Here is a 72089-nt window from a genome sequence, read left to right as displayed (position 1 = left end):
CACACCGTGTTGGCGGACGTGCATTGCAATGCAGCACAACGAAAGGCACAGCACTAACGTGCGTTGAGGTGCACTGCCGGAAAACGGTGCATGCCCATTACTGCGTCACCACCCACATTCCTCGCAAGGTGCGCTGTGGGCTGTGGTGTTATCAGAATGAGCCCCACCGCATCACACAAAAATACTTAATGTGGTTTGCCATGCATTGTGGTAAAGTGCGTGGTAATGCACCCGTTAGGCTCCGTTCACACCTATGCATTTTGCATTTGATGCTTTCTCAAGTGCCGTTTGCGGTTTTCTACAACAGTTTGCATTTTATTCAACTTTATTTTTTCTTAACCACTTCCAGTCCGGACACTTTCACCCCCTTCCAGTCCGGACACTTTCCCCCCCTTCCCAGTCCGGACACTTTCACCCCCTTCCAGTCCGGAGACTTTCCCCCCCTTCCAGTCCGGACACTTTCACCCCCTTCCAGTCCAGACACTTTCATCCCCTTCCAGTCCGGACACTTTCACCCCCTTCCACTCCGGACACTTTCATCTTCTTCCAGTCCGGACACTTTCATCCCCTTCCAGTCCGGACACTTTCATCCCCTTCCAGTCCGGACACTTTCATCACCTTCCAGTCCGGACACTTTCCCCCCCTTCCAGTCCGGACACTTTCATCCCCTTCCAGTCCGGACACGTTCCCCCCCTTCCAATCCGGACACTTTCACCCCCTTCCAGTCCGGACACTTTCACCCCCTTCCAGTCCGGACACTCTCCCCCCCTTCCAGTCCGGACACTTTCACACCCTTCCAGTCGAGACACTTTCCCCCCCTTCCAGTCCGGACACTTTCCCCCCCTTCCAGTCTGGACACTTTCCCCCCCTTCCAGTCCAGACACTTTCCCCCCCTTCCAGTCCGGACACTTTCCCCCCCTTCCAGTCCGGACACTTTCCCCCCCTTCCAGTCCGGACACTTTCCCCCCCTTCCAGTCCGGACACTTTCCCCCCCTTCCAGTCCGGACACTTTCACCCCCTTCCAGTCCGGACACTTTCACCCCCTTCCAGTCCGGACACTTTCACTCCCTTCCAGTCCGGACACTTTCCCCCCCTTCCAGTCCGGACACTTTCACCCCCTTCCAGTCCAGACACTTTCACCCCCTTCCAGTCCAGACACTTTCACCCCCTTCCAGTCCGGACACTTTCACCCCCTTCCAGTCCGGACACTCTCCCCCCTTCCAGTCCGGACACTTTCACACCCTTCCAGTCCAGACACTTTCACCCCCTTCCAGTCCAGACACTTTCCCCCCCTTCCAGTCCGGACACTTTCCCCCCCTTCCAGTCCGGACACTTTCCCCCCCTTCCAGTCCGGACACTTTCCCCCCCTTCCAGTCCGGACACTTTCACCCCCTTCCAGTCCGGACACTTTCCCCCCCTTCCAGTCCGGACACTTTCCCCCCCTTCCAGTCCGGACACTTTCCCCCCCTTCCAGTCCGGACACTTTCACCCCCTTCCAGTCCGGACACTTTCACCCCCTTCCAGTCCGGACACTTTCACTCCCTTCCAGTCCGGACACTTTCCCCCCCTTCCAGTCCGGACACTTTCACCCCCTTCCAGTCGGGACACTTTCACCCCCTTCCAGTCCGGACACTTTCACCCCCTTCCAGTCGGGACACTTTCACCCCCTTCCAGTCCGGACACTTTCACCCCCTTCCAGTCCGGACACTTTCACTCCCTTCCAGTTCGGACACTTTCCCCCCCTTCCTGTCCAGGCCAATTTTAAGCTTTCAGCGCTATCACACTGACAATTGCGCGGTCATGCAACACTGTACCCATATGAATTTTTTAGCATTTTTTTGAGACAGATAAAACTTTATATTGGTGGTATTAATTCACCACTGGGATTTTTATTTTTTTGCTATATAAATTAAAAAGTCCAAACATTTTGAAAAAAAAAGTGTTTTTCTTATAAAATTTTGCAAATAAATAATCTTTCTTCATAAATCTTGGCCAAAATGTATTCAGTTAACTTTTTAGTAAATAAAAAAATTACCCAAATTAGTTTATAACCAAAAATTATAATTTTACATTTTTATTTTATTTTTTATAACATTTGTTTTTTTTTTAGCAGACCGTCACCCTAGCAGTACAATGTTACCATGGTGACACTGTACTACCTGTGGGGGGTGATGAAGATTTTTTCTCTTTTTTTACACTGATTGCTTTTACACCCATAAAGGCTGTAAAAGCAATCATTTCTTCTTCTGTCTGGCTGCATTGAGAAATACTATGAGAGCTGTGATTGGCCACAGCTTGTCACATATTACAAGGCTGTTGTGAATAGCCCTGTACCATGTGATCTCTGTGATCATTCACAGATTTCACTAGTAGTAAGCAATGATGTCAGGAAGTGACATCTTGCTTACTACTATTCATGTGATCACTGATTGGCCAATCAGTGATCACATGATTGTGATCTCACGTACAGCTATCCCAGGGAGAGCGCACAGGCAGGGAATGTGGAGGCCGTTTATAAAGGGCCGCCCGTTCCTGCACTGCTCCCGTCCGGCCGTTTATGTACATGTGCCGGAAGGGAAGTGGTTAAAGTGGATTTTTTTTTTTTTTTTTGCTGGGCAGCATAAAAATACAAAACGCGGCAGAAACGCACTACCATGCATTTCAGCAGCTTCTCCATTGAACTCTATTGGAGCAAAAATGCTTTTAAAACAGCCCGACCCTTTCCAAAAATGCAGCAGCTCAAAAAAGCATAGTTGTGAACATGTTCCATAGGAAAGCATGTTAAATGGACTGTAGTGCATTTCTGCAAAAAGCACAAAAAAAAACGCATTGGTGTGAACGGAGCCTTACGACAGCACATAGTGTGAAGGGTCATAATTTGTTTGCCTTTTACGTAAAAATCTATTGAAACTTCATAACCATCTGAGACTACCTCGTCCACAGGGTGACAACACTGGTGTGCGATTTCACTGCAGAACGAACAGCGTTGTCACCCTGGTAAATGAAGTGGGATCAACGGATGATAAAAAGTACTGTATTCATTATTAGGGGAACTCCTTTCATTTTTGCTTTGCCCACTCCAGCCAAAACTTTGTAAAGCAGGGAAGGTTAGCTCCTACGTCAATTTTCATATTGTGTCCATTAGAAAGATTCAACCAGTGCCGATAAATCTCACCATTGTCATCGCAACACAAGAGAATCCATTGACAGGGACACCAGTTTTGGGTATTTTTTTCCTGTTTTGGGTATTTTTTTCCCGTTTTGGGTATTTTTTGCCTGTTTTGAGAGATTTTCATTGACTTCTTGCCTTGAAGTGAAAAAAAAAGGTTGGAGTTCCATTTTGAAGATAAGTAAAACTTTTAGGAAGGGAATGCATTTTTTTCTATTTCTACACAAACATCGTAATGTATATTTTTATAGAGAACACAGAAATCTCTATCGGAGAACATTTCTACTCTGCGATTGTGTTACTACCTTTGTACAGCAAACGTCCTTTATTGGTTACTTGAAATGTGGAATTTTGCAGAAAGACGTTTATGACTTGTGTAAATTTGTAGATAATTGTGTGTTCTTGGTAATAAAGTTCTGCATTTAGTTTTCCATATAGAATGACCTTTCTCTTTATCGAGCACTATTCCTGCCATTGACACCAACAATGGGGCATTATTCCTTCCATTGACACCAACAATGGGGCATTATTCCTTCCATTGACACCAACAATGGGGCACTATTCCTTCCACTGACACCAACAATGGGGCATTATTCCTTCCATTGACACCAACAATGGGGCATTATTCCTTCCATTGACACCAACAATGGGGCACTATTCCTACCATTGACACCAAGGATGGGGCACTATTCCTCCCACTGACACCAACAATGGGGCACTATTCCTTGCATTGACTCCAAAAATGGGACATTACTCCTGCCACTGACACCAACAATGGGGCACTATTCCTTCCATTGACACCAACAACGGGGCATAATTCCTTCCATTGACTCCAATAATGGGGCATTACTCCTGCCACTGACACCAACAATAGGGCACTATTCCTCCTTCCATTGACACCAACAATGGAGCATTATACCTGCCACTGACACAAACAATGGGACATTATGCCTTCCATTGACACCAACAATGGGGCATTAAACCTGCCACTGACATCACCAATGGGGCATACCTGCCACTGACACCAACAATGGGGCACTATTCCTTCCATTGACACCAACAATGGGGCACTATTCCTTCCATTGACACCAACAATGGGGCACTATTCCTTCCATTGACACCAACAATGGGGCACTATTCCTTCCATTGAGACCAATAATGGGGCACTATTCCTTCCATTGACACCAACAATGGGGCACTATTCCTTCCATTGACACCAACAATGGGGCACTATTCCTTCCATTGACACCAACAATGGGGCACTATTCCTTCCATTGACACCAACAATGGGGCATAATTCCTTCCATTGACTCCAATAATGGGGCATTACTCCTGCCACTGACACCAACAATAGGGCACTATTCCTTCAACTGACACCAACAATGGGGCACTATTCCTTCCATTGACACCAACAATGGGGCACTATTCCTTCCATTGACACCAACAATGGGGCATAATTCCTTCCATTGACACCAACAATGGGGCATTATACCTACCATTGACACCAAAGATGGTTCACTATTCCTTCAACTGACACCAACAATTGTGCATAATTCCTTCCATTGACTCCAATAATGGGGCATTACTCCTGCCACTGACACCAACAATGGGGCACTATTCCTTCAATTGACACCAACAATGGGGCACTATTCCTTCCATTGACACCAACAATGGGGCATAATTCCTTCCATTGACACCAACAATGGGGCATTATACCTACCATTGACACCAACAATGGGTCACTATTCCTTCAACTGCCACCAACAATGGGGCATAATTCCTTTCATTGACACCAACAATGGAGCACTATCTATTCCTTCCATTGACACCAACAAAGGAGCACTATTCCTTCCATTGACACCAACAATGGGACACTATTCCTTCCATTGACACCAACAATGGGGCACTATTCCTGCCACTGACACCAACAATGGGGCACTATACCTTCCATTGACACCAACAATGGGACATTATTCCTGCCACTGACACCAACAATGGGGCACTATACCTTCCATTGACACCAACAATGGGACATTATTCCTGCCACTGACACCAACAATGGGGCACTATACCTTCCATTGACACCAACAATGGAGCATAATTCCTTCCACTGACACTAACAATGGGGCATATCCATAATTTTGCACACATTTAAAAAAATAGTTTTGAGGATTACACAAAACCCCCAAACATTATATATTTTCTGAAAGCAGACACCCTGAGAATAAAATAGTGGTAGTTCCAATTTTTTATGTCACAAAATATTACCGCAGAGGTTGGGACGAGTAAATAGATACTGATAAATAGATAAATAGGACTGATGTGAATGTACAATATATATGTAAAGTGCTGCGTAAATTGACGGTGCTATATAAGTACCTGAAATAAATAAATATATGTGGGGGTGGGGGGCCTCAAATTTTTTTTTTTTGGGGGGGGGAAGGGGATGTTATGTGCTTGGGTGTAACTATTTTTCTGCAATTAAAAAAAATGTTTTACTTAACTTTTTTGTCATCACATAGGGGACACAAAGTCCCCTATGTGATTCTTTTTAGGTGACAGGCAGGGGCGGACTGACAACTCATGGGGCCCCCGGGCAATAAGGGATCATGGGGCCCCTGTGTCCTTGCCCACACCCAAAAAAGCCTATGAAAATGCCAATGAAAGGTACCAGGGGCATCTCATGGGGCCCCCTACTGACCCCGGGCCCTCGGGTAGTGTCCGAGTGCCGACATGGTCAGTCCGCCCCTGGTGACAGGTTCTCTTTATTGAGACATGCCGGATCTAAAAGACCCCCAATGTCTCCACCAGATGTATTGCAATGCAGATTGCAAAGTGACAGCCATGACCTGGAAGTGACATCATACAGTTCTCCTTCTGGGTCACAGAAAGACCCTCCACCCGCCAGCACCTGCCATGGTGCTCCCCAGGCCCGCGGATGGGCAAGTGGACCTGGTGGCGAAAGGGATAAAGCAGTGTAAAGTACCTGTATGTGACCTGGTATCAGCAACTTGCAATCCACTGTATGGCAGAGCTCAGACTGGAAGATGAAGCAGCAGGGGCGGACTGACAACTCATGGGGCCCCCGGGCAATAGGGGATCATGGGGCCCCTGTGTCCTTGCCCAAACTCAAAAAAGCCTATGAAAAAAGGTACCAGAGGCATCTCATGGGGCCCCCTACTGACCCCGGGCCCTCGGGCAGTGCCCGAGTTTCCAAATGGTCAGTCCGCCCCTGAGAAGCAGAACAAAGGGACAATTGGTTTTGCTGTCATGCAACGAGGAACCTGATAGAAGGTGAGAGCAGAGTGACAGAGAGATGAGCTCATCAGTGTGCGGCTTCCCTTTTCACTGTCCAATCACAAGCAGGGGAAGGGGGGAGGAGGGGCAAGACCTGCTGATGTTACTGATCTGCAGCTAAGAAAAATCAGGTCTCCTGCCGTGCCAGACAGGGCTGTGCTGTGTAGCAGAGCAGTGTAAATCGAAGAACTGTGCGGGAAAACATGCGTTGGCAGGCGTGACCTAAAGCCGTTTTCAGGCTGTTCTAGTGCGCGGCATTTGGATCATTTCTTGTCTATCAGAACATAGTGAGCTGGGATGGGCTCTCTCCATGCCGCCACCCAATCAATGTGAGCCACCGGAGGTTAATGGAATGGGGAACGGGAGGGGCACTCTAAGTGTTCTTGATTAAAGGGACGTTCCACCCAAAAGGGTAAGTTCTGCTTTAATGCTTTGTCCCGCTCCCCATTAGGGATTGGCACCATTGGGGAGTGGAGCAGGTACCTGAATTTGACAGGTACCCGCTCCCACTTCGATCGCCTAGGCCAGGAGTAGGCAACCTGAGAGCCGCAGGACTACAAGTTCCATCATGCCTCTGCAAGTCATAGCAGTAACTGTCAGTTTTGTAATCTTTGCAATGCCTCATGGGAAATGTAGTTCCACAACAGCTAGAGAGCAGAAGGTTGCCTAGGCGATCGGAGGCGGAAGTTGTCCTCCCTCCCTCCCCGTAGTCTTCTGGGACACGTGACAAGTCCCTGAAGACTACGGGGCCATTCACAAAGCACAGCGCTTCTCGCGCATGCGCAGTGGGAACCTGGCTGTGAAGCCGCAAGCTGTCACAGTCGGGTGCCCACACTAAAGATGCCGGTGCCAGGGAGAGAGGAAGGTCGGTGAAACCAGCTGTGGTGAGGACACCGCTGGACCGAGAGACAGGTAAGTGTCTGTATTTTAAAACTCAAAAACTACAGTTTTGGTAGCTGCTTTTTTTTATCAGCTTTAACCACTTCCGGTCCAGACACTTTCCCCCCCTTCCAGTCCGGACACTTTCACCCCCCCTTCCGGTCCGGACACTTTCACCCCCTTCCGGTCCGGACACTTTCAGCCCCTTCCGGTCCAGACACTTTCCCCCCCTTCCAGTCCGGACACTTTCACCCCCCCTTCCGGTCCGGACACTTTCACCCCCCTTCCAGTCCGGACACTTTCAGCCCCTTCCGGTCCGTACACTTTCCCCCCCCCTTCCGGTCCGGACACTTCCCCCCCCCCTTCCGGTCCGGACACTTCCCCCCCCCCCTTCCGGTCCGGACACTTCCCCCCCCCCCTTCCGGTCCGGACACTTTCCCCCCCCCTTCCGGTCCAGACACTTTCACCCCCTTCCGGTCCAGACACTTTCACCCCCCTTCCGGTCCAGACACTTTCCCCCCCTTCCGGTCCGGACACTTTCACCCCCTTCCGGTCCGGACACTTTCACCCCCTTCCTGTCCAGGCCAATTTTCAGCTTTCAGCGCGATCACACTTTGAATGACAATTGCGCGGTCATGCAACACTGTACCCATATGAATTTTTTAGCTTTTTTTGAGACAGATAACTTTTTTTTTGGTAGTATTTCTTTACCGCTGGGATTTTTATTTTTTTTGCTATATAAATTAAAAAGTCCAAAAATTTTGAAAAAAAGTGTTTTTCCTTTAAACCTTTGCAAATAAATAGTATTTCATCATAAATCTTGGCCAAAAATTATTCCGTTATCTTTTTAGTAAACTGTCACCCTAGCAGTACAGTGTCACCATGGTGACTTGTGGGGGGGGGGGGGGGGGTGAAGAAGATTTTTTCTTTTTTTACACCGATTGCTTTTACACCCATAAAGGCTGTAAAAGCAATCATTTCTCCTTCTCTCTGGCTGTTGTGAATAGCCTTGTCCCATGTGACCTCTGTGATCATTCACAATCCCAATCCCAATCATTTCTCCTCTCTGGCTGCATTCTTGCAGCCATTGAGAACTACTGAGTGAGCTGTGATTGGTCACAGCTTGTCACATGGTACAAGGCTGTTGTGAATAGCCTTGTACCATGTGATCTCTATGATCATTCACAGATTTCACACGTAGGAAGCAATGATGTCACAAGTGACATCTCGCTTACTACTCTGTGTGTGATCACTGATTGGCCAATCAGGGATCACATGATCAGGACCTCATACATAGGTCCCATCCGACGATCGGTGTTCCACTGTGTCCGGAGGACACAGCGGGCACCGGATCACGGTGCTGCGCGCTCCCAGGGAGTGCGCACAAGCAGGGTGCGAGGAGGCCGTTTATAAACGACCACCCATCCCTGCACTGCCACCATCTCGCCGTTTATATACAACGGCCGGACGGGAGGTGGTTAATGTCACCGATCCTCTTTATGTATCTCGCCTTCTGTGTTGCTGCTGAGGAGATCCACCAACTCCATTTGTCTGTTATCAGCAGGACACAAAGTGATGGAAAAATCCAATAGTTGGCCACTGAAATGGTAAGTGGCAACAGGGAAACTGGGGACATTTTATAAAGGGGAATTTCCTATGACGTCTTCAGGACACCTAGTACCTAGAGGTACACATACAGTCATGGCTTTTCAAAACTCTCCTGTCAAGGCCAAAACCAAGCTTCAGCGTTTCCCGATACTACTGGGGCTTGTCTGTCCCTTCCTACCACCGACACTGGCTATACAGGTTTCCCATAATAGGTAAAGACAGAATTACCTACTACCTGGAAGTGTCACACCTTCACCTATCTTTTTTCTTTTCTCTACAACAGGGCTGTAAAGGTATTATGTCCATCAATCAGTCCACACAAGAAGTTTAACCCCTTCACTCCTGAGGGTAAAACCAATCTAAATGCCTAAGCACAATTCTGCAACGTTGACACGTGTTAGTAAAACCATCCATATCATCACAACTACTTCGTACATCCAGGTGGATTATACCGCGATTTTTTCAGGAGAAATTGGGCTTTCATTTGGTGGTAAATGGTAATGGATAGTTTCTGATTTTTTTTTTATATCAAAAGGAAAACTGGCCCAAAATAGCCAGGGTGGATAAAAATCAATGATTTTTTTAAACAAAATAAAAAAAAAAATCAGATTTTTTTGATTTAAATCGGATTTTTTTTATTTAAATCGGATTTTTTTTTAAATAAAATGCTTTTTGAGGAAAATATATTACCATCCAAAGGTTATTTCATCATGAAATAAAGATTAGTTTTTTAATTATGTAGAATAAGGCTGTATAGGTTTAATTTTTTTGGTAAATAAATTCCATGAATCCATTCACAATGTCATGATCTTCCAGAGGTTTCTGTAAGATTATTGGGCAGTTTCTCTGCCTACAAGATATTATCACAGATGTTGGTTTACTTTGCAGTTCTCAAAACTGAATTGGACTCAGCGGAGATCACATGCCTCTTCTTCACAGCAAAAATGTTATAAAATGAACAGAGTTAAGAAAAAGACCTTCATCCTAACTTCTACACACCTATGAATACAGAATCAACCCCTTCAGTGCTAAGGTTCAAGAAGTTCAGTAAATAGAATAGAAACAATATTTTTCTGATTGTTTGGAGTGGAATAGATCTGCACAAGTAGAAAGTGAGACCAAGTGTGAGGAGGGAGGGAGGGGCCGACAGTGTGAGGAGGGAGGGGCCGACAGTGTGAGGAGGGAGGGGCCGACAGTGTGAGGAGGGAGGGGCTGACAGTCTAAGTTTCTTAAAATATATATATTTTGTTTAGCCAAATTAGTTACCAAACATGGATGTTTAAGCCAATCACATATGCTGGAATGTTATTGTTTCAGATGAATAAATCTATTTAAATTGTTATTATTAAGGTAATGATTATTTTTCTCCTTCCTAAGTACAACAGAAAAGTTGTCCAAATATGAATGATTAACCTATTAAACTGGGGATAAAAAAACTAATATGAAAAGTTGTTATTCTAAAAATCTTCATCTACTTGTATATTAAAGTTATACCAGAAGAATTAGTCTTTATGTAGAAAACTAGGATTTACATCAAGCCGTACTGACTAGTGATTTAAATCAGGATTTAAATCAGTTTGATTTAAATCAAATCCACCCTGAAAATAGCTAAATAAAAAAGTTTTTGTTTTTACTGTGTGTTTCTTGTTACTACCAAAACCTACCACCAAAGAACAACCCAAAATAAATTTTACAACTCTCGACAATCGCAGCGATACCATGTGTATGTTATATGTTGTCTGTAGCTGTAGTACAGCCCAGAAACAACACTGTGCATTTTGTTTTTGTCTTTTTTTTTTTTTTTTACCTAAAACACACTGACACCATTTTTTTTTTTTAAATCCTGACCTTTGACCCAAACACTAACCCTGGCACTGAACTAGATCAAAACTTGATCTATGTATTTTTCTTTATTTTTTTCAGATTTATTTATTTTTCTTTTTTTTTTTTTACAAATTGTTTTTTTCTCTCTATGCCAGGAGTTAGAGAGATACAAAGTATCTCTCTTCTCCATTCATAGAGAGCAAGGGGGCTGGGCTGTACAGTGACTGATCACTGTGATAGCCAATCAAAGGCTATCGCAGCGATCATGTGACCCGGAATCGGGAGTCCCGGTTCCCGATCATTAGAACGGTACTCAGGGCTCTCAGTGACACCGCGGTCTTTGTGCTGAGAGGATTAATAACAATATAAAACAGTGCGGCGCTCAAACAGACAATATAAATATTCATATAAATATTTCATCAAATTGCATGCTCTTATATTATCCTTCCTCCATATATTACATGGCCAAAACAACCATAACACATGTAGGGGAGATAAACTATAGGCTGGTGATGTTACACACTCAAAAAAACTTCTCATGCACTATAGTGACTTGAAACATAGTATAGTGAATAGTGTCCATGTGCATAGAATTTCATGCGGATGTGAACTGCAAGTGCCAATCCTCAAAATAGGTGGAGTGCCCCCTCACCTTCCTGCCCAGGCCCCTAGGGACCAATGAGCCCTTTAATATGTAGTAGATCTTTCTCCTGGAGTTGGATGGGTCCTTCAAACAATGATGGTGGGATTCCCTTCCTCTTGTCTCTATCTCGAATTGTTGGTGGTATAGGTATATACCCCTCCCTTTGTGCTGAGAGCGCGCCGCCCAGAACAAAGACAAGTAGGCAAATATACGGCCCCACGGAAAAAAGCCCAGTTCTGTGAGGCCGCATATTTGTGTGACGTCGGCGTCAAGGAGTTAGATTCTGGAAGATTTAAAAAGAAAGTGAAAACACGAGTAATATGAAACAATAACATTTTATTTGGAGATAGGGAGCTGACAAAGGGGTTAGCGGTGTTTCCCATAGCGGTTAAACCTCTTGTACAAGAAGCGGATCCTCTTGTTCAGGTTGTGTCTGTCCTCATAGAACATTCTGTTTCCAACCATCATCTTCTTCCTTATGCACCTCTGTAACTCATTTCCCTTCCAGCCTCGCAGCCACGAGGGTCCTATGATCAGCTGGTGGGGGTGGGCTTTAAAGTCACCTGTAATAAAAAGAACAAGAGTGACTCCATTCTTCTCCCAGCACAAAGATAGGTACGCAAATATGGGGCCCCCCGCGGAAAAAAGCCCAGTTTCCAGAGGCCGCACAAGTGTGTTATGTCGGCGTCAAGGGGTTAAGGCTAACTTCACGTATTCTTTCCATAGGTCTTAAGCTGGCCATAAATGGATCGATAATTGATGTATAGCAGTTCCCTTTCAACAGAAGTCAATCTAATAATCGAACAGGAATGTTGGAAAACGTTTGTCGATCTGCAGTTGTAGCGGAACCCCCACTGTCAATATGCAATAGCACAGCGGGGAGGATGCCTCCATTCACCTCACTTGTGTGGATGGGGAACCCATTCATGGTTTTTTTTTTTTCCCAACTGGCTCAGTTATATTTGAATTGACTTTTGTCAAGTTGGGTTGTACCAACAGTGCCGCCAATGGCTCAGATTTCAGCTGATGCATTAGAAAGCAGTTGAAATTCAAGCTGTGTTTGGCTAGCTTAACCACTTCCAGTCCGGACACTTTTACCCCCTTCCAGTCCGGACAATTTCCCCCCCTTCCAGTCCGGACACTTTCCCCCCCTTCCAGTCCGGACACTTTCCCCCCCTTCCAGTCCGGACACTTTCTCCCCCTTCCAGTCCGGACACTTTCTCCCCCTTCCAGTCCGGACACTTTCTCCCCCTTCCAGTCCGGACACTTTCCCCCCCTTCCAGTCCGGACACTTTCTCCCCCTTCCAGTCCGGACACTTTCCCCCCCTTCCAGTCCGGACACTTTCTCCCCCTTCCAGTCCGGACACTTTCACCCCCTTCCAGTCCGGACACTTTCCCCCCCTTCCAGTCCGGACACTTTCCCCCCCTTCCAGTCCGGACACTTTCTCCCCCTTCCAGTCCGGACACTTTTACCCCCTTCCAGTCCGGACACTTTCCCCCCCTTCCAGTCCGGACACTTTCCCCCCCTTCCAGTCCGGACACTTTCCCCCCCTTCCAGTCCGGACACTTTCTCCCCCTTCCAGTCCGGACACTTTCTCCCCCTTCCAGTCCGGACACTTTCCCCCCCTTCCAGTCCGGACACTTTCTCCCCCTTCCAGTCCGGACACTTTCCCCCCCTTCCAGTCCGGACACTTTCTCCCCCTTCCAGTCCGGACACTTTCACCCCCTTCCAGTCCGGACACTTTCCCCCCCTTCCAGTCCGGACACTTTCCCCCCCTTCCAGTCCGGACACTTTCTCCCCCTTCCAGTCCGGACACTTTCAACCCCTTCCAGTCCGGACACTTTCTCCCCCTTCCAGTCCGGACACTTTCAACCCCTTCCAGTCCGGACACTTTCTCCCCCTTTCCAGTCCGGACACTTTTCCCCCCCTTCCAGTCCGGACACTTTCCCCCCCCCTTCCAGTCCGGACACTTTCCCCCCCCCCCTTCCAGTCCGGACACTTCCCCCCCCCCCCTTCCAGTCCGGACACTTTCACCCCCTTCCAGTCCGGACACTTTCACCCCCTTCCAGTCCAGGACAATTTTCAGCTTTCAGCGCTATCACACTTTGAATGACAATTGCGCGGTCATGCAACACTGTACCCATATGAAATTTTTTAGGATATTTTTGAGACAGATAAAACTTTATTTTGGTGGTATTTATTCACCGCTGGGATTTTTATTTTTTTTGCTATGTAAATTAAAAAGTCCAAAAATTTTGAAAAAAAGTGTTTCTTATAAAAGTTTGCAAATAAATAATATCATAAATCTTGCCCAAAATTTATTCCATTATATTTTTAGTAAAAAAATTAACCCAAATTAGTTAACCAAAAATTATAATTTTTAAACATTTTTTTATATTATTTTTTATTTATTATTTTTTTTTACATACTGTCACCTTAGCAGTACAGTGTCATAACGGTGACACTGTACTACTTGTGGGGGGTGATAAAGATTTTTTTATTTTTTTACACTGATTGCTTTTACACCCATAAAGGATGTAAAAGCAATCATTTCTCCTTCTCTCTAGCTGCAGTCTTGCAGCCATTGAGAACTACTGAGTGAGCTGTGATTGGTCACATGGTACAGGGGGGTTGTGAATAGCCCTGTACCATGTGATCTCTGTAATCATTCACAGATTTCACATGTAGTAAGCAATGATGTCACAAGTGACATCATTGCTTACTACTCTGCATGTGATCACTGATTGGCCAATCAGTGATCACATGATCAGGACCTCACACAGAGGTCCCGTCTGAGGATCGGTGTTCCACTGTGTCTGTAGGACACAGCAGGCACCGGATCGCGGTGCTGCGCGCTCCCAGGGAGCGCGCACAAGCAGGGTGCGGGGAGGCCGAATATAAATGGCCACCCAACCCTGCACTGCCACCCTCCGGCCGTTTATATACAACGGCCGGACGGGAGGTGGTTAAGGGCTCATTCACACTTGACTTTATTTCTAACTCTTGCCAAATGCCCCTATAGCTTTAGACAGGCGTTTGTGAAGCATTTTTAGCGCTCCTCAAATGCTCGCAAAACGCCTTATGTGCGGTTTTGAGGCGGTTAATAGGCGTTTGCCAAGCGTTAAAACCGCACTACAAACTGAAGTTAAATGGTATTAACACTCCGCAACCGCGTCACAACCGAACCGAAAACGCCTGGCAGGCACCATAGACTTGAATGGGAGGCTTCAACTCCTCCTGACTGGACACAAGGTGTCAGTTTTGCCGCGACGCTAATGCTTCCCTGTGAACAGCACTGTGTGCTGCCTTGTGCAGAAGTTTCAAAGACCTTTGAGAAGCGTTAAAAACGCTTCCCAAATGCCTGTCTGACACCTGCTGACGAAGCTAGTGTGAACGTAGCCTAAGAATGACAAGTCTGGCATGCAAAATCCATATTGCAGGAGCATACTGACCATATGGGGGCATGAGAGGGAAAAAATATATAATCCACAAACATATAGCATAGGGATGCACCGGCGCCGATACCGCGTATCTTCGCATGTACTTGTGAAAATGCAACCAATACCGGAAACTGATACTTTGCGGTGCAATTTGTGTCAATACAGATTGCACTGCAAAGAATAGCATGCGATTAGAAAAGGAATGAGATTTCTGTCCATATTGCATGCAGTGTCCCCACTGCTCCTGTGTGAACCCAGACTTGTCATAGCCCCGAGTCCACACAGGAGAGGTGCGGGGAAACCTCCCCTACAGGGATTCAATGCTGGGTGGAGAGTGAGGATGTATACTATGGAGGCAGATGCTCCATCACCAGACATGTGAAGCAGCTTTCTCTCCTCGTCTTGCAGCAATGACAGTACGGGCTAGATAGCATCTGATTAGTCAGCATGTGACGGTGCTGACCAATCAAAAACCCTCTAGCCTGAACTGTCATGCCTGCAAGAAGAGGAGAGAAAGCGACGGGGATTTCAAATCCTCCCGCTGCTTTCTCTCCTCTCCTACCACTAAGAATATGAAGATCTTCCACCATGGTATACAGTGAAGGAAATGTGTATTTGCTCCCCGGCTGATGTTGAATGTTCGCCCCTCACAAAGAAATGATCGGTCTAAAAATCGAATGTTCGGTGTAACACTGAGAGACAGAATACAACAACAAATTCAGCAGAAATGCGTCTAACAAATGATGACTGATTTGCATGTTCATGAGGGAAATAAGTATTTGATCCCATATCATTCAGCAGGATTTCTGGCTACCAGGTGTCTTTCATACAGGTAACAAGCTGAGATTAGAAGAAGTCTCTTAAAGGGAGTGCTGCTAATCTCATTTTGTTACCTGTATAAAAGACACCTGTCCACAGGAGCAATCAAACCATCAAATTCCAAACTCTTCACCATGGCAAAGACCAAAGAGCTGTCCAAGGATGTCAGGGACAAGATGGTAGACCTACACAAGGCTGGACTGGGCTACCAAACTATGGCCAAGCAGCTTGGTGAGAAGGTGACAACAGTTGGTGCAATCATTCACAAATGGAAGAAACACAAAACAAGTGTCAGTCTCCCTAGGTCTGGTGCACCATGCAAGATCTCACCTCGTGGAGTGTCAATGATCATGAGAACAGTGAGGAATCATCCCAGAACTACATGTGAGGATCTTGTCAATGATCTCCAGGCAGCTGGGACTACAGTCACCACGAAAACAATTGGTAACACACTACGCCGACAAGGACTGAAATCCTGCAGTGCCCGCAAGGTCCTTCTGACAAGAAAGCACATGTCCAGGCCGTCTGAAGTCTGCCACTGAACATCTGAATGATGCAGAGGAGGACTGGTTGAAAGTGTTGTGTTCAGAGGAGACCAAAATCGAGCTCTTTGGCATCAACTCAACTCGCCGTGTTTGGAGGAGGAGGAATGCTGCCTATGACCCCAAGAACACCATCCCAACTGTGAAACATGGTGGTGGAAACATTCTGCATTGGGGTGTTTTTCTGCTAAGGGGACAGGACAACTGCACCGCATCAAAGGGACGATGGACGGGGAAATGTACCGTCAAATCTTGGGTGAGAACCTTCTTCCCTCAGCCAGAGTATTGAAAATGGGTCGTGGATGGGTGTTCCAGCATGACAATGACCCAAAACACAATGCCAAGGCAACAAAGGAGTGGCTCAAGAAGAAGCACATTAAGGTCCTGGAGTGGCCTAGCCAGTCTCCAGACCTTAATCCGATTGAAAATCTGTGGAGGAGCTGAAAGTTCGAGTTGCCAAACGTCAACCACCAAACCTTAATGACTTGGAGAGGATCTGCCAAGAGGAGTGGGCCAAAATCCCTCCTGAGATGTGTGCGAACCTGGGGGCCAACTCCAGGAAACGTCTGACCTCTGTGATTGCCAAGAAGGGATTTGCCACCAAGTACTAAGTCATGTTTTGTTAAGGGGATCAAATACTTATTTCCCTCATGAACATGCAGATCAGTCATCATTTGTTAGACGCATTTCTGCTGAATTTGTTGTTGCTGTTCTGTCTCTGTGTTCCAATACACCGAACATTCGATTTTTAGAGCAATCATTTCTTTGTGAGGGGCAAACATTCAAAATCAGCAGGGGAGCAAATACGCATTTCCTTCACTGTACATCCCCAATCTCCCACTCTCTTCTGCGGGAAACCTCCTTGCACCGCTCCTGTGTGAACTCAGGCTACTAACAGTCTGGGTTCACAGGAGCAGTGGGGAAATCGCATGCTATTCTTTGCATCCATACACTTTGTATGGACACAAATCTCACCACAAAGTATCTGTACTGGGAAATGTATAACTAATAACAGATGTCACTTCTGACGTGCACATGTACTGGTCCTTTCCCACCCCCCATAGTATTTATAGATTACATCCTCCCTTCCTCTGGTCTTTCCTCATTGAATTTCGTAATGGAATGTGGAAACCGATTTCCTTCTGATATGATTTAGTTCGCTCTACTGAACTCTGTGTGCGTATTCTCACTCCCCCCACATTTGATCTTTGAACCCTGAAACTCTGAGACGAGGCAAGAAGAGCCAAAGATCCTACAGTGCAGTCTTCTCTGTGTATGCTTTGCTTTCTGGTAGAAACAAACAAAAACCGAACACTGTAGGAAGTAAATTTAGAAATGTTAATTGTCCCTAAGAAATACCCGGGTACCTTTTGCCTTCCTGGTATGTGAGTATGCCTAGGCACTTGTGTGCATACAGTCTCATAGCTGTAAATGGGCAGCACAGTGGCTAAATGGTTAGAACTTCGTCCTGGCAGTACTAGGGTCGTTGGTTCGAATCCCAACCACAGCATCACCTGCCTGGAGTTTGCATGTTTTCCCTGTGCCCGTGTGGGTTTCCTCCGGGTGCTTTGGTTTCCTCCCACACTCCAAAGACATGCTGGTAGGTGAACTGGCTCCTGTCTAAATTGGCCCTAGTATGTGTATGTATGAATGTGAGTTAGGGACCAAGACCATCAGCAAGAAGCTTGGTGAGACGGAGACAACTGTTGGAGCGATTATTCACAAATGGAAGAAATGCAAAATAACCATCAATCTCCCTCAGTCTGGAGCTCCATGCAAGATTTCACCTCATGGGGTAAGGATGATCATGAGAAAAGTGAAGGATCAGCCCAGCTAAACGTGAGGAGCTTGTAGATCTGAAGGCAGTTGGGACCACATTCACCAAACAAACCATTGGTAACAGAATACGTCGTAATGAACTGAAATCCTGCAGCCCCCGCAATGTCCCCCTCCTCGAGAATGTTTATGTACAAGCCTGTCTGAAGTTTGCCAATGAACATCTAAATGATTCCAAGGATTGGGAGAAAGTGCCGTGGTCAGGTGAGACCAAAATCGAGCTCTTTGGCATTAACTCGACTCGCCATGATTGGAGGAAGAAAAATGCTGACTATGACCCTAAGAATACCATCCCTACAGTCAAGCATGGAGGTGGAAACATTATGTTTTGGGGCTATTTCTCTGCTAAAGCCGACTTTGCCCTCCTGAGATGTGAGCAAACCTGGTAACCAACTACAAGAAACATCTGACCTCTGTGCTGGCCAACAAGGCTTTCTCCACTGCTGGCTATCCCCGCTTCAGTCCATCCTGAATACGGCTGCCAGACTCATCCACCTTTCCAACCGCTCCGTATCCGCCACCCCCCTCTGCCAATCCCTCCACTGGCTTCCGATTGCACAACGGATCAAATTCAAAATCCTAACACTGATGTACAAAGCTGTCCACCATACTGCCCCGAACTACATCACTGACCTAATATCCAAGCACCACCCAACACGCACACTCCGCTCCTCACAAGACCTCCTTCTCTCTAGTTCCCTGGTCTCCTCCTCCCATGCCCGCCTCCAGGACTTCTCCAGGGTGTCACCCATCCTCTGGAACTTCCTGCCGCAACCCATCAGATTATCACCTACTCTCCTCTCCTTTAGGCGCACCCTGAAAACCCATCTCTTCAGGGAAGCCTACCCCACCCCCTGCTAACCTGCCGACCTCCTCCACTCTTCCTACCACTCCATCCCCCACAGCTATCTCCTCCTGTACCACCATCCCCTCCCTCCTAGATTGTAAGCTCCAAGGAGCAGGGCCCTCGATCCCCTCATGTTTTGCATTGTATTGGTATTGTACTGTCACATGTTCTGTCCCCCTTTGTAATGTACAGCGCTGAGCGAACCATTGGTGCTTTATAAATACTGTATAATAATAATAATAATAACTACCAAGTCTTGTTTTACTTGGGAACCAAATACTTGTTTTACTCGCTGAACTCCATTCATAATATTTGTATCCTATTTTTTTCTGTTTGGTTGATATTCTGTCTATCATTTAAAATGCACCCATGATAAAAAATGATAGACCCTTCATTTCTTTGTAAGTGGGCAAACTTACAAAATCTGCAGGAATCAAATAATTATTTTCCCCACTGTATGTAGCACTGTAGTGTAGCAAAAGGATGTGCCGAGGAGGGTGGCCACATCAGACATACTGAGAGGGCATGGAAGTGTACAGGAGCCACCCTCCAGAAATGCAGTGAGACCCAAACGTTTGATGAAGGAATTTGTCAGAAGCAGGGGCGGACTGACCATTTGGAAACTCGGGCACTGCCCAAGGGCCTGGGGTCAGTAGGGGGCCCCATGAGATGCCCCTGATACCTTTTTCATAGGCTTTTTTGAGTTTGGGCAAGGACACAGGGGCCCCATGATCCCCTATTTCCCAGGGGCCCCATGAGTTATCAGTCCGCCCTTGGTCAGAAGCCTTCCTTGCGTAAGCCAATGGAAATTGGTTTTATTGCACAAGTTTAGAATCCCTTTCTGCGCAGCCCCAGCGTCCCTTTAACTGGAATATTACACCCAAGGAGCAGGAAGGTTTTCTTAATCATAAGAGCACAGTGATTGACAGTCGCAGTAGTCACATGATCAGGAGTCGGTCCCACTGGCTCACAATCATTACTAGAGACCTGGAGTTGTCTTTGAAAGTTTGGCCATTGTGTTGGAAGACTGCTCTCAGCACAAAGTTCTCTGTCGCCCACGATCGTATATGTGTGGTATGCGGGCGTCAAAGCCCACCCTTTTTGCTGCTGCACATATGCATTACGGTGCCTTGAAAAAGTATTCATGCCCCCCGAGAAATTTTCCACATTTTGTCATGTTACAACCAAAAATGTAAATGTATTTTATGTGATAGACCAATACAAAGTGGCACATGATTGTGAAGCGGAAGGAGAATGATAAATGGTTTTCAAGATTTTTTACAAATCAATATCTGAAAAATATCTGAATGCATTTGCATTCAGCCCCCTTTACTCTGATACCTCTAACTAAAATCTAGTGGAACCAATTGCCTTCAGAAGTCACCTAACTAGTAAATTGAGTCCATCGGTGTGTAATTTAATCTCAGTATAAATACAGCTGTTCTGTGAAGCCCTCAGAGGTTTGTTAGAGAACATTAGTGAACAAACAGCATCATGAAGGCCAAGGAACACACCAGACAGGTCAGGGATAAATTTGTGGAGAATTAAAGCAGTGTTAGGTAATAAGAAAATATCCCAAGCTTTGAACATCTCACGGAGCACTGTTCAATCCATCATCCAAAAATGGGAATAGTATGGCACAACTGCCAACCTACCAAGACATGGCCGTCCACCTAAACTGACAGGTCGGGCAAGGAGAGCATTCATCAGAGAAGCAGCCAAGAGGCCCATGGGAACTCTGGAGGAGCTGCAGAGATCCACAGCTCAGGGGGGAGAATCTGTCCACAGGACAACTATTAGTTGTGCACTCCACAAATCTGGCTTTTATGAAAGAAAGGCAAAAACAAAGCCATTGTTGAAAGAAAACCATAAGAAGTCCCGTTTGCGAGAAGCCATGTGGGGGGCACAGCAAACATATGTCAGAGAGTGCTCTGGTCACAAGAGACCAAAATGTATGAGTGGAAGAAGGAGAGACAGGACTCCTGTGGAAGGTGCTGCTGCTAAGGCCAAGAAAAGTATATAAGGAGAGATCTAGCTGATGGGGTGCTATAAAGATATAAGTAACAGGATTATTCCAAAGAGGAGATTAAGCGAGAGATCCCTGCAGTGATACTGAGAGGAGAGGAGAGCCACGTGGAACAGCAATTGGGAGATATTCACCACTACTGCTACGGTGCAATACATGAATTATAGTTCCATTTGAGGAACAAAAGCTGGTTGAGCCTTTCAGAAGGCTTTATATGAGGTGAGCGCATATAGAAAATATAATAGGAAGTCACCGGGAATTGCGATTTCACATTTTGGATTTGTCACTGTCATCACTAGAGACTGTTTTTTTGATCACTTTTTTAACTACTTTTTTATTGGATGTATATCACATCACAATGGACGTTTATCATCAATAGATTACATGGATAGAGATTATTTATAGTTTATATTATATATTATTCTTGAGAGATAGAATTTTATATGTTTATTAGCAATTTAGGAGCGGGCACTATCATTTAAAGAGGAAAGATAACACTGCACATCACCCTGAACACACCATCCAGCATCATGTGGTGGGGATGCTTCAGCAGGGACAGGGAAGCTGGTCAGAGTTGATGGGAAGATGGATGGAGCCAAATACAGGGCAATCTTAGAAGAAAACCTGTTAGAGTCTGTAAAAGAAAGTTCCCCTTCCAGCAGGACAACGACTCGAAACATCCAGCCAGAGCTACAATGGAATGGTTCAGATCAAAGCATCTTCATGTGTTAGAATGGCCCAGTCACAGTCCAGACCCAAATCCAATGGAGAATCTGTGGCAAGACTTGAAAATTGCTGTTCACAGACATTCTACATCCAATGTGACAGAGCTTGAGCGATTCTGCAAAGAAGAACGGGCAGAAATGTCCCTCTCTAGATGTGCAAAGAGACATCCCCAAAAAGACGTGCAGCTGGAATTGCAAAGAAAGGGGGTCCTACAAAGTATTGACTCTGGGGGGCTGAATACAAATGCCGCCACACTTCTCAGATTTATTTGTAAAGAATTTTGAAAACCATTTCTCATTTTCCTTCCACTTCACAATTAAGTGCTACTTTGTGTTGGTCATAAAATCCCAATAAAATACATTGACGTTTTTGATTGTAACATGATAGAATGTGGAAAATTTCAAGGGGTATGAATACTTGTTCAAGGCACCGTAATGCATATATGCATCAGCAATAAGGGTGGGCTTTAATGCCCACATACCTCACATATACAAAATTTCAAGGGGTGTGAAGACTTTTTCAAGGCACTGTATATGGGCTCTGAGAGATTAAAATGAGAACAGTGAAGGTCCCCTCCATACACAACCAAAATAGACTCACCTAATATTCCAATGTTATCATATACACCAAACAGAGACCTCTTCTCAGTCCAGCGGTCGGTGTTTTTGGGCTGGGGCAGATAATTCCGCACCAGATTCCTGCATCCTGTAAACACCGTAATAGGAGACGAGTCAGACACTGAACAACGACCGGCATATGTAACACTGAAAGCTCAAAGTACCACACGATGCCACAGCAACGGATACGCCTAAATATTTTCTTTAACTACTTTTTATCTGGGGAACACAATTTTTTACATACATTAAAATATGCATAATTTTCTAGAAAGTTACTGACCCCCCCCCTCCCCACCCAAACAATGATATATTTTCCGAAAGCAGAGGCCCTGGAGAATAAAATGGTGTCAGCTGCAATTCTTTAGCTGCATGATATTTGCACAACTTTTTTTATCAAACGCAAATTTTCATGAATATTAGTGCACACAATCATAATTTCCATAATTTTTTGAGTAAAATATAAAAGACGGGGGTTGCACTAAATAAAGCCATCCAACACGTCAAGCCTTACAATTGTGTGCAACCAAATTGTCTGTAGGTGACGTTTTAAAGCGAAATCTCTTTTTTTTTATAATCAAGCTCACCTGTAGGTAAAATGAGTATCTCCTAAACATGCACTGTTTAGGGAATATTCTCTTTTCTAAAGCCGGCACATTCACTCTGAAGGAACAGCATACCCGTGCCGTTCCTTCAGAGCTGTGTGCCATGGTCTGGGACTCCCATGCATGTGACAGGAGTGGCATCATCGCAGCCCGGCCTCTCAGACGGCCGGAGATCGCAAACCCGGAAGGAAGACCGGGTGATGATGGAAGCCTCGGTAGTGGTGACAACGCACCTGTTACGGTCCCCCCCCCCCTCCATCACTCCCTCTCTTCCCCATTGCATGTCCCTCCACCCGAACATAGCCCACACAAAGTAGTGTGCTGAGCGCCAGGGATCTGCCCCCTGCAGTGAGGTTTGCACCTCTCCTCGGCCGGGCGCTGAGGAGTCTGCCACCCAGCTGTGCCTGCACGTGGATTCCCCGACAGGCCACCTGGGTGTCTCCGTGAGCCCCCTCCCCTTGTCTCGGAGAGCATAGCATGGCCCCGAGGTTCCCGCGCTGGCCAGAGACAAAGGCCGTGCTCCCTGTGTGCGGCCGGCGTGAGGGGGCAGGGCTTTTTACTCGAGGTTCCCGCGCTCTGCGCCTGCCGGAGACAAAGGCCGCGCTCCCTGTGCGCGGCTGGCGTGAGGGGCGGGGCTTTTTACCCGAGGTTCCCACGCTCTGCGCCTGCCAGAGACAAAGGCCGCGCTCCCTGTGCGCGGCCGGCGTGAGGGGGCAGGGCTTTTTGCCCCGGAAACCCAACGCCAGGCTGGCCGTTGCCGTGGCAACCAGGAAGCGTCCTGCTCCGGCGATAAAAGACAGGAGCGGTAAGTTTGTTCCCTGCTCATGTGAGAGAGTGCTGTGAGAGGTCTGAGCTGCGGCCAGACTCTACAGCCAAGACCCTGCCAGACCCTGCAAGCTGAGTGCCCCTGAAAGTCTGCCTGCTGCTGTGTGCCCGGATTAGTCATTCCCTGCAAGCCTGCCTTCTGCTGTGCCCAGATTACCCATTGCCTGCCCCTCTGCTGTGCCCGGATTATCTTTGCCTGAACTGCCCCTCTGCTGTGCCCGGATTATCTTAGCCTGAACTGCCCCTCTGCTGTGTGCCCCGGACTGAACTCTTGCTGCACCGATCAAGTGTCCCAAATCCCTCAAGAAAAACCTTGTGTGCTCACTGCTCTCCGCGTGTGTTCTGTCCCACCTACACCTCCGTCACAGCACTGTTGGAGGGCTTTGTTTTAAAGCGGAGCTCCACCCAAAAGGGGAAGTTTGGCTTTAAGGACTGCTCCCCATTAAGGATTGGCACTGTTGGGGGACGGGGGGTAGCGGGCACCCGAATCTGACAGGTACACGCTCCCAATACCGGTCCGATCGCCTAGGCGATTGGAAACGGAAGGTGTCTTCCCTCCCTGTAGTCTTGTGGGACACGTGACAGGTCCCAGAAAACTACAGGACCATTTATGAAGCGCAGCGCTACTTGAGCATGCGCAGTGGGTACCCGGCTGTGAAGCCATCACAATTGGGTGCCCACACTGAAGATGCTGGCCTCCTGGAATCCAGGACGGCCGGTGAAACAGGACGCGGGGGATACACCGAGGGACAGGTAAGTGGCTGTTTTTTTAAAAGTTAGCAGCTACAGTTTTTGTAGCTGCTGACTTTTATTTTTTGACCAGTGAGTAGAACTCCGCTTTAAGGTAAGTTTTACAGAATGTGGTAGTATGCGATGCATACTAGCACACTATGACATTACCTTGCAGGGGACTTTTTTTTCCTTTTCTGTTTACTACCGCTTTAAAACCCTTTACATGTTATCAGTTTAGAGTTAACTGTGAATTATGGTCTTAGAATTATTGCTCTCACTTGAATATTTGTGGCACAATTGGTGTTTACATACATATGTGTGCCCTACATGCATGTTTGCATTCGACTGACAGGGTTAATTTAAATTTTTTTTTTACTTTTTTTTTTTGTATTATTTAACATTAATGCTATCACAAGGGGCCAACAAATCCCCCATGTAATAGCATTGTTTAGGTGAAAGGTCCTCTTTATGGAAACATCAGGGGCCCGATAGACCCCCAGTGTCCAACCCCGCCCCATAATGCGCTCTATTAGCTGCTTCACCGGCCACAGCAGCTGGATAAAAGCCAGTTCTGAACCTGGAAGTGATGAAATACCATTGCCTCCGGGTTCATTAGTTGCAAAAAATATCAGGGAATGGATGTTCCCCAATGGGACTTCCTCCAGTGGTCTATCCTTAGATGATACAGCGTTTATCTGTTTATGACTGAAATCTGGTCTTAGCCCGGGGTCCCTCCACCCGAGGAAACTTACCAAGAGAAAAGGAGCGGGAGGATTGGGACACCAGCGGGCACATGGCGCGACCGGCTGCCAGCAACTGCGTCACAGCCCACATCTGCAAGGAGAGAAAACAAATCAGAGAATTGTATGGAAAGATCGCTGGGAGAGGATCACAATGTTCAGTACAGCAAAAGACTGGAAGCCACAGGTAGCAGATACAGGGGGTGGACTGGGAAAACGGGATTTGTTACCAACTACTATATACAGTTACATTGTATGACATCCTATATATCAGGGCTGGGCAACTGTGGCCCTCCAGCTGTTGGTGAACTACAAGTCCCATCATGCCTCTGCCTTTGGGAGTCATGCTTGTAACTGTCAGTTTTGCAATGGTACTTGTAGTTCTACAACAGCTGGAGGGCCACAGTTGCCCACCCCTGATATATATATATATATATATAATTGTTACATTGTATTACATCCTATATATGATTGTTACATTGTATTACATCCTATATATGATTGTTACATTGAATTACATCATACTGTACGATGTAGCACAAAGTAATAACCACATATACAACATAATATAATGTAACAATCATATATAGGATGTAATACAATGTATTATGTTGTACATATGATTGTTACATTGTATTAAATCCTATATATGATTGTTACATTGTATTATGTTGTACATATGATTGTTACATTGTATTACATCCTATATATGATTGTTACATTATATTATGTTGTATATGTGGTTATTACTTTGTGCTACATCGTACAGTATATATGATTGTTACATTGTATTACATCCTATATATGATTGTTACATTGAAATACATCATACTGTACGATGTAGCACAAAGTAATAACCACATATACAACATAATATAATGTAACAATCATATATAGGATGTAATACAATGTAACAATCATATGTACAACATAATACAATGTAACAATCATATATAGGATTTAATACAATGTAACAATCATATGTACAACATAATACAATGTATTACATCCTATATATGATTGTTACATTGTATTACATCCTATATATGATTGTTACATTGTATTATGTTGTATATGTGGTTATTACATTGTGCTACATCATACAGTATATATGATTGTTACATTGTATTACATGGTACAGTGGATATAAAAACTCTACACATCCCTGTTAAAATGTCAGGTTTCTCTGATGTAAAAAAAAATGAGATAAATCATTTCAGAACTTTTTCCACCTTTAACCGCATCCCTACCGCCCTATAGCAGAAATACTGCTACAAGGCGTCATGGGTGCGCAAAATCAAGTATATATACGTGATTTTGCAGTTCCAGGTAGGGGCCCTACCCACGCCATTCATGGTTGTCAATCACCAGGCCACGGCCAGTAGTTACTCGCCGGTGCCCTGTGACTTCCGACAGGGAGGAGGGCTGTTTTGTTTACTTACAGTACTCCTCCCTGTCAGCTCGGGCACACTGCACAGCACAGCCATCCACAGCAGTGTGCTTACAGTGAAGAACACACATCCCACCCCCTAGTAAACCACTCCCTACACACAGTTAACCCTTTGATCGCCCCCCCCCCCATGTTAACCCCTTCCTGCCCAGTGCCATTAGTACAGTGTCAGTGCTTTTTTTTTTTTTTAGCACTGATCACTGTATTGGTGTTACTGAGGATGTCAGTGACACCAAGTCAGTTCCCCCCCCCAATGTCAGAATGCCCGCCGCAGTCTCGCTATAAGTCGCTGATCGCCGCCATTACTAGTAAAAATAAAATAAAACATCCCAGTATATACAGTATACCGCCATTTGTAAACACTATAATTTTCACGTAAACCAATTAATTTACACGTATTGGGATTTTTTTCAGCAAACATACGCAGCAGAATACATTTTGGCCTAAATTTATAACGAAGTTTGATTTTTTAAATTTTTTTTACTGGACATCTTTAATAGCAAAAAGCAAAAATATTGTTTTTTTCTCAAAAGTGTCTTTTTTTATAGCGCAAAAAATAAAAACCGCACAGGTGATCAAATACCACTGAAAGAAAGCTCAATAAGTAGGAAAAAAGGGCATAAATTTCACTTGGGTGCAGCCTTGCATGACCGCACAATTGTCAGTTAAAGTAATTCAAGGCCGTAACACAAAAAATGACCGGGTCAGGAAGGGGGGGGGGGGAATCCTCAGGAGGGCGAGGGGTTAATGTGACCTATAAACTGGACAACTCAGTTGAACAACAAACTGAAATCTTTTAGGTGGACGGAAGTAAGAATAAAAAAACTAAAATAATCTGGTTGCATAAGTGTGCACACCCTTACTCTGATCCTTTGTTGAAGCCCCTTTGATGTGATTCCAGGACTCAGTCTTTTTGGGGAGGAGTCTATCAGCACGGCACATCCTGACTTCGCAATATTTGCCCGCTCTTCCTTGCAAAATTACTCCAAATCTGTCAGATTGCATGTCATCTCCTGCGCACAGCCCTCTTCAGATCACCCCACAGATTTTCGATCGGATTCAGGTCTGGGCTCTGGCTGGGCCATTCCAAAACTTTCATCTTCTTCTGGTGAAGCCATTCCTTTGTTGATTTGGATGTATGCTTTGGGTCGTTGTCATGCTGAAAGATGAAGTTCCTCTTCATGTTCAGCTTTCTAGCAGAAGACGGAAGGTTTTGTGCCGATATTGACTGGTATTTGGAACTGTTCATCATTCCCTCTACCTTGACTAAGGCCCCAGTTCCAGCTGAAGAAAAACAGCCCCAAAGCATGATGCTGCCACCACCATGCTTCACAGTGGGTATGGTGTTCTTTTTTGCGATGTGCAGTGTTGTGTTTGCGCCAAACATATCTTTTGTTATTATGGCCAAAAAGTTCAACCTTGGTTTCTTCAGACCAGAACACATTTTCCCACATGCTTTTGGGAGACTTCAGATGTGTTTTTGCAAAATTTAGCCGGGCTTGGATGTTTTTCTTCGTAAGAAAAGGCTTCCATCTTGCCCCTCTACCCCATAGCCCAGACATATGAAGAACACGGGAGATTGTTGGCACATGGACCACACAGCCAGTACTTGCCAGATATTCCTGCAGTTCCTTTCATGTTGCTGTAGGCCTCTTGGCAGCCCCCCAGACCAGTTTTCTTCTCGTCTTTTCATCCATTTTGGAGGGACGTTCAGTTCTTGGTTATGTCACTGTTGTGCCATAGTTTCTCCACTTGATGATGACTGTCTTCACTATGTTCCATGATATATCTAATGCCTTGGAAATTCTTTTGTGCCCTTCTCCTGACTGATACCCTTTAACAATGAGATCCCTCTGATGCTTTGGAAGCTCTCTGCGGACCATGGCTTTTGCTGTAGAATGTGACTAAGAAAATGTCAGGAAAGACCTACTAGAACAGCTGAACTTTATTTGGGGTTCATCAGAGGCACTTTAAATGAAGGCAGATATGTACTGACTCCTATGTAACATGATTGTGAATGTGATTGCTTAATTCTGAACACTGCAACATCCCCAGTTATAAGAGGGTGTGCACACTTATGCAACCACATTATTTTAGTTTTTTATTTTTACTTCCCCCCCTAAAAGTATTCAGTTTGTTGTTCAACTGAGTTGTGCAGTTTATAGGTCACATTAAAGGTGGAAAAAGTTCTGAAATTATTTATCGTTGTCTCATTTTTTTTACATCACAGCAATCTGACATTTTAACAGGGGCGTGTAGACTTTTTATATCCACTGTGTACGTATGATTGTTACATTGTATATATGATTATACACTATCTGGAAGCCACTCCTGTGTACCACACCAGGGGAGCCCCTCCTACGTATGCCACCCGGAGGGCCCCACTATGAAGAACACTCGGAGAGCTCCCCCCCAAGTATGCTACCTGAGGGGTACCCCCCCTACATACGACACCCAGAGGAGGGCATACTATGTACACGACACCCAGGGGGGGCCCACTATGTACATGACACCCAGAGGGGGGCCCCACTGTACACAACACCCAGAGGGGGGCCCCACTGTACACATGACACCCAGAGGGGGCCCCACTGTATATATGACACCTAGAGGGGGCCCCACTGTATATATGACACCCAGAGGGGGCCTTACTGTATACAACACCCAGAGGGGGCCCTGTATATGACATACATGGGGGGCCCCCTATATACAACACCCAGAGGGGACCACCATAATCTACAACACCCAGAGGGAGCCCCACTGTATACGACACCCACAGGGGGCCCCCATAACATACGACACCCAGGGGGGCCCTCTATGTACATTACCTGAAGGGTCCCCTTCCCTCCCACATACAACACCCAGATAGCGCCCCTGCTCACACATCTGACTCCCCCACCAACACCAATGACTGCCACCCCCCTCATTGTCCTGTAGTCGGAGACATAAACCATAGAACAGCCATTCCCCTCATACCTCTGCTCCCAGCACACCTCACTACCTCCTACACACAGCCGCCATCTCTTCCTTCTAGGGAAGTCCCACCCCTACCCCCTGACATTGACACATGTGACACCGGGAGACGGCGGCGGCCATTTTGCTGTGGACACCCGTCCGCCTCGCAGACTTCGTCCTCTAGCGATGCAGCGATAGGCCACACCCCGCGCCATGTGTAACGCGTTGATTATGGTGAATGCGCGCCACCTAGTGATAGGAAAAATAATAAAAAATGGGAGACGAGGATGGAGAGTGAGGCCTCAGTACTGTCCTGAGTGATAGGAAACATTCAGCCCGTGTCCCCAATACGACTTTTATCCCATTATACACCAGAGCAGGGGCGGACTGACAAGACAAGGCCAGTCTATGGATGGGTATACAAGGGCGGACTGACAACTCATGGGGCCCCCAGGCAATAGGGGATCATGGGGCCCCTGTGTCCATGCCCAAACTCAAAAAAGCCTATGAAAAAGGTACCAGGGGCAGCTCATGGGGCCCCCTACTGACCCCGGGCCCTCGGGCAGTGCCGAGTTTCCAAATGGTCAGTCCGCCCCTGCACCAGAGAATACCTCATACCCAGGGGTGGACTGACTATTTGGAGACTCAGGCACTGCCCGAGGGCCCGGGGTCAGTAGGGGGCCCCATGAGATGCTCTGGTAACTTTTTCATAGGATTTTTTTGAGTTTGGGCAAGGACACAGGGGCCCCATGATCCCCTATTGCCCGGGGGCCCCATGAGTTGTCAGTCCGCCCTTGTATACCCATCCATAGACTGGCCTTGTCTATGACACACAAACATTCCTTCATGTTTCATCCCATTGTAGTCTCTGAGGGCACAGAAATCACCTCACAATGTGCCTGGAAGACGGTCCTGAGCGTCCATACACACCCGCTGCGCTGAAGTGCGTTTGTGAGCGCATTCCCAACGCATGGCAACCGAAAAATAATGGTCCCCTATGAAAACAGCTCACACCAGCGCCTTGCGTTATGTCACAAATGCCAAGCGCTGAAAAAAAAGGTACTGAGTGCCGCAACCACCCGCAAATCGCCGCGGTGTGGCGGTGAACCGGCCAGTCTTGGAATAACCGCCCAACCAGTCGTACCACACCTGGTGTGAACAAGTCCTCAGCGAGCAGTTCCACGCGTGCGTTTACATGCATTTATAATGTGCCTCTGGTGCGTTTTTGTCACTTTCTCAGGCACTATTGTGTTTTTTTGTTTTGTTTTTGTTTTACGAAGCTGCACTTCTATGCGTTCATGTGCATTTACATGCATTTATCATTTGTTTCTAGTGCGTTTTTGTCACTTTCTTTTTTCATTTTTGTGTTTTTTTGTTTTGTTTTTGTTTTATGAAGTTGTACTTCTATGCGTTCATGTGCGTTTACATGCATTTATAATGTGCCTCTGGTGCGTTTTTGTCACTTTCTCAGGCACTATTTTCATTTTTGTGTTTTTTTGTTTTGTTTTTGTTTTTGTTTTACGAAGCTGTACTTCTATGCTTTCATGTGCGTTTACATGCATTTATAATTTGTTTCTAGTGCATTTTTGTCACTTTCTATTTTCATTTTTGTGTTTTTTTGTTTTGTTCTTGTTTTACGAAGTTGTACTTCTATGCGTTCATGTGCGTTTACTTGCATTCGGTTTACATGAAAATGAAAAACAAATGTAGCTTGCTGTACTGTTCTGGGATTTTTTTCATTAATCGCACATGAAAGCACCGCGATGATGTAAACTCGGCTCGTAGAAATACCGTCATTTTTACTGCATCCGGCGTAAGGCCTCCTTCTGACGGTGCGCTGACACCCGTAGCCTGGTCATGAGCGCCTTGTTTATGTGATTTCATGGGCCAGATGCTGCGTGCAGAGAGACCGTTCATCTATATTGGAAGGCAGCAGGTGCCTGGGTATAGTTGCTGGTCCCAATCTGAGAACTGAATGGGTGCGGGTGAGCGGCCACAAATGCAGTGTGCGTTTGGGGCCACTCACCCACGTGGCAAATTTGGACACTATCCAGGAAGCAGCTGAGTCCCAATAGACATGAATGGGATGCCTGAATGCAGCATCTGGCAGCTGAATCAACATAAACATGACCCCCATTCATGGGCTACGGGTGTTACCACCTGCCTGAATGAAGCCTAGAGGAACCCTCGGGGGCCAATACATGCAGTCATATCTGGTATCTGAAGCCGGATAAACATGGCCCTCATTCATGGGCTACAGATGTCAACACCTGTCTGAATGAGGCCCAGAGGAGCCCTTAGGGCCCATACATCCAGTCATATCTGGTATTTGAAGCCACATAAATATGGCCCCCATTCTTAGTCTACAGGTGTCACCACCTGCATGAATGAAGTCTAGAGGAGTCCTCAGGGCCCATACACTCAGTTGTATCTGGTGTCTGAAGCCACATAAACATGGCTCCCATTCATGGGCTATGGGTGTCACCACCTGCATGAATGAAGCCCAGAGAAACCCCGCACGAATGAAGCCTAAAGGAACCTGCACGAATGAAGCCTCGAGGAACCCTGCATGAGGAAGCCTAGAGGAACTGGCATGAATGAAGCCTAGATGAACCTTTCATGAGGAAGCCTAGAGGAACCTGTATGAATGAAGCCTAGAGGAGCCCTCAGAACCCATACATTCAATCATATCTGGCATCTGAAGCCACATAAACATGGCCCCCACCCATGGGCCACAGATGTCACCACTTGTCTGAATGAGGCCTAGAGGAGCCCCTGGGCCCATACATCCAGTCATATCTGGTATTTGAAGCTGCATAAATATAGCCCCCATTCATGGGTTACAGGTGTCACCACCTGCGTGAATGAGGTCTAGAGGAGCCCTCAGGGCCCATACACTCAGTTGTATCTGGTGGCTGAAGCCACATAAACATGGCTCCCATTCATGGGCTATGGGTGTCACCACCTGCATGAATGAAGCCTAGAGGAACACTGCATGAAGAAGCCTAAAGGAACCAGCATGAAGAAGCCTAGAGGTACTGGCATAAATGAAGCCTAGATGAACCTTTCATGAGGAAGCCTAGAGGAACCTGCATGAATGAAGCCTAGAGGAGCCCTTGGAACCCGTACATTCAATTATATTTGGCATCTGAAGCCACATAAACATGGCCCCCATTCATGGGCTACAGATGTCACCACTTGTCTGAATGAGTGCTAGAGGAGCCCCCGGGCCCATACATCCAGTCATATCTTGTATCTGAAGCTGCATAAATATGGCCCCCATTCATGGGTTACACGTGTCACCACCTGCGTGAATGAGGTCTAGAGGAGCCCTCAGGTCCCATATTAGGTTTGCCACCTCATCCCTTTAAATCCAAACACATATTAATTACACAGGTCGTCTGGCTGATTAAGGTGGTAATTGGACTCAGTGTCCTATCCGCATTAAATGAGCCTCAGAACCTGTGTCATTGATATGCATTTGGTTTTAAAGGGATGAGGTGGCAACCCTAGCCCATACACTCAGTTGTATTTGGTGGCTGAAGCCGCATAAAAATGGCCCCCATTCATAGGCTATGGGTGTCACGGCCTGCATGAATGAAGCCTAGAGGAACCCTTGGGGCCCATACGTTCAGTTGTATCTGGCATCTGAAGCTGCATAAACATGGCTCCCATTCATGGGCTACAGGTGTCACCACCTGTCTGAACGAGGCCTAGAGGAGCCCTTGGGGCCCATCCATCCAGTCATAACTGGCGGTGTAGTGTAGCTTCAGGTATATTCCCCACCAGGGTGTCCTCAGGTGCTGCATACCGCCATCTATAGAAATGAATGGTTGTATGCCGCTATCATCATGTATGCGCACATTCCTTCATGTGTACAGGCAGAAACCTGCAGCCAGATTTGTGTGCTGTACTCATACATGTGTCTACACAATCCCTTGGGATGGTTCCCACTATCAAGTATGTTAGAACTTGGTTGCTGGTGCACAATAGTATGTCAGCAGTGCCCATGCAACGATCGCAACACAATGCACTGTTTACTTTTTTTTAACAAACTTTATTAAAATGTCACACAATGACATTTCATTCATTTCTATTGGCCTCACTGCACTGAAAAAAAACCGCACGCAGTATTTTTTTTCTCAGCACAGACCACCACAATGTAGCAGTCTGAACCAGCCAGATTGGAGATTTTGCCTCATTTTGCGGTGGAACTACGCTGGAAGAGCCACCCAACCAATCCTACTGCATACCTGTCCCTGCACCAGCAGAGAGTCCATATATGACAGCAGCATTTCCTTCCTTTCTTCGGAATGTGGAAGAGCTGTAGGGGTGAACCTGAGATGAGGAGGGCTCTTGAATGCCCAATCATGCCCTAAAGATACCGTGCTGATGGCCCAGACATCCCGGATTAAAACCGCCCAGACATGCCAAAAGTGGCAAAGGCGTGCTCCCACCTAGCCTGCCTAAGCGGGCCCAATCTCAAAAGGACTTTGTAGCCTCACAACCTTCAGAGGTCGAGCCTTTGGAGGATTTCTGAAAAGATGACCAGCTTCTCCAGCTTCTCTTGAATTCGCGGCCCGGCTTGTAGAGGAGCGAGTCAATGGCTCGTTCCGAGCCTTGACTTCTGGGCTGAGCCCTCTTCTGGCCTAGCAGATGCCGATCCAGGGGCAGGAAACCAGACCTCCCGCCTGGGCTATAGCACTGTCCAATTTGTTCCCAAACATGGAGGAACCCTCGAAGGGGATCTTGCACCATGTCTGCTTAGAGATCGGATCGGCCAACCAGGGCTGAAACCACAATATACGCTTGGCTGTCACCATGAACAGCATAACCCAAACCAGCAGACAAGTAAGGTCGATTGAGGCCTCCTCCAGAAAGGCAGATGGAAACCTTAGCTCCCAGATAGCTGAATTACTGGCCACTTCTTCCGGAACTCCTCTGAGGGCCACATTCACATTATCTGACCACACTTCCATAGCTTTAGATAAGGCCGATAAGGCAAGCGCCGGCTTGCAAGCCATCCCTGCCGTAGTGTAGATTTGCTTGAGATCGGAATCAATTCTCCTTTCTAGGTCGTCCTTGAAGGATAACGAATCCTCGAGAGGGTAATGTGCTTGGCTAGCCTCATCAAGGCGCATCCACCAGGAGGGCTGATTCTAAATGTTTGATGTCCTGTGATTTGAACGAATAAAGCTTGGCTGCTTTATTCAGCAAGGAGGCCCTCTTACTGACATTACTCCATTCCTCAGTCAAAATTCCCACAAGTTCCTCCAGGAAAGGAAAGTTTGGACAATCCTTCCTTAGCTGTTTGAAGAATTTCCTGTGTTTAGGGGGAGACTCCATGGCTTTTCCCACTTCAGGGCCTCTTTGCTTTGGCTAAGGGTGAGACCAAAGCGAAGTCGAAGCCCACACATAGATCTTCACTCTCCACCTCACTGTTTGAGGCTCTGGCTGACAGGTGGCTAGGTTGTGAAGGCTCCAATCCCTCTTGGGGATCTTTGGGAAGGAAGCACACCGTGACCAATGGGCTGCGGGTACAACTAGTCCCAATTTCTTTCAGGGACTCTTGAACAACCCATCTGACCAAAGCCTCTACCTGTTGGTTGGCGCTTTCTCTCCTGCCAGTCGCATGTGCAAACAGGAGTCACATAATGACCTGTCATCAGGAACCTGAGATTCGCACCCCCAGCAAATTTTCCTATTGGAGCAGCTGGAGTGCCCATTAACGCGATGCCTGGAGGAGGAACGAGAACTTCTATGATGCCTGGAGCAGGAAGGAGACCTGTGGCATCCAGATTTAGAGGACGAGTGATGACAACCCATCTGACCAAAGCCTCTACCTGTTGGTTGGCGCTTTCTCTCCTGCCAGTCGCATGTGCAAACAGGAGTCACATAATGACCTGTCATCAGGAACCTGAGATTCGCACCCCCAGCAAGTTTTCCTATTGGAGCAGCTGGAGTGCCCATTAACGCGATGCCTGGAGGAGGAACGAGAACTTCTATGATGCCTGGAGCAGGAAGGAGACCTGTGGCATCCAGATTTAGAGGACGAGTGATGGCGCCGAGACCTGGAAGCACTTCCGTCATCATGTGCCGTATAGTGATGATCAGACCTACTGTAGAAGACCTGAGAAAAAAAAAAGACACAGAACATGGGAGAGTTAAAAGCCACAGAAAAGCTCCAGTGGGGGATCAAGGGAATAAAGCCGCCCGTCCGTACCTACTGCGCAGGGGCTGGCCACAAGAAGGTGGTGACACCTTCATGCCGGGTCAGTTGCAAAGGCAACCAAGCTGTAAAAAAAAAAAACATGACATGCAGGATCCCAGCAGACCACCAGGGTGACAGGAGGGAGCAGGCACTGACCTTCACAGCGGACCACAGTGCCTGGGGAAGCCGCCGCATTCAGCCCGCAGGATTTCCCAAAGAAAACAGCTTTGACAGCTGTTTAACCCCTTCACACCAGCCGCACGGAAATGTGCGGCCTCCCGGCTTCTGAGCACCACAAACCAAAAATGCTATTTCATTCATTGTTAATATTCAAAGCAAACTCGCCCCCCCATCTATGTCTCCATGCTTTATTTTGCTGAAAAATAATATTGAAAAACACCCCTTGGCAGGGCTTTTTTTTCAGTAGGCATGCGAGGGAATGCAGTTCCGGCATCTCCAGTACCGAAAGTATGCAATACCAAGGAGTTCTGGGGTGTGCTGGACAGGTCTGTTGATGCTGGTTGCTGGGGGATCTATTGTCACTGGGGGGTCTGTTGTTACTGATGGGGGATCTATTGTGACTGGGGGGGGGATCTGTCGTTACTGATGGGGGATCTATTGACACTGGGATGGGGGGACTGTTGTTACTGATGTGGGATCTATTGTGACTGGGAGGGGGAATCTGTTGTTACTGATGGGGGATCTATTGACACTGGGAGGGAGGAATGTTGTCACTGATGGGGGATCTATTGTTGCTGGTGAGGGTCTTGTGTTGCTGAGGGGTTACTGGAAGAGATCCATATTTGAGGATGGGGTGTATTGTGGCTGGCTGATGGGGAAACTATTGTTGCTGGGGGGGGGGGGGTAGGGTATATTATTCCTGATTTCACGGGATCTATTTCATGCTTTCCTTGTTATCATTAAGATATTCCATCCAAATTACTCAGCACTACAAAATGCTACTTTGTTCTGTATTCTCTTAAAGGGGCAGTACTGTGAGGTTGGTAGGGGGTGGATCAAAGGAACGGTGCTCGGAGGTGGGAAGGGGGGGGGCAAGGGGTGACTCGGAAAGGGGGGAGTACCTTCACTTATTCTCTGAGAAAAAAAGCCCTGCCCCCTGGTAGTTTTGGCAGTGGCCATCTTGAGTAAGGGCAGATGCAGAGGTGGACTAACCATTTGGAAACTTGGGCACTGCCCGAGGGTCTGGGGTCAGTAGGGGACCCCATGAGATGCCCCTGGTACCTTTCTTATAGGCTTTTTTGAGTTTGGGCAAGGACACAGGGGCCCCATGATCCCCTATTGCCCGGGGGCCCCATGAGTTGTCATTCCGCCCCTGGGCAGATGATTCATGTTGCATTTACTTCCTGGAATCCATCTGCTCTAAGCTCAGGCATTGGCTGTGCTGAGAACCCTCCCTCCCCTCCTGAACACTGCTGGGTTGTATGACATCATGTGCCTAGGCATGGAAACCAGGAAGTAACTGTAGAAATGTAAAATAAACAGTTTCAAACAAGTAAAGATGATATACTTTCCTATCTATCTACTAATGCTAGCAGCATAAGGATTAAAAATAGTCCATGTTGATTGAGAGACTGAAGTTCCACTTTAATTTAGTCCCAGCTAGACTCTTCCCATTTCTTCCTTGTTCCATCAGTCATTGCAATACTTCACAGATCCGGGGCTCAGAATAGTTATTGTCGACTTACACTTGAAAAAAAAATGGGGGAAAAAACGTCCTTTGTGCTGCAGAAGTAAAAGCTGCAGTGGATTCAACTTCTGTGTCTTATTGAAGAGTTAAACTGCCTGTAGATGATGCCAAGTCAGCAGGTGACCATACCGTAGCCTGGTTCTAAGGAGGTATGTCAATGCCTGAAACATCATTGGAATCATAACAGCCAATAAATGCTACTGCAAGCCTGATTTCACTTTTCAGCTGGTGTGGGGTGGATTGCAGATTGCAAATATTTACATACAGGAAAACAACTTCATTAATGATCTTCAGGGAGCTTTTCTATGCCTTCCTGCAGTTCTTCAGCAGGCACATTTTGTAGCTGATAAGTGAATAAATTACATAAGACGTTTCATGACTTCCCCCCCCCCCCCCACCTCGCGTCTCCCCCGTCCTGCATTGATTTGTTGCATTTCCCCCCAGCTGATGAGATCACGGTCATCTGTTCAAATGTTTGTTCTCCTGGCAGCATCTGGGCTCCTGGCCCGGCTCCTGACGTCAGCGGTGCTGCAGTGCAGACAGTGTCAGTGACGTCAATGCATGGATATAAACAGCTGCAGCACCGATGCAGGAGACCGGCCGACACAGCTGAAGATATGTGAGTTCTACACAGCACCATGGGAGTCATGACATCACACTGACACTGTATGACATCACGGGGGGGGGTCACATGACTGCAGAGACAAGTGGGTCTCACCTGTTACACCAAAGTTTTGAGCTATGGCATCCTATGGGATCGGGACATGTTATGTATCCTATGGGATCGGGATATGTTATGTATCCTGTGGGATCGGGATATGTTATGTATGCTATGGGATCGGGATATGTTATGTGTCCTATGGGATCAGTATATGTTATGTATCCTGTGGGATCGGGATATGTTATGTGTCCTATGGGATCGGGACGTGTTATGTATCCTGTGGGATCGGGATATGTTATGTATGCTATGGGATCGGGACATGTTATGTATCCTATGGGATCGGGATATGTTATGTATCCTATGGGATCGGGATATGTTATGTATGCTGTGGGATCGGGACGTGTTATGTATCCTATGGGATCGGGATATGTTATGTATGCTGTGGGATTGGGATATGTTATGTATCCTATGGGATCGGGATATGTTATGTATGCTGTGGGATCGGGATATGTTATGTATCCTATGGGATCGGGATATGTTATGTATCCTGTGGGATCGGGACGTGTTATGTATCCTGTGGGATCGGGATATGTTATGTATGCTATGGGATCGGGACATGTTATGTATCCTATGGGATCGGGATATGTTATGTATCCTATGGGATCGGGATATGTTATGTATGCTATGGGATCGGGATATGTTATGTATCCTATGGGATCGGGACATGTTATGTATCCTATGGGATCGGGACATGTTATGTATCCTATGGGATCGGGACATGTTATGTGTCCTATGGGATCAGTATATGTTATGTATCCTGTGGGATCGGGACATGTTATGTATGCTGTGGGATCGGGACGTGTTATGTATCCTATGGGATCGGGATATGTTATGTATGCTGTGGGATCGGGACATGTTATGTATGCTGTGGGATCGGGACGTGTTATGTATCCTATGGGATCGGGATATGTTATGTATGCTGTGGGATCGGGACATGTTATGTATCCTATGGGATCGGGATATGTTATGTATCCTATGGGATCGGGACATGTTATGTATCCTATGGGATCGGGATATGTTATGTGTCCTATGGGATCAGTATATGTTATGTATCCTGTGGGATCGGGACATGTTATGTATGCTGTGGGATCGGGACGTGTTATGTATCCTATGGGATCGGGATGTGTTATGTATGCTGTGGGATCGGGATATGTTATGTATCCTATGGGATCGGGATATGTTATGTATGCTGTGGGATCGGGACATGTTATGTATCCTATGGGATCGGGATATGTTATGTATCCTATGGGATCGGGATATGTTATGTATGCTGTGGGATCGGGACATGTTATGTGTCCTATGGGATCGGGACATGTTATGTATCCTATGGGATCGGGATATGTTATGTATGCTGTGGGATCGGGATATGTTATGTATCCTATGGGATCGGGATATGTTATGTGTGCTATGGGATCGGGATATGTTATGCGTCCTATGGGATCGGGATATGTTATGTGTCCTATGGGATCGGGATATGTTATGTATCCTATGGGATCGGGATATGTTATGTATCCTATGGGATCGGGACATGTTATGTATGCTATGGGATCGGTATATGTTATGTATCCTGTGGGATCGGGACATGTTATGTATGCTATGGGATCGGTATATGTTATGTATCCTATGGGATCGGGACATGTTATGTATGCTGTGGGATCGGGACATGTTATGTATCCTAAGGGATCGGGATATGTTATGTATGCTGTGGGATCGGGACATGTTATGTATCCTAAGGGATCGGGATATGTTATGTATGCTGTGGGATCGGGATATGTTATGTATCCTATGGGATCGGGATATGTTATGTATGCTGTGGGATCGGGATATGTTATGTATGCTATGGGATCGGGATATGTTATGTATGCTGTGGGATCGGGATATGTTATGTGTCCTATGGGATCGGGATATGTTATGTGTCCTATGAGATCGGGATATGTTATGTGTCCTATGGGATCGGGATATGTTATGTATGCTATGGGATCGGGACATGTTATGTATCCTATGGGATCGGGATATGTTATGTATGCTATGGGATCGGGATATGTTATGTGTCCTGTGGGATCGGGACATGTTATGTATCCTGTGGGACCGGGATATGTTATGTATGCTATGGGATCGGGATATGTTATGTGTCCTATGGGATCAGGATATGTTATGTATGCTATGGGATTGGGACGTGTTATGTATCCTGTGGGATCGGGATGTGTTATGTATGCTATGGGATCGGGACATGTTATGTATGCTATGGGATCGGGACATGTTATGTATGCTATGGGATCAGTATATGTTATGTGTCCTGTGGGATCGGGACGTGTTATGTATCCTATGGGATCGGGATATGTTATGTATGCTATGGGATCGGGATATGTTATGTATCCTGTGGGATCGGGACGTGTAATGTATGCTATGGGATCGGGATATGTTATGTATCCTATGGGATCGGGATATGTTATGTATGCTATGGGATCGGGATATGTTATGTATCCTGTGGGATCGGGACGTGTAATGTATGCTATTGGATCGGGACGTGTTATGTGTCCTATGGGATCGGGACGTGTTATGTATGCTATGGGATCGGGACGTGTTATGTGTCCTATGGGATCGGGACATGTATGCATCCTATGGGATCGGGATATGTTATGTGTCCTATGGGATCGGGACATGTTATGTGTCCTATGGGATCGGGACATGTTATGTGTCCTAATGGATCGGGATATGTTATGTGTCCTATGGGATCGGGATATGTTATGTATGCTATGGGATCGGGACGTGTTATGTATGCTATGGGATCGGGATATGTTATGTATCCTATGGGATCGGGATATGTTATGTATGCTGTGGGATCGGGATATGTTATGTATCCTATGGGATCGGGATATGTTATGCATCCTATGGGATCGGGATATGTTATGTATCCTATGGGATCGGGACGTGTTATGTGTCCTATGGGATCGGGATATGTTATGTATGCTGTGGGATCGGGATATGTTATGCATCCTATGGGATTGGGATATGTTATGCATCCTATGGGATCGGGATATGTTATGTATCCTATGGGATCGGGATATGTTATGTATGCTGTGGGATCGGGATATGTTATGTATCCTATGGGATCGGGATATGTTATGTATGCTGTGGGATCGGGATATGTTATGTATCCTATGGGATCGGGATATGTTATGCATCCTATGGGATCGGGATATGTTATGCATCCTATGGGATCGGGATATGTTATGCATCCTATGGGATCGGGATATGTTATGTATCCTATGGGATCGGGACATGTTATGTGTCCTAATGGATCGGGATATGTTATGTGTCCTATGGGATCGGGATATGTTATGTATGCTATGGGATCGGGATATGTTATGTATCCTATGGGATCGGGATATGTTATGTATGCTGTGGGATCGGGATATGTTATGTATCCTATGGGATCGGGATATGTTATGTATCCTATGGGATCGGGATATGTTATGTATGCTATGGGATCGGGACGTGTTATGTATGCTGTGGGATCGGGATATGTTATGTATCCTATGGGATCGGGACATGTTATGTGTCCTATGGGATCGGGACGTGTTATGTATGCTATGGGATCGGGACGTGTTATGTGTCCTATGGGATCGGGATATGTATGCATCCTATGGGATCGGGACATGTATGCATCCTATGGGATCGGGATATGTTATGTGTCCTATGGGATCGGGACATGTTATGTGTCCTATGGGATCGGGACATGTTATGTGTCCTAATGGATCGGGATATGTTATGTGTCCTATGGGATCGGGATATGTTATGTATGCTATGGGATCGGGACGTGTTATGTATGCTATGGGATCGGGATATGTTATGTATCCTATGGGATCGGGATATGTTATGTATGCTGTGGGATCGGGATATGTTATGTATCCTATGGGATCGGGATATGTTATGCATCCTATGGGATCGGGATATGTTATGTATCCTATGGGATCGGGACGTGTTATGTGTCCTATGGGATCGGGATATGTTATGTATGCTGTGGGATCGGGATATGTTATGCATCCTATGGGATTGGGATATGTTATGCATCCTATGGGATCGGGATATGTTATGTATCCTATGGGATCGGGATATGTTATGTATGCTGTGGGATCGGGATATGTTATGTATCCTATGGGATCGGGATATGTTATGCATCCTATGGGATCGGGATATGTTATGCATCCTATGGGATCGGGATATGTTATGCATCCTATGGGATCGGGATATGTTATGCATCCTATGGGATCGGGATATGTTATGTATCCTATGGTATCGGGATATGGTATGCATCCTATGGGATCGGGACATGTTATGCATCCTATGGGATCGGGATATGGTATGCATCCTATGGGATCGGGATATGTTATGTATCCTATGGGATCGGAATATGTTATGCGTCCTATGGGATCGGGACATGTTATGCATCCTATGGGATCGGGACATGTTATGCATCCTATGGGATCGGGACATGTTATGTATCCTATGGGATCGGGATATGTTATGCATCCTATGGGATCGGGATATGTTATGCATCCTATGGGATCGGGATATGTTATGCATCCTGTGGGATCGGGATATGTTATGTGTCCTATGGGATCGGGATATGGTATGTGTCCTATGGGATCGGGATATGTTATGTGTCCTATGGGATCGGGATATGTTATGTGTCCTATGGGATCAGTATATGTTATGTGTCCTATGGGATCGGGATATGTTATGTGTCCTATGGGATCGGGATATGGTATGCATCCTATGGGATCAGGATATGTTATGTATCTAATTGGTATCCTATGGGTTATTGAAGGGATTTTTGTTCCTGTTGGAGGAAATAGGAGCATGCTTTATGGGGTGACTCAGGGTTCTGAGGATACAAGGAATATAATTTATTTTTATCTTCTTGTTATAATCAATGAACATGTGTCTTTTATTTCAATCTGAATATCTATGTATCTATGTGTAAGAAAGCAGGTAGTGAGTTGGGAATGCTGGGACTTGTAGTTCCACAGCATCACACTTTTATTAGACACACAATGACATATAGTAATAACACATACATAACGTCCATATAATTTGTTGTCATGACTGTTTGCTTTCTATATTCAGATAGAACATTTGATATATACTGTGTGTGTGTGTATATATATATATACAAGTTGCAAGAAAAAGTATGTGAACCCCTTGGGATTACGTGGAGTTTTGCATGAATTGGGCATAAAATGTGCTCTGAACGTCATCTAAGTCACAACAATAGAAGACCACAGTCTGCTGAACATAATACTACACAAACATTAGATGTTGCCATGGTTTAATTGCACATAACATGTAAACATTCACAGTGCAGGGAGGAAAAAGTATGTGAACCTTTGGACTTAATAACTGGTTGACCCTCCTTTGGCAACAATAACCTCAACCAAACATTTCCTGCAGTTGCAGATCAGACCTGCACAACGATCTGGAGTAATTTTGGACCACTCCTCTTCACAAAACTGTTTCAGTGTAGCAATATTCTTGGGATGTCTGGTGTGAATCGCCCTCTTAAGGTCATGCCACAGCATTTCAATGGGGTTGAGGTCAGGACTCTGACTGGGCCACTCCAGAAGGCGTATTCTGTGCTGTTGCAGCCATTGTTTTGTTGAATTACTTGTATGCTTTGGGTCATTGTCCTGTTGCATCACCCATCCTCTGCGGAGCTTCAGTTGGCGGACAGATGGTCGTACGTTTTCCTGCAAAATGTCTTGATAAACTCTGGAATTCATTTTCCCATCAATGACAACAATCCGTCCAGGCCCTGAGGCAGCAAAGCAGCCCCAAACCATGATGCTCCCTCCGCCATGTTTTACAGTGGGGATGAGGTTTTGATGTTGGTGTGCTGTGCCTTTTTTTCTCCACACATAGTGTTGTGTGTTCTTCCCAAACAACTCAATCTTGGTTTCATCTGTCCGCAGTATATTTTGCCAGTAGTGCTGTGGAACATCCAGGTGCTCTTTTGCAAACTTCAAACGTGCTGCAATCTTCTTTTTGGACAGCAATGGCTTCCTCCGTGGTGTCCTCCCATGTACTCTATTCTTGTTTAATGTTTTCCTTATTGTAGATGTGTCAACAAAAATGTTAGCATGTGCCAGAGATTTCTGTAGGTCTTTAGCTGACACTCTGGGATTCTTCTTTACCTCATGCAGCATTCTGCGCTGTGCTCTTGCAGTCATTTTTACAGGACGACCACGCCTAGGGAGAGTAGCAACATTCCTAAACTTTCTCCATTTGTAGACAGTCTGTCTTACCGTGGACACATGAACATCAAGGCTTTTGGAGATACTTTTGTAACCCTTTCCAGCTTCATGCAAGTCAACAATTCTTGATCGTAGGATTTCTGAGAGCTCTTTTCTGCGAGGCATGGTTCACATCAGACAGTGCTTCTTGAAACCAGTAAACCCAAAACAGGTGTGTGTTTTTTAAGGGCAGGACAGCTGTCAGCAACACATCCAATATCATCACACTGATTGGAGTCAAGGTTGGCTCACTCCTGGCTCCAATTAGCTCTGGGAGAAGTCATTAAGCTAGGGCCTCACATACTTTTTCCTCCCTGCACTGTGAATGTTTACGTTTTATGTGCAATTAAACCACGGCAACATCTAATGTTTGTGTAGTTTTATGTTCAGTAGACTGTGTTCTTCTATTGTTGTGACTTAGATGACGTTCAGAGCACATTTTATGCCCAATTCATGCAAAACTCCACGTAATCCCAAGGGGTTCACATACTTTTTCTTGCAACTGTATATATAAATAAAAGGGTTCTATTATAGATATATATATATACATATATATATATATATATATATATATATATATACACACACATACATATATATATATATATATACACACATACTGTATATAAAGTGTTTTTTAATGCAATTTATATTTATATATTTATTTTTCATGAAAGTCAAAAATGAATCGCCAAAGATATTTTTGCAAAAAAAAAAAAAAAAAAAAAAAAAAAAAATATATATATATATATATATATAAAATATATGTGTGAGTGTATATATACAGGTGAAACTCAAAAAATTTGAATATGGTGCAAAAGTTCATTTATTTCAGTGCAGCAACTTAAAAGGTGAAACTAATATATGAGACTCATTACATGCAAAGCAAGATAGTTCAAGCCGTGATTTGTCATCATTGTGATGATTATGGCTTACAGCTCATGAAAACCCCAAATCCACAATCTCAGAAAATGAGAATATTGTGAAAAGGTGGAATATTCTCGGCTCAAGGTGTCCCACTCTAATCAGCTCATTCAGCCATAACACCTGCAAAGAGTTCCTGAGCCTTTAAATGGTCTCTCAGTCTGGTTCAGTAGGAATCACAATCATGGGAAAGACTGCTGACCTGACACCATCACTGACACCCTCCATAAGGAGGGAAAGCCTCAAAAGGGAATTGCAAAAGAAGTTGGATGTTCCCAAAGTGCTGTATCAAAGCACATTAATAGAAAGTTATGTGGAAGGGAAAAGTGTGGAAGAAAAAGGTGCACAAGCAGCAGGGATGACCGCAGCCTGGAGAGGATTGTCAGGAAAAGGCCATTCAAAAGTGTTGGGGACTTTCACAAGGAGTTGACTGAGGCTGGAGTCAGTGCATCAAGAGCCACCACACACAGACGGATCCTGGACATGGGCTTCAAATGTCGTATTCCTCTGGTCAAGTCGCTCCCGAACAACAAACAAAAGCATCTTACCTGGGCTAAAGAAAAACAGACCTGGTCTGTTGCTCAGTGGTCCAAAGTCCTCTTTTCTGATGAGAGCAACTTTTGCATGTCATTTGGAAACCAAGGACCCCGAGTATGGAGGAAGAATGGAGAGGCCCAAGGACCCCGAGTATGGAGGAAGAATGGAGAGGCCCAAGGACCCCGAGTATGGAGGAAGAATGGAGAGGCCCAAGGACCCCAAGTATGGAGGAAGAATGGAGAGGCCCAAGGACCCCGAGTATGGAGGAAGAATGGAGAGGCCCAAGGACCCCGAGTATGGAGGAAGAATGGAGAGGCCCAAGGACCCCGAGTATGGAGGAAGAATGGAGAGGCCCAAGGACCCCGAGTATGGAGGAAGAATGGAGAGGCACACACTGCAAGATGCTTGAAGTCCAGTGTGAAGTTTCCACAGTCTGTGTTGATTTGGGGAGCCATGTCATCTGCTGGTGTTGGTCCACTGTGCTTCATTAAGTCCAGGGTCAACGCAGCCGTCTACCAGGAGATTTTGGAGCACTTCATGCTTCCTTCCACAGACGAGCTTTATGGGGATGCTGACTTCATTTTCCAGCAGGACTTGGCACCTGCCCACACTGCCAAAAGCACCAAAACCTGGTTCAATGACTGTGGGATTACTGTGCTTGATTGGCCAGCAAACTCGCCTGACCTGAACCCCATAGAGAATCTAGGGGGCATTGCCAAGAGAAAGATGAGAGACATGAGACCGAACAATACAGAAGAGCTGAAGGCCGCTATTGAAGCATCCTGGTCTTCCATAACACCTCAGCAGTGCCACAGGCTGATAGCTTCCATGCCACGCTGCATTGAGGCAGTAATTGCTGCAAAAGGGGCCCAAACCAAGTACTGAGTACCTATGCATGCTTCTACTTTTCAGAGGTCTGATATTGTTCTATGTACAATCCGTGTTTTATTGATTGCATGGAATATTCTCATTTTCTGAGATTGTGGATTTGGGGTTTTTATGAGCTGCAAGCCATAATCATCACAATGATGACAAATCACGGCTTGAACTATCTTGCTTTGCATGTAATGAGTCTCATATATTAATTTATTTCAGTAATGCAACTTAAAAGGTGAATCTAACTTTTACATGATATTCTAATTTTTCGAGTTTCACCTGTATATACCTAACTGAATATGTGTGTGTGTGTATATATATATATATATATATATATATATATATATATATATATACATATTCAGTTAGGTATATATTTTTGGACACAGGCACAATTTTAGTTTTTTTCATTTATTTACCAAAACGTATTGAAGCTATAGTTATATAATGGATATAGGCTGAAAGTGCACTGTCTCAGATTTAATTTGAGGGTATGTACATCCAAATTAGAGGAAGGGTTTAGGAATCACAGCTCTTAAGTGTAGCCATCTCCCCTTTTACAAGTGACCAAAAGTAATTGGACAATTGAATATAATCATAAATAAAACATTAATTTGTAATATTTTGTTGAGAATCCTTTACTGGCAATGACTGCCTGAAGTCTGGAACCCATGGACATGACCAAAGACTGGGTTTCCTCCTTTCTGTTGCTTTGCCTGAAGTCTGGAACCCATGGACATGACCAAAGACTGGGTTTCCTCCTATCTGATGCTTTGCCTGAAATCTGGAACCCATGGACATGACCAAAGACTGTGTTTCCTCCTATCTGATGCTTTGCCTGAAATCTGGAACCCATGGACATGACCAAAGACTGGGTGTCCTCCTATCTGATGCTTTGCCTGAAATCTGGAACCCATGGACATGACCAAAGACTGGGTGTCCTCCTATCTGATGCTTTGCCTGAAATCTGGAACCCATGGACATGACCAAAGACTGGGTTTCCTCCTTTCTGATGCTTTGCCTGAAATCTGGAACCCATGGACATGACCAAAGACTGGGTTTCCTCCTTTCTGATGCTTTGCCTGGCTCTAACTGCAGCTGTCTTCAGTTTTTCTTTGTTTGTGGCTCTTTCTGCCTTTAGTTTTGCCTTCAGCAAGTGAAATGCATGCTCAATTAGGTTGAGACCAGGTGATTGCAGAATATTCCACTTCTTTGCCTTCAAAAGCTCCTGGGTTGCTTTTGCAGTGTGTTTTGGATCATTGTCCATCTGTACTGTGAAGTGCCATCCAATCAACTTTGCTGCATTTGGCTGAATCTGGGCTGACAGTACATCTGTAAACACTGCAGGATTCATCTGGCTGCTTCTGTGTTCGGTCACATCATCAATAAACACCAATGACCCAGTGCCACTGGAAGCCATGCATGCCCATGCCATCACACTGCCTCCACCATGTTCTACAGATGACGTTGTGTGCTTTGGATCATGAGCTGTTCCAAGCCTTCTCCACACTTTTTTCTTCCCGTCATTCTGGTACAGATTCATCTTAGTTTCATCCGTCCAAAGAATGCTTTTCCAGAACTGGTCCGGCTTTTTTAAAGGTTTTTTTTGCAAAGTCTAATCTGTATATTTATGATTTTTATAATTTTTTATTTAATACCTTTACATATCCCACAGGTCATCCTCCACTGCCGCTTCTAAGAATGCACCTGGTTCTGCCCCCAGCGAGCCGGGCTCTGATGTCTACACCTATCAGCGGATGGAGCTCACCCAGGCTCAGATAGACGAGGTGATTGGAGCGTCGCTTATGACTTTGTAGCTAGAGCCCTCATGCACACGGGGCATTTTGATAACGCTGGAAACGTTAGCTGTGTAAAGTCGCACTAAAAACCGGAGTTTTTCAGCTTTTTTTTAGTGTTTTCACATTAGCATTTAGCAGCGTTTGGCTGCGTTTAGTGGCGTTTTCCCACGTTTTTACAGTTTTTAGCTTTTTTGAGCGTTTTTTCACCAAAAAAAAAATATTTCTTGGTCAAAAAAACCTTTTATGCGTTTTACCACGTTAGAGCGTTTTTACAGCTAAAAAAGTCCTCTAGAAGCCCACTAGTCCTGGGGTTTTTTTCCAGCCAGAAAACGTCTCTGCCAAAAAACGTTGATTCCAGTCTGTGTGTGTATGGACACAGGATAACATGCTGGGTGGAGGTTTACTGGCTGTAGAAAAAAATGTCAAAAGCCAAAAACAGCCGCTGTAAAAACGTCCCATGTGCATGAGGACTAAAGTTTTGGGAATTTAAAGTGCAACTCCAGACCTAAAATCAGTCAACGTATTGCACAGGCTGCTAAGTATTGCAACATTTGTGATTCAGCAGGCTTTTCATAGGGCTTGTAGAAGGGACTACATTTTTGGCCATAAGTGGCCATAATGCGGTATTTGTATTTGAATACCTCAATCGGGAAAAAAAAAGAATTTTGGGCACTAGGAGATGCTCATGGTCATACAGGATTGTTATAGAGCACAGAACAAGTTTTACTCTAGCATTGCAAATGGGCGTCACATTCGTTCAGCAAACTTTTATTTTTACCCCAATGTAAAAATTCAAGAGCGTGTTGGAGGGAATGATCAACTAAATAGAACCATACCTACAAAGGGACCCCTGTTCAGGGGCGGATTGACAACTCATGGGGCCCCCGGGCAATAGGGGATCATGGGGCCTCTGTGTCCTCGCCCACACTCAAATCACACCCAAAAAGCCTATGAAAGGTACCAGGGGCATCTCATGGGGCCCCCTACTGACCCCGGGCCCTCAGGCAGTGCCCGAGTGCTCGAATGGTCAGTCCACCCCTGCCCCTGTTTATATACTAATTCTGTTTAGTGTTCTCTAGCCACTTGCCGACTGGCTAGCTGGGAAAATACGTCATGATTTTGACGTTTCATATCGGGGTTATGGCTGCAGCTATATGCCATAACCCCAATATTAAATTTTCCCTCAGATGCCAATGTATCCAATAAAAGTGATCTAAGCGGTTGATTAGCCACTGGATCATTTTTATAAGCATCCGGCGGGGTCGGGACAAGGGGCCAATATTCGTGGCCGTGGCTGTCAATCACCGAGTCCCAGGCGGGTAATTACCGACCGGTGCCCGGTGATTACCAAGCATCCCACGATGGGGAGGAAGACTGTTTTGTTTACTAGCAGTCTTCCTCCCTGTAAGCTCAGGCACACTGCTCTGGATGGCTGTCCACAGCACAGCCATCCAGAGCAGTGTGCTTACAGTGAAGCACACACCCCCTGCCCCCTAGTAACACTCCCTACACATAGTTAACCCTATGATCACCCCTCATGCCCACATGGAAGAAAAATATATTTTAAATATATCTTAAAAATATCCCTCCCAAATATATTGACATATATTTGAAATACAATTTTGGCCATATTCAATGTATTTCAAAATATATTTCAATATATATATATATATACAGTCATGGCCGAAATTGTTGGCACCCTTGATATTTCTCCAGGAAATCATGTATTTCTCACGAAACGTATTGCATTAACACATGTTTTGCTATACACATGTTTATTCCCTTTGTGTGTATTGGGACAAAACAAAAAAAGGGAGGAAAGAAAGCAAATTCGACATAATGTCACACAAACCTCCAAAAATGGGCTGGACAAAAGTATTGGCACCCTTTCACAACTGCGGATAAATAAGAATGTTACAAGCATGTGATGCTCCTGTAAACTCACCTGGGGCAAGTAACAGGTGTGGGCAATATAGAAATCACACCTGAAAGCAGATAAAAAGGAGAGACGTTCACTTAACCTTTGCATTGTGTGTCTGTCTGTGCCACACTAAGCATGGACAACAGAAAGAGGAGACGAGAACTGTCTGAGGACCTGAGAACCAAAATTGTGGCAAAATATCAACAATCTCAAGGTTACAAGTCCATCTCCAGAGAACTAGATTTGCCTTTGTCCACAGTGCGCAACATTATCAAGAAGTTTGCAACCCATGGCACTGTAGCTAATCTCCCTGGTCGTGGACGGATGAGGAAAATTGATGAAAGATTGCAACGCAGAATAGTCCGGATGGTGGATAAGCAGCCCCAAACATGTTCCAAAGACATTCAAGCTGTCCTGCAGGCTCAGGGAGCATCAGTGTCAGCGCGAACTATCCGTCGACATTTAAATGAAATGAAACGCTATGGCAGGAGACCCAGGAGGACCCCACTGCTGACACAGAGACATAAAAAAGCAAGACTACAGTTTGCCAAAATGTACTTGAGTAAGCCAAAAGCCTTCTGGGAAAACGTCTTGTGGACAGATGAGACCAAGATAGAGCTTTTCGGTAAAGCACATCATTCTACTGTTTACCGAAAACGGAATGAGGCCTACAAAGAACAAAACACAGTACCTACGGTAAAATATGGTGGAGGTTCAATGATGTTTTGGGGTTGTTTTGCTGCCTCTGGCACTGGGTGCCTTGACTGTGTGCAAGGCATCATGAAATCTGAGGATTACCAAAGGATTTTGGGTCGCACTGTAGGGCCCAGTGTCAGAAAGCTGGGTTTGCGTCCAAGATCCTGGGTCTTCCAGCAGGACAATGACCCCAAACATACGTCAAAAAGCACTCAGAAATGGATGGCAAAGAAGCGCTGGAGAGTTCTGAAGTGGCCAGCAATGAGCCCAGATCTAAATCCCATTGAACACCTGTGGAGAGATCTTAAAATTGCTGTTGGGAAAAGGTGTCCTTCCAATAAGAGAGACCTGGAGCTGTTTGCAAAGGAAGAGTGGTCCAAAATTCCGGGTGAGAGGTGTCAGAAGCTTATTGATGGTTATAGGAAGCGACTGATTTCAGTTATGTTTTCCAAAGGGTGTGCAACCAAATATTAAGTTAAGGGTGCCAATACTTTTGTCCAGCCCATTTTTGGGGTTTTGTGTGACATTATGTCATATTTGCTTTTCTGCCTCTGTTTTATATTTGTTCCAATACATACAAAGGGAATAAACATGTGTATAGCAAAACATGTGTTAATGCAATACCTTTTTTGTGTGAAATACTTGATTTTCAGGAAAAATATCAAGGGTGCCAACAATTTCGGCCATGACTGTATATATATATATATAGTATATGTGTGTATGTATGTATATATATATATATATATATATATATATATATATATACTGTATGAAAAATATTTTTAAAAATACAATTTCAAATATACTGTATGTCTTTAAAAATACAATAATCTACATTTTTGGAATGCATTTACAAATATATGTTAAAATTACTTTTTTACATGTTAATAGAATCTGAAAAATATATTAAAAAATATATATATTTTTAAAAATATTTTTCATATATTTTGTAACATATAAAAAACGCATTTCAACATGCAGTGTGTGTATGTATATATATATATATATATATATATATATATATACACAGTATATATATTGAATATGGCTAAAATTGTAGTATTTCAAATATATGTCAATATATTTGGGAAGAAAATTTTTAAAATACATTTCAAATATATTTTTCTTCTCCCTTCCTGCTCATTGCCATTAGTACAGTGTCAGTGCTTTTTTTTAGCACTGATCACTGTATTGGTGTTACTGCGGATGTCAGTGACACCAGGTCAGTTCCCACCCAGTGTCAGAATATCCGCCGCAGTCCCGCTAAAAGTCGCTGATCTCCGCCACTAGTAGAAGAAAAAAAAACAGTATATATACCGCCATTTGTAAATGCTATAACTTTCACGTAAACCAATTAATTTACACGTATTGGGATTTTTTTTTTTAGCAAAGACGTCGCGGAATATTATTATTATTATACAGTATTTATATAGCGCCAAAAGATTTGCTCAGCACTGGACATTATAGTGGGGGACAGAACATGAGACGATACAGTAACAAAACAGAACACAAGGGATTCAAGGGCCCTGCTCTTTCGAGTTTACAATCTAGGAGAATACATTTTGGCCTAAATTTTTGCTGAAATTTGATCTTCAAAATTTTTTACTGGACATGTTTTATAGCAAAAAGTCCAAAATATTGTTTATTTCTCAAAATTGTCGGTCTTTTTTTTTTTTAGCACAAAAAATAAAAAATGCACAGACGATCAAATACCACCAAAAGAAAGCTCAATTCTTGGGGAAAAAAGGACGGATATTTCATTTAGGCGCAGCTTTGCATGACCGCGTAATTGTCATTTAAAGTAACGCAGCGCTGTATAGCAAAAAATGACCTGGTCGGGGGGGTGGGTAAATCTTCTGGAGGGCGAGGGATTAATGTGGCCTATAAACTGTACAGCTCCGTTGAACAACATACTGAAATCTTTTAGGTGGAGGGAAGTAAAAATAGATTTCATTTGGGTGCAGCAGTGCATGACTGCGCAATTGTCAGTTAAAGTAATGCAGCGCCGTAACACAAAAATGACCTGGTCGGGGGGGGGGGGGGTAAATCCTCTGGAGAGCAAGGGGCTAATGTAACTTATAAACTGTACAACTCAGTTGAACAACAAACTGAAATCTTTTAGGTGGAGGGAAGTAAAAATAAATTTCATTTGGGTGCAGCGCTGCATGACCGCGCAATTGTAAGTTAAATTAATGCAGCGCCATAATGCAAAAAAAAAGGCCTGGGCAGGGGGGGGGGGATCCTCAAGAGGTCAAGTGGTTAAATACCATAGTTTGCCCTATTATTTGCAATATGATTGTTTCCTATGCTCGGCAACTCCATCTAGTGGCAATAATGGGGTATATCTTTTGAATGTGGAATTATGGGGATCCTAGGAATCTTAGGAGACTATTATATTACAAACAATATGGTAAATATTGGTGGTGTTCATGCGTCTGCACAGCGGACCTTTTATACATAGATTCCTACTAGCCATGAGTGTGACGGCTGCTTGACCTGTTGGAGGTGCGTTTTGCCCAGCCAGGGGCACACAGGGTTTGGATGATCTCGGAAAGCCCATGTACACCTTTGTTGTTGTATTCTGGCAGGTGCTGAGCATCATGAATACCAACGTGGATAAAGTGTTGGATAGAAATGGAAAAATATCTAAACTTGAAGCCACAGCGGAGGAACTTCACGCTGGCGCCAAACAGTTCCAGACCAACACATCGGAGCTGCGGAAGAAACCCCTGTGGAAGAACAGCAAGGTGCGTGACATGGGGGGCAGCAAGGTGCGTGACATGGGGGGCAGCAAGGTGCTTGACATGGGGGGCAGCAAGATGCTTGACATGGGGGGCAGCAAGGTGTGTGACATATGGGGCAGCAAGGTGTGTGACATATGGGGCAGCAAGGTGTGTGACATGGGGGGCAGCAAGGTGTGTGACATGGGGGGCAGCAAGGTGTGTGACATGGGGGGCAGCAAGATGTGTGACATATGGGGCAGCAAGGTGCGTGACATGGGGTCAGCAAGGTGCGTGACATGGGGGTCAGCAAGGTGCGTGACATGGGGGGCAGCAAGATGTGTGACATGGGGGGCAGCAAGATGTGTGACATGGGGGGCAGCAAGATGCTTGACATGGGGGGCAGCAAGATGCTTGACATGGGGGGCAGCAAGGTGCGTGACGTGGGGGGCAGCAAGATGCGTGACGTGGGGGGCAGTAAGGTGTGTGACATTAGGGGCAGCAAGATGCTTGACATGGGGGGGGCAGCAAGGTGTGTGACATGGGGGGGGCAGCAAGGTGCATGACATGGGGGCCAGCAAGATGCGTGACATGGGGGCCAGCAAGATGCGTGACATGGGGGCCAGCAAGATGCGTGACATGGGGGCCAGCAAGATGCGTGACATGGGGGCGGCAGCAAGATGCGTGACATGGGGGCGGCAGCAAGATGCGTGACATGGGGGCGGCAGCAAGATGCGTGACATGGGGGCGGCAGCAAGATGCGTGACATGGGGGGGGCAGCAAGATGCGTGACATGGGGGGGGCAGCAAGATGCGTGACATGGGGGGGGCAGCAAGATGCGTGACATGGGGGGGGCAGCAAGGTACGTGACATGGGGGGCAGCAAGGTGCATGACATGGGGGCAGCAAGGTGCGTGACATGGGGGGCAGCAAGGTGCGTGACATGGGGGGGATTCACTGATCTTGGAGAGACTAGTGACGCAGAAAAATGTAGGGGGCCATTTTTTTATCATTTCTTCAGTTACTTCCCGGTTTCCATGTCTAGACAAATGATGTCATACATCCCAAGAGTCTTCAGGAGGGGAGGGTTGTCAGCTCAGCAAATGCCTGAGCTAAGGGTAGAAGGATTCCAGGAAGTAAATGCTACAGAAAATGCTAGGGGGTGTTTTTCAAAATGATTTCTCAGCAAAATAAAGCATGGAGACAAGGGGGGATGGGGGGAGTTTGTTTTGAATATTAACCCCTTCACACCGACTGTATACAACTAGCGGCCCCACTGGACTGGGCTTTTGGCCGCATATTTGCCTGCCTTTGTGCTGGGAGTGCGCCATATGGTGATCTCCCAGCACAGAGACCAGGGTCTCACAGAAAGCCCAGGGTCCTGTGGTGATGATCGGGACCCTGAACTCCCAATTCCGGGGCACCTGATCACTGTGATAGCCTCTGATCAGCCCCCTGTGATAGCCTCTGATCAGCCCCCTGTGATAGCCTCTGATCAGCCCCCTGTGATTGCCTCTGATCAGCCCCCTGTCATAGCCTCTGACTGCCCCCTGTGATAGCCTCTGATCAGCCCCCTGTTTTCTCTCTCTGAATGGAGGATAGAGATACATTTCATATCACTGTCCTTTCAGGGAGAACAAAAAGTGTGTGTAAACCCCCCCCCCCCCCCCCATATCAAGGTTTGATCTGCGTCAATGCCAGGTTTAGTGTTTGGGTTAAGGTCAGGGTCAGTATTTTTTTTTTTTTTTTTTTTCGGTCAGGATTTTTTTTTTTAAATTTTTAGATTAACATCAGTATCAATCAGTGTCAGTGCATTTTAGGCAGGATAAAGAAAAAGCAAAATGCGCAAATTGTTTCTGGGCCGTACTATGAGTACAAACAACAGCTAACATCCACTTACGGGGTATCCCTGCGATTGTCAGAAGAAGTAGAATTTATTTTGATTTGTTCTTTCTTTGTAGGTTATGGTAGTAGCAAGAAATATACAGCTACATTTAAAAACATTTTTTTTTTTACTATTTTGTGCCAGTTTTCCTTTATAAATAAAAAAAAAATCAGGAGATATCTATTTCCATTCACCACCAAATGAAATCCTAATTTGTCCTGAAAAAAAATCCAGTATAATCCACCTGGATGTACAAAGTAGTTGTGATGATATGTGCGGTTTTACTAACACATGTCAACGTTGCAAAATTGTGCATTAAGATTTGTTTTACCCTCAGGAGTGAAGGGGTTAAAAATGAATTAACCACTTCCAGTCCGGACACTTTCACCCCCTTCCAGTCCGGACACTTTCACCCCCTTCCAGTCCGGACACTTTCACCCCCTTCCAGTCCGGACACTTTCCCCCCCTTCCAGTCCGGACACTTTCACCCCCTTCCAGTCCGGACACTTTCACCCCCTTCCTGTCCGGACACTTTCACCCCCTTCCAGTCCGGACACTTTCACCCCTTCCAGTCCGGACACTTTCACCCCCTTCCAGTCCGGACACTTTCACCCCCTTCCAGTCCGGACACTTTCCCCCCTTCCAGTCCGGACACTTTCACCCCTTCCAGTCCGGACACTTTCACCCCCTTCCAGTCCGGACACTTTCACCCCCTTCCAGTCCGGACACTTTCACCCCCTTCCAGTCCGGACACTTTCACCCCCTTCCAGTCCGGACACTTTCACCCCCTTCCTGCCCAGGCCAATTTTCAGCTTTCAGCGCTATCACACTTTGAATGACAATTGCGCGGTTATGCAATACTGTACCCATATGAATTTTTTAGCATTTTTTTATACAGATAAAACTTTATTTTGGTGGTATTATTCACCGCTGGGCTTTTTATTGTTTTGCTATATAAAGGAAAAAGTCCAAACATTTTGAAAAAAAAGTGTTTTTCTTATAAAATTGTGCAAATAAATAATCTTTCTTCATAAATCTTGGCCAAAATGTATTCATCTCTCTTTTTAGTAAACAAAAAATAATCAAAATTAGTTTATAACCAAAAATTATAATATTTCAAAAAAATTTATTTTATTTTTTATACTGGTTTTTTTTTTTTTTTTTTTTTTTTTTTTTTTTTTTACATACCATCACCCTAGCAGTACAGTGTCCCCATGGTGACACTGTACTACTTGTGGGGGTTGATGAAGATTTTTTTTTCTTTTTATACACTGACTGCTTTTACACCCATAAAGGCTGTAAAAGCAATCATTTCTCCTTCTCTCTGGCTGCATTCTTGCAGCCATTGAGAAATACCGTGTTAGCTGTGATTGGTCACAGCTTGTCACATGGTACAAGGCTGTTGTGAATAGCCCTGTACCATGTGACCTCTGTGATCATTCACAGATTTCACACGAAGTAAGCAATGATGTCAGAAGTGACATCTTGCTTACTACTATTCATGTGATCACTGATTGGCCAATCAGTGATCACATGAATCAGGACCTTACACAGAGGTCCCGTATAGCGATTGGTGTTCCGCTGTGTCCGGAGGACACCGCTCCAGCCACCCGCTCCTGCACTGCTCCCGTCCAGCCGTTTATATACATGGGCCGGATGGGAAGTGGTTAAATAGCGTTTTTGGTTTGTGGTGCTCAGATACAGTGCAGTTCCACTTTAAAAAGACTGAAAATAAAATAGACACATAGAGACGCATAGTTTCCCCCTTATAAAATGTCTTCTACATTATCAAGTTGGAATTTATAGCGGACTTTTTAACCCACACGGTCATTCTTTCTTCTTTCTGCCCCCAGCTGCTGGTTGTCATCGGTCTACTCGGTATTGCAATGGTGATTGTGACGGTCGGTGAGTATTATGTGACATTATGATCAGTGGAAGCACAGCTCCCAACTGTCCCTGATTTCGAGGGACTGTCCCTGATTTGGAACAAAGCCCCCCTGTCCCTCTTACCTCATTTGCCCTTCATTTTGGTCTGATCTATATAGTTGTATATGTAGCACTACCCCCTTAGGAGTCGCTAGAAAATTTGGGTCCCCCTATAGTCCTGCACAGCCAGGCATCGCACATTTTCCATTCAGACTTGCTTCAGGAGACAGAAAACCAGTCCTTGAGCTTTGTTTTTGAACTTTTATTGGGGATGTAAAGCTTGGATAGGGTAAGGGGTGTATGGGATGCCCAAGGGTAATGGTAACAGAGGACAAACTTCCTGAACTATATTACAAGTCTTTACACAGGAATCCTGTTCTTGGAGAGTTAGCCAGCCTTTCCTGGTGTACCACCTCTTCTTATCCAGCTGTCTAGAGGAATCCCTGAGCAAGGGAGTCCACGCTGCCACTTCAGATGTAACAGGGGGTAGAGCTAGTCAGATTCCCCACCCAAATTCTCCCTCCCCTTTCTGGCCCAGGGGGTGTAGGAGTACTCACTGAGTCCTTCTCCTCTGCTGCTGTTGGGTAGGTGGATGCTACCAGGCCTATCACCTGGATCGCTCCTTCCCTGCCACCAGGTGGTCCTCTGTCAGGGGGCCAGTGAAGTCCAGGGCTTTCTTCCCCTCAAGCTCCCTCTGCCTGCAGGTAAGCCCCTTCCAGCCTGGATACCCTTTCCAGGCTCCTGGACCTCAGCCTCACTTCTACATCTTCCACCCAAACTCTCCTGCTACTGAGCAGGTTCCAACACTTTTAAGGGAGTCTCAGCCCCTGCCATGCCTCCTGTTGGGGATTGGCTGAGGTCCCTCAAGAGTGCAGCCAGCCACTCCTCAGATCCAGTATTGATGTGCCATCCTGGAGGAGTTGGACTGCCTGTGCAACCTCTGTAGGATCCAGGTATGGTCTCATGCTACCAGTAGTGACACTGACCCTAGCCAAATGCAAAACTAGTGAAAAACAGTCAAAAAAGATGAGCAGGGAAAAAAATGTCAGTGGCCTCCACCTGTAAAACCATTCCTGTTTTGGGGGTCGTCTCATTGTTGCCCATCCAGTGCGCCTGTTGGTAATTTCATTAACACAAAAGCAGCTGAAACTGATTAACAACCCCCACTGCTACTTACCTGACCAGATCAATATCCCAGGAGTCTCACTGACTTGATGCTTGACCCTGATTACAAAGTGTTCCTTTAATTTTTTTGAGCCGTGTACATATGTGTATATATAGAAATAAATAAATACATATATATATATATATATACCAATCCATAACCATAAAAAAACTGCTAAACATCCATGGATAGCCTATAAGCAACTGTGTACAGTCCATAGTGTAATATATATATTATAGCGCATGTGATACGTATACTCCAGCCCCACCGTACAACATAAAGTGTGTATGTGTGTGTGTATATATATATATATATATATATATATATATATATATATATATATAGGTGACTCGTATACCTCCACCATTCACTTTTCACTGAATGCAAACCTTTATGTGATTGGAGTAGGGAGATTGCTGTGTCCCTCCGCCCCTTTTCCAATCACAGAAAGTCTTGCATTCACTGGGCCTTCCTGTGGGATCCTTGGAAAGCTGAGAATCCCAAAGTCTGTAAGAATGCATTCCTGTACAGTGCTGGAGTTTCCTTTTGTGAAATTTGGGATCCTTGCCTTTCCTGGCTACCAGTGGTGGGGCCCAGAGAGGTCATCGGTGCCTATAGGAAGTCATTTGTTTTTTTTATGGCTTTCAGTTAGCATAATTAGCATCAGGGGTTGAACACATGTCAAATCCAGGTGCTTATACTAACTGCATTCAAAGGTTTTATATATATAAATATACATAAAATATATACTATATAAAACACACACACATTAAAAAAAAAAAAATATATATATATATATATATATACACACACACACACAAATATGTTGTATTATATAGAATGTTATATATTTATATATATATATATATATATATATATATATATATATATATATATATATAAAACATTCTATATAATACAACATATTTGTGTGTGTGTGTGTATATATATACAGTATATATATATATACAGACACACACACACACGTATTTCAGCCTGGATTTCAAGTTTGGTCTGACTGCTTCCCGAACCTTCTTTATTCGGATCATCATATAATTTGTCATCATTGTGTAGGAGGAGAAGTCAAAAACAAGTTCTGAAACCATTTCTCTTGCAGCTGTTTCCTTGAAGTGAGATTCAGAGACACCAATGTCACTGCTGCTGCCTGCAGGGCTCTCGCGCTGCTGATACCCGGATCTTCTTATCACTGTGATGTCTTCTCCTCTCTGCTGGGTCTGCTTCCTGATTCTGTAATATCGGGTATTTTCTATGCAGCATCTTGCTGGATTATTCTAAGACTAGTCCAGATTTTCTATTGTTTTCCATTGATTTTCCCTACTGGTCAGTATGCTCCCCCCTACATAGGCACCCATCACCATGTTGTCATTTTTTTTTTCTTTTTAAACAGTTCTCACAAATAAAGTTGTTTTTAACCTGAATGGATTTCTCTTTTCATTCTGTAGATGATGCAATGCTATATTGTTGGTTTTATCTCTTCTTTCTGTGCTTTTCAGCAGCACATGTCTATCAGCCGGGCTGTATTGACCTGTAAGATAGTCCATTGCTGCACTTGGCTGAGCTGGATACAAACAGCAGCTTTGGACATGACCAGGGGCGGACTGACAACTCATGGGGCCCCCGGGCAATAGGGGATCATGGGGCCCCTGTGTCCTTGCCCAAACTCAAAAAAGCCTATGAAAAAGGTACCAGGGGCATCTCATGGGGCCCCCTACTAACCCCGGGCCCTCTTGCAGTGCCCAAGTTTCCAAATGGTCAGTCCACCCCTGGACATGACATAGGTTGAAGTTGGCCCTCCTGGCTCGTTAGATTCCTTTATTACGACATCTGGAGTCCCAATGTTCGATATCAAATTGCTTTAACCACATGCCCCCCCAAAAGGTTTTAACCCCTTCCTGACCAGGCCTTTTTCTGCTGTTTAGCACTGCGCTACTTAAACTGGTCATGCAACACAGCACACAAATTAAATTTACATCATTTTCTTTTGCACACAAATAGAGCTGTTCTTTTGGTGGTATTTGACCACCACTGGGCTTTTTATTTTTTATTATAAAAATGAAAAAAGACCAAAAATTTGGAAAGAAAAAAACAATATTTTTTACATTCTGCTATAAAACATAACCAATAAAAAAAAATTTAAATCTAATTTTAGGACAAAATGTATTCTGCTACAAATTTTTGGTAAAAAAAAAAATCCCAGTAAGCGTATATTAAATGGTTTGCACTAAAGTTATAGCACCTATAAACTATGGTGTGTATATATATATATATTGCAATTTTTATTTATTATTTTTTTTACTAGTAATGGGACTATGATAGTGCGGTGGGCAACCTGACACCAACTGACACTTTGTGGGAACTGAGTAACTGCCACTGACATCACCAGTGACATTAATACAGCGATAAGGATAATAATATCTCACGCCTCGACTACTGCAACTCCCTCCTCACCGGCCTACCCCAGTGCAAACTCTCCCAGCTTCAGACCATCCTGAACTCAGCTGCCAGACTCATCCACCTCACCAGCCGCTCCACCTCTGCCACCCCCCTCTGCCTCTCCCTCCACTGGCTCCCCATTGCCCAACGCATTAAATTCAAATTGCTCACCCTGACCTATAAGGCCATTCACAACACTGCCCCTAACTACCTCACCGACCTGATTCCCAGGTACCACCCTACCCGTACCCTTCGCTCTTCACAGGACCTCCTTCTATCTTGCTCCCTGGTCTCCTCCTCCCACGCACGACTGCAAGACTTCTCCAGGTCCTCCCCCATCCTCTGGAACTCACTACCCCAATCCATCAGACTGTCACCTTCCCTCCTCACCTTCAGGCGCTCCCTGAAAACCCACCTCTTCAGGGAAGCCTACCCCACCCTCACCTAACAACCGCTGCCCTTCCCTCCTCCTACCACTCCATCCCCCACAGCCGTTTCCTCCTGTGCCTCTACCCCCTCCCTCCTAGATTGTAAGCTCGAAAGAGTAGGGCCCTCTTACCCCTCGTGTGCTGTTTGATGTTACTGTACTGTTTCATGTATTGTCCCCCCTCTATTGTACAGCGCTGAGCAAACCCTTTGGCGCTATATAAACTCGATAAATAAATAAATAAATAAATAATATACACTTGAGGTGATTGTAGCCGTATTAGTGCACTTGAGGCAGAAACAATTGAGTACTGAGGTGATACTTTTTTTATTTGCACTAACATACATTTTTCAGGACAAGATTTCGGGGTATGTCTCCATCTTCAAATTCCAAGCAGTACTGAGTACTTGGACTTTGAAGAAGGGGACATACCCCGAAATCTTGTCCTGAAAATTGTACGTGCATGCAAATAAAAAAAAAAAAAGTGTCACGGACAGTACTCAATTGTTTCTGTAATAATATACACAGACACTGTACTAACAACACTGGCTGGGAAGGGGTGAACATCCAGGGGCCATCAAAGGGTTAACTGTGTGTCTGTGTGCTTGGTGTGTGTGCTAATTTTACTAGGGGATGAGCCATCTTTTATTCCCTGCTTTGCAGAGAAACAAAAACCCGCACTTACAATCACAGAGCTCTGTCCTGTCATCCACTCCACCGACTGGCAGGTCCCGGATGTCACTCATTGGTTGGGACCTGCTGACCAGCTTGTGCGGTAACTAATCACAGCACAGTCAGGGTGGTGAGCGGGCACCCAGAAGAGCTGGATCATGTCTCCAACACGTGATCCAGGATAGAGAGGCCGTTTTGCTGCTGCACTGCCAAGTGAGTTGATGAAAAGATAGGAGCACTTTTTTGTGCTTTTTTTGAAAAAGTTTTTGAAATTTTTTGAAAATTTGTTCACTTTTTAGCAACTTTGCATGAATTCTTACACGTCAATGATATACAACAGCAGCATAATAAAAATAAAAACGTAGTATAGACCTTGTTCAAATGGGCGTTCTTAAGTGTACAGCTGTGTGAAGGGGCGTTTGCCCACACGGGATGCACAGGTGTACCGCACGCTGACAGTTCTATTCGTGTTATTGGGATGCAGCCGCTGCACGCACACACACACACACGCACACACACACACACACATGCACGCGTTCACATGGACGTCGAATTGGCAGCAGTGGCTGTGTCTGTGCAGCTGCTGCGCCCCCAACTGGAATTAATGAGACTGAATGCGTATGCATAGAACAGCTGTGTATCCTGTGCAGGTAAACATTGCCCATCACGGGCGTGTATGCTGAACCACTTCATAAATCTTGGCCAAAATGTATTCAGTTATCTTTTTAGTGGAAAAAAAAATATAACCCAAATTAGTTTATAACCAAAAATTATAATTTTTCGAAAAATGTTTTGACATTTTTATTTTATTTTTTTATATTATTAATTATGTTTTTTTTTTAACATACTGTCACCCTAGCAGTACAGCCAGATACATACATGGGCTGGACGGGAGCATTAAAGGAGCGGGTGGCCATTTATAAACGTCCTCCCCGCTTCCCTGCCTGTGCGCACTCCCCAGGAGCGCGCGGCACTGCGATCCGGTGCCCACTGTGTCCGAACACCGATCGCTGTATGGGATCTCTATGTGAGGTCCCGATCATGTGATCACTGATTGGTCAATCAGTGATCACATGAATAGTAGTAAGCAAGATGTCACTTCTGACATCATTGCTTACTACGTGTGAAATCTGTGAATGATCACAGCGGTCACATGGTACAAGGATATTCACAACAGCCTTGTACCATGTGACAAGCTGTGACCAATCACAGCTCACACAGTATTTATCAATGGCTGCAAGAATGCAGCCAGAGAGAAGGAGAAATGATTGCTTTTATAGCTTTTATGGGTGTAAAAGCAATCAGTGTAAAAAAAAAAATCTTCATCACCCCTCACAAGTAGTACAGTGTCACCATGGTCGTGACAGTATGTAAAAAAAAAAAAAAAATAATAATATAAAAAAATTAAAATAAAATGTCAAAAACATTTTTGAAAAATTATAATTTTTGGTTATAAACTAATTTGGGTTATTTTTTTTTACTTAAAAGAGAGATGAATACATTTTGGCCAAGATTTATGAAGAAAAATTATTTATTTGCAAACTTTTATAAAAAAAACACTTTTTTTACAAAATGTTTGGACTTTTTCATTTATATAGCAAAAAAATTAAAATCCCAGCGGTGAATAAATACCACCAAAATAAAGTTTTATCTGTCTAAAAAAAAAGTGCTAAAAAATTCATATGGGTACAGTGTTGCATGACCGCGCAATTGTCATTCAAAGTGTGACAGCGCTGAAAGCTGAAAATTGGCCGGGGCAGGAAGGGGGTGAAAGTGTCTGGACTGGAAGGGGGTGAAAGTGTCCGGACTGGAAGGGGGTGAAAGTGTCCGGACTGGAAGGGGGGGAAAGTGTCCGGACTGGAAGGGGGGGAAAGTGTCCGGACTGGAAGGAGGTGAAAGTGTCTGGACTGGAAGGGGGTGAAAGTGTCCGGACTGGAAGGGGGTGAAAGTGTCCGGACTGGAAGGGGGGGAAAGTGTCCGGACTGGAAGGGGGGGAAAGTGTCTGGACTGGAAGAGGGGGAAAGTGTCCGGACTGGAAGGGGGGGAAAGTGTCTGGACTGGAAGAGGGTGAAAGTGTCCGGACTGGAAGGGGGGGAAAGTGTCTGGACTGGAAGGGGGTGAAAGTGTCCGGACTGGAAGGGGGTGAAAGTGTCCGGACATGAAGTGGTTAAAGAGTAACTCCACTTTTGTTGAGAAAAGAACATTCCCCTCCGGGTGATCTATGTACATTGCAGGAATTTTAACAAACTTTGTTGCAGATTCCTACCTTTTGGTATACTGAAGAAATAGCGGTTTGTGTCCATGTGCGGAGTGAATATGTATGGGAGTGATTTTGTAATTATCACTCAGCTGCTGCACCTGCAGGGCTCTAATGAAGAAAGCAGCAGGGTCTGCATCCCTTTAGATGTGAATTCCCTTTAGGAGTATCTCACCAAAAAGGACATTTTTGTTGCAGGGGATGCTCAAAAATCTGACTTGTATCTTAGTGCAGACGTCTGGGGAAATCAGTGAGCCAATCACACAAGCAGGAAAATACATTTTTCAGGGGGCGTTTCCTACACCATGTGTGTACAGAACGCCTCCAGGCTGCCATGTTGCATTTTATAGAAAATTACAGCAGCTGCAGATTGAAAAAGAAAGGTCATTTTATTAACATTCAATCACAATATGACCTGTGTTGCAATTGTATTCACTATATTATTTTTACATTTGTCTTTTCCACTAAAATGGAGTTACTCTTTAACCATTGGGTGGAGGAGGATCAGCACATCAGGAGGCTCCAGCTGATCTTGTGAAACGCTGTGAATACCTGTGGAGCATGTGAGTGCAAGTATGTGCTTTTATTTTATGTTATTTATTTTATTGAATTTCTTTTCTTTTATGTTATTTATTTTATTGAATTTCTTTTATTCTATATTATTTATTTCATTTGATTTGATTTATTTGATTTGATTTATTTGATTTTCTTTATTGTATGTTTGAATAAAGAGATTTATAGCGCTAAGGATGCACTTCCCTTTGTTTTGCTGTTCTTGATGGAAAATGGCCTCCTATCTCAATATGTTTCACAAAAGAGCTTCATCAGGAGAAGGGTGATCACAAATGCACATCGAATACGACGAACAGCAGTGTCCTGGCAAAGCACGTGTAAGGGTGTGACGCATGGATAAATACTGATGTCCAATGTTAAACTATAATGTGCCTGTAAATGCTCTTTGGTCAGTAGATGGCAGCAAAGTATGGGAATCAAGTTTGCAGAGACGTTTGCTAAGACAGAACCAATACTTATTTACCTTATAAAGTTTAATGAATGCTAATTTAGGGGTTGAGTAGGACCCTCAGAAGGGTCATAGTGAACTGTAAATACAGGTTTGAGGCTGCAATTAGGAAATTACTTACTGCATCACAAACCCTCTGGGAAGGGGAGGAGTTCCTGTGCTGAGGAGGAAGTGAAGTCTGGGTCTGGCTGATGGATGCTGAGGACGTCTGGAGAATCTGTGTGGGGCCTGGAAGAGGATTTACGGCTCACAGTGGAATCTGGCGACGGCACCTAGGGAAGATTCACAATGAGACCAGGAAACAAGTGACAGTATGGTCCGGTTCCGGAGTGGATCAGGGAAAAGCACCAAGATCCTGCCAGGGAACTGTAAGTGCGGCTTTGCCGCAGCACATCACACCACACGTGGTCAGTGATATTTTGGATATACCAGAAAGCTACAAGAGACACACTCCACTTTCCTTTGGATTACAAATAGTATTGTGCAATACTTAGGGTGCACCCCAACGTTATATCTTGCTCAGGAACATTCAGGCGCAGCCAGGCTGCTTTCTGGACATTGGGGAAAGTCCGCAAGTACGGGGTTAGTGTTAGACAGTATTATTCTTACTGTATGGTTATGGGCTGTTATCATTCTGTTTACGTATGCTCAACTACATGATCACTATAACTGTTCAGTAAACGTAATTGTTTTAAAAGAACCGCTGTCTGTGTCTGTGTGGCATCGTGTACCCTCTGAATCTGTGGGCCCAGCCCTCGGTCTTCCTTCACACGCACGCCATACATGGCGTCTGACAAACCAGGGGGGGGACTGCCACAAAAATGGGGGGGATCAACCAAACAAGGCAGGAACAGAGCAACAAACACAGTGGTGCCAACCTATGGCGGAGTTAAATATTCCAAAGGTGGCTAGGACCTCCAAAATCCCAAATTGTAATAAAGCAGAATCAGGTTCCAAACGTGCCCCACATCTCCAGCCAAGAGAGTACGCCTGGTCAGAGTACGGATGCAGAAACAGGACTGGTCACGGTTCAGAGAAGCTGATGACTACCCAGAGATGCTCCTAACCTCTGTGAGCCCTAAAGAGGCCACTGGGACCAAAGCTCCAGTGCCCAACGTGCATGTCTGCTTACGCATGTGTTGATGTTTGCAGCCCGGATTCTGTGCACGGAAGCATGAACTGTGTTGTATGAACAGGTGCCTCCGAAACGATCTTCTAGATGGTTATATGCAGGAACGTATCTTGGGGCACAGCTGCGTATAGGATAGGAAAAACACCCCCCTAGTATTTCTGGACTTGGACATCTTGAGTAAGGGCAGATGATTCATGTAGCATTTACGTCCTGGAATCCATCTGCCCTTAGCTCAGACATGCATGTAGGATGGGTGTGCTTAGCTGAGAAAACCCCTCCTCCCCTCCTGAAGACTCCTAGGATGTATGACATTATTTGCATAGGGCAGAAACCAGGAAGTAACTGAAGAAATGTAAAAAAAAAAAAAATTAAAACAAGAAAATATGAAATACCTTCTTATCTATTTACTAATGCTAGCAGCATAAGGATCACAAATATTCAATGTTGATTGAGAGAGTGAAGTTCAGCTTTAACACCCATGTAAAACCATAGTCCCGAGTGATGAACTGCCACAACACTCTTACTTCAAATACAATTGCATTTTTTCATGTTATGGCTATGCTGAGCTGCACCGTGTGTTTCTTGGTTATATAGTACGATCCTGAGACCAAGGTGCAAACTGCAGGTGACTCCAGTAAAAAAACAATATAGTTCAACAAAAGTAAAACATGTTGGTCTTCTTGCTTCAGTATCACAAAAAAAAAACCCAGAACAAAGTATGTTAAAAATTTTTTTAAATATTTTGAGTCAATTTATTAAAAAAAATGTGTTTTTGTTTTTGACTGTGTCCCCATTGGATAGATTTCCCTTCCCTTCCTGTGCATCTTAGACAAACGTTGGAGGGATTCTGTAGAAAAGGGGACTTTTCTTACATAACAGAAATGCCCAAAATTATCTCTTTAAGAATTCTAATGGACAATATCCCATACATGTTTAAGCTGGCCAACTGCTTCAAAGTAATCCCTCTCTGGCCAGTCCCTAATCTGCTCTGCAAAATGCAAATACCAAAATGGGATAAACAAACACAAGCAGTTTGACAGCTACAAGGTTCAGGTTTTGCCTGGGCCGGATAAGGGGAAAGGACATTCGGGTGGGTAACCTGACTAGCCCCCATCTGGGACTGCTTTCATTTAAGGTGGCAGCTGCTGGGACATCTTGGCCAGGGATTCCCAGCTGGGTGAAGAGGAGATATCATCTGGGGTATAAGGAGGTACACAAGGAGAGGCTGACTAGCTCTCCAAGAAGAGAAAATCATTCTGACTACTGACAATTTGTATAAAGTTCCAGGAAGATGTCCTCAGTTCTACAGTTCCTTTGGCATCCCATGTACCCCTCATCCCCGTTCAAGTTTGAATCCCCTAAAAAAAAAAAAAAAAAACAAGTTCAAGGGCTGTTTACTGCCTCTTGGATGGAAATGGGTGAGGAATGCATGTTGCCTGCTTATGCAAGACTATAGGGGACCCAAATCTTCAGCAACTCCTAAGGGAGTAGTGCTACATATATATAACCCATCATATGCTAAAGGGGTGTGACCACATGTTAACACTGAAAGTTCTGGATGAACCCTCTGCACACTGCTATACCCCCTTTCTAGAAAACATTGCATAAAAGCAGGGAGTTTTAGTTCACATACATTGCAATACATGTTTAAGCTGGCCAACTGCGTCAAGGTAATCCCTCTCTGGCCAGTCCCTACTCTACTTTGCAAAATGCAGAGGCTATGGTAACAATGTGGGGCAAATAGACATACTGTAAGTTGCAGGAGAACTACAGGTTCAGGTATGGTCACTGACCTAGACAGTGTAATAGAAATAAGATATACCTGTGCTCACATGCCAATAGCCTATACATAACCATTAAATATAATGCATTAGGTGCTAAAGGGGTGTGACCACATATTACCACTAAAAACACTGAATGAACCCTCTGCACACTGCTATATACCTTTTTCCAACAAGCTTTGCAACAAAAACAGGGATTTTTAGTTCACATATATTACAATAAATGTTTTAATTGATTGTAAAGGCACATTTTTAATCTTTTAAAAAATAACAAACGTGTTATACTTCTCTGCTCTGTGTAATGGTTTTTCAGTCCAGATCTTCCTCTCCTCAGGTCCCCTGCCAGTGCCCATCCCCCTTGCTGAGTGCCCCAATAGCAGACCCACCCCCTCTCCCTCCTCACTGGCTGTGATTGACAGCAACAGGAGCTGTATCTAAGCCATTGAGGAGAGAGAGAGAGCTGAGATAGCCTCTGCTCCCGTGCACAGATCACTGGATCGAGAGCGGACTCAGGTATTTAGCGGCCTGGGGGGAGCTGTTTCCAGAAGGTTTTTTACCTTAATGCATAGAATGCATTAAGGTAAAAAACCTTCTGCCTTTAGAACCTTTATGAATTTGAAGGGGACCCAATTAGGGGGGCCCAGATATCACCCCCTATGTGAATAAGTCAGGGGTAAATAGTACAAAAAAAAGTCAAGTAAAAAAAATTCCTTGATCAAAAACATTTTTTTAAATGTTCCCTAATGTATATCCGCCGTTAATCATGTTATCCAACGATGCTGGTCCATGTCAATAACAATTAACCTTGACTTTCCACCTGCAAGAAGGACAAAAAACACTTCCCACCGAAACCCAACCAATCCTGTTGCTTTCCTCACACCAAATGAAATCTCCGGTTATCCCCACTGTGGAATAAACAAAGGGGTGAGGTCACCCAATGATGTAATTTACCAAATATGGACATATCTAAATTTGGTCAATGACGTCACTCACATCATCCAGCGATGCAGGTTCACGTCAGTCACAATGAATAATGGCCTCCGACCCGTGTGAAAGAAAAAAGCCCTCCGAGACTGGACTGATTTCGATGCTTTGTTCTCGCCAAATGACATCTCCAGTCCCCCTCTGCCGCTGAAGTAAACAAAGGGGTGGAGTCACCTGGTGACATCATTGACCAAATATGGATATATGGCCTGGTATGGTTCAGGAGGGGGGAGTACAAGCTCCTCACAGTACAGTGCAGTACAGCCCCCTTGTCCCCTCTCTTCATATACTGAAAACATTGGATGAACCCTCTACACACTGCTATACACCCTCTCTAGCAAACTTTGCATAAAAAGAGGGATTTTTAGTTCACATGCGATGCAATACATGTTTAAGCTGGCCAACTACGTCAAAGTAATCCCTCTCTGGCCAGTCCCTTCTCTACTCTACAAAGTGCAAATGTCCCAGTGGATATAGTGCCAATATGTGGCAAATAGACACAAGTTGTAGGAGAGCTAGGTTCAGGTCTGGTTATTGACCTGCAATTCAAAATAAATAAGATACAGGTGAAACTCAAAAAATTAGAATATCGTGCAAAAGTTCAGTTGTGCAGAAAACCATCATTGACACCCTCCATAAGGAGGGAAAGCCTCAAAAGGTAATTGCAAAAGAAGTTGGATGTTCCCAAAGTGCTGTATCAAAGCACATTAATTGAAAATTATGTGGAAGGGAAAAGTGTGGAAGAAAAAGGTGCACAAGCAGCAGGGATGACCGCAGCTTGGAGAGGATTGTCAGGAAAAGGCCATTTAAAAGTGTCAGGTCAGCAGTCTTTCCCATGATTGTGATTCCTACTGAACCAGACTGAAAGACCATGTAAAGGCTCAGGATCCCTTTGCAGGTGTTATGGCTGAATGAGCTGATTAGAGTGGGGCACTTTCAGCCGAGAATATTCCACCTTTTCACAATATTCTCATTTTCTGAGATTATGGATTTGGGGTTTTCATGAGCTGTAAGCCATAATCATCACAATGATGACAAATCACGGCTTGAACTATCTTGCTTTGCATGTAATGAGTCTATCTCATATATTAGTTTCACCTTTTAAGTTGCATTACTGAAATAAATGAACTTTTGCACAATATTCAAATTTTTTGAATTTCACCTGTATACCTGTGCTCTTTCCTCTCTCTTTTCTCTCTCTCTCCTCTCTCCCCTCTTGCTCTCTCCTCTCTCTCTTCCCCCTCTCTCTTCTCTCTCTCTCCTGTCTCTTCCCTCTCTCTCCCCCTTTCTCTTCCTCTTTCCTCTCTCTTCCCTCCCTCTCCCCTCTCTCTCTCTCTTCCCTCTCCTCTCCCTCTCTCTTCCCTCTCAGAAACCTCTTAAAGGGCTGGGAGGCACCAGTGTTGAGGTTAAATATCCTTTCTCCTTTGTTTACATTCACCTGTCGTCCCTTCTCCTCCTTTTGGCTAAGATCAAGTATACATTTATCTGTCAGAAGGGAATCCCCAGCAGGCTAGGGATAAATCACTGGTTGTTAAGATGCCAGCATCTTAACAACTGATCAGGTGACCACTGTGACAGCCAATCACGGTGTTCATATGATCATAAACCCCGCTCCGCCTCCCGGCATTAGAAACCCCTTAAAGGGCTGGGAGACGCCAGCGTTGAGGTTAAATATTCCTTTCTGCTTTGTTTATACTTACCTGTCCTCCCTTCTCGGCCTTTGGCTAAGATCAGATATACATTTACCTGTCAGAAGGGAATCCCCGGCAGGGCAGGGATGAATCACTGGTTGTTAAGACGCCAGCATCTTAACAACCTACACAAAACATTGCCAAAAATGCACGAACATGCATTTTTGGTGCATTCCATTGAGTCCTCCTTAAAATTCATACCATACTAGAAAGGCTTGGTAAGAATTGTGGTGAAACCCAATGCCTTTTCTTTTTTTTTCTTTTTTTTTGCGCAGAGAGTATGCAATTATGCTGCCTCTTGGTGGCTGTGCCTTGATGCCGAGAGGCTGCATATTTGCATACAAAAATGTAATCAAATTGTGCCGCGAGCTTGCGCTATGCGCACTCCTGGCACAGTTACTGGCGCCTAATGAAGAGATTTCTCAATCCCTACTTGCGATCGGGCGCTATCCGATCATGTCACCGCTGTGATAGCCAATCACGGCGGTCACATGATCATAAACCCCGCCTTCCGGCATCAGAAACCTCTTAAAGGGCTGGGAGGCACCAGCGTTGAGGTTAAATATCCTTTCTCCTTTGTTTACATTCACCTGTTGTCCCTTCTCGTCCTTTTGGCTAAGATCAAGTATACATTTATCTGTCAGAAGGGAATCCCCAGCAGGCTAGGGATAAATCACTGGTTGTTAAGATGCCAGCATCTTAACAACTGATCAG

General features: G+C 45.0%; 2 protein-coding genes across 2 annotated transcripts; one reads left to right on the top strand and one right to left on the bottom strand.

Annotated features, from left to right (window-relative positions):
• Nucleotides 1-11736: 11736 nt before the first annotated feature.
• MRPL51 (mitochondrial ribosomal protein L51) lies at nt 11737-29735 on the bottom strand. Its single transcript, XM_089661185.1, has 4 exons — nt 29597-29735; nt 25186-25267; nt 22258-22362; nt 11737-11983 (listed from the first exon to the last, which is right to left on the bottom strand). Exons 2-4 carry the CDS (start codon nt 25265-25267, stop codon nt 11787-11789), a joined length of 384 nt encoding a protein of 127 aa, XP_089517311.1. The 5' UTR covers nt 29597-29735; the 3' UTR covers nt 11737-11786.
• Nucleotides 29736-37962: 8227 nt separating this feature from the next.
• Nucleotides 37963-60395, top strand: LOC149437057 (vesicle-associated membrane protein 3-like). The gene is made up of 5 exons (XM_089661181.1): nt 37963-38113; nt 48521-48632; nt 53850-54008; nt 57719-57770; nt 60074-60395. The coding sequence occupies exons 1-5, from the start codon at nt 38052-38054 to the stop codon at nt 60088-60090; spliced, it is 402 nt and encodes a 133-aa protein (XP_089517307.1). The 5' UTR covers nt 37963-38051; the 3' UTR covers nt 60091-60395.
• Nucleotides 60396-72089: the final 11694 nt, after the last annotated feature.

The sequence above is a fragment of the Staurois parvus genome, unplaced genomic scaffold (genome assembly GCF_062004578.1).
Source record: "Staurois parvus isolate SC_StPar_1 unplaced genomic scaffold, SC_StPar_1.0 ptg001321l, whole genome shotgun sequence".
In the NCBI taxonomy this organism is placed as follows: Eukaryota; Metazoa; Chordata; class Amphibia; order Anura; family Ranidae; genus Staurois; species Staurois parvus.
The sequence above is the reverse complement of the archived record's forward strand: the minus strand, read 5'-3'. Positions and strand labels throughout refer to the sequence as shown.

Excerpts from the sequence above, each read along its gene's own strand:
- MRPL51 (XM_089661185.1), bottom strand. The coding sequence starts at position 25,267 with ATGTGGGCTGTGACGCAGTTGCTGGCAGCCGGTCGCGCCATGTGCCCG. Across the intron at positions 22,363-25,185 it reads CTCCCGCTCCTTTTCTCTTG|GATGCAGGAATCTGGTGCGG; the intron begins GTAAGTTTCCTC and ends CGGTGTTTACAG. Across the intron at positions 11,984-22,257 it reads TGATAACATTGGAATATTAG|GTGACTTTAAAGCCCACCCC; the intron begins GTGAGTCTATTT and ends TTTTTATTACAG.
- LOC149437057 (XM_089661181.1), top strand. The coding sequence starts at position 38,052 with ATGCATGGATATAAACAGCTGCAGCACCGATGCAGGAGACCGGCCGAC. Across the intron at positions 38,114-48,520 it reads GCCGACACAGCTGAAGATAT|GTCATCCTCCACTGCCGCTT; the intron begins GTGAGTTCTACA and ends CATATCCCACAG. Across the intron at positions 48,633-53,849 it reads CCCAGGCTCAGATAGACGAG|GTGCTGAGCATCATGAATAC; the intron begins GTGATTGGAGCG and ends GTATTCTGGCAG.